This window comes from Balaenoptera musculus, chromosome 6, assembly GCF_009873245.2.
Source record: "Balaenoptera musculus isolate JJ_BM4_2016_0621 chromosome 6, mBalMus1.pri.v3, whole genome shotgun sequence".
Taxonomy (NCBI): Eukaryota; Metazoa; Chordata; class Mammalia; order Artiodactyla; family Balaenopteridae; genus Balaenoptera; species Balaenoptera musculus.
The window spans coordinates 40,448,583-40,520,671 of record NC_045790.1 but is presented as its reverse complement, the minus strand read 5'-3'; positions in this window follow the sequence as shown (position 1 = coordinate 40,520,671).

Sequence of the window (72,089 nt, the reverse complement as noted above, 5' to 3'; positions counted from 1 at the left end):
GGCGGAGATTTGACCTTGATCTTGTGTCTTTGTCCAGTGAGTTGTGATTCTGAGCTGAGTGCTAGAGGAGAGTAGTAAATGCTTAACTGGGAATTGCCTTTTTTTGTAAATCTGCATCTGCATCTTCTTACTCTTGCTCTCACGTCCTAGAACATGAATTTCTGTGTGTTTTATCCACATTCTAGTCAAATCCTACCAAAGAAGACAAGACATTATTTTTAACATGGATGAATTGAAAAGAAAAAATAGATAACCATTGGTTTTTTTTTTTCCTTTTTAAAACAAGCCTGGATAGCTGCAGTCTAGAGGTTTGAAGCTTAGGCACTGTCTTGTCAATGATATAGAATCATCTAGAAGTCTACTTTGACTTTTGCCCCAACCTGAGTACTGCCTAAACACTGACTTATGCCAAACCTCTTCTCCTATGTCAGCAAGATTTTGATTTTGTGTGTGTCCATCAGCTAGGATATGGTGGTAGAATATTTGCGGAGAATCTCAGTTCAGGTGACCTTGATGCTTAGAGCTAATTCTCCAGGGCTGTCCAGTATCTGGGACTTCTGGCATCTGGCAAACATCACTAGCTTGGAGTTGCCTCCGCTGTGTGAACTTGCATTTATTAAACAGAAACCTAATCTTTAAACTTAATAATTTTGTTGAAGGAAGGAAACTTATTTCTTTTTCCTGGCTGGAGCTTTGGGAGGGTATCTGTCTTGTTATTGCTCCTCTCCTTGCTTGCTTTATGCTTTTATTGAGAGTTTGAATAATACTTTCAGTCTCCTCCTCTCCTTCCTTTGGGAAAGGTCGTTTTTTCCCCCTAAGTCTTAAAACTATGAAATAATGGTGATAGGGAGGCATTGGGACTTGAAGAAACTAGAGAAGCTAGAAAGAGAGCAGTTCCATTTTAGGACATCAGGGGCTCAGTGAGGTGATGGAGTTGTCCGGGCAACTGGAAAGAGAAGCTGGGTCTGGACCGAAAGGAGAGGAATCTACTAATCCTAGCAGGAAGTAATCAGTAGTAGGAAGTAATCAGTCCTGAAAAGTCAGGACGTAAAAGACCCAGACTTAGAAAAAACTGCCCTCAGAGTGCTGGTCAGAGTCGTCCAGCCTGTGGCAGGAGCAAGTGGGTGTTATTTTCCTGATGTCGGATCCTGGAGGGAGAGTGTAGGAATGACCCATGAAGTATAATGTTAGAAGGACATTATCTGGCCTCGGTAAGGATAGGAAGGAAACTGAAGGAAATTGATTGAAACTGCCTTCTTGGTTTGGGGCTTGGGTATGAACCTTTGGTTACATTTTTTGAGAAATAGTTTTTTCATCTGTTTTAAGAGTTCACACTCAGACATTCCCCCACTCTGTGCTCATAAATTGCAATGGCAGGGGACAAGAATATTGCCTGATTGGAAAGGGATAGGACAAAATATTTTAAGAGCCATGAAAGGTTTATGCTTTGATACAGGGATTTCTCTCCTGGAAATTGCTCTTAAAGAAAAAATCCGATAAAGGGACAAAGCTTTATGCACCATGATATTCGTTGCAGTATTGTCTGTCTTGGAGAAAATCTGAAAATTGCCTAAAAGTCCAATATTAGGAAAGCATGAAATAAGCTCAACAAATCGATGGACTGTTCTATAACCATTAGGAGTTGTAATTGAAGACTTTGCAACAATAGTGGAAAAAAATGTTTATAACCTAAAATGAAAGAAAACCTACAAATATTGTATGAAAGCTACATCCAACTGGGCAGCATTTATTTTCACGTGTAGGCAGGGATTAGAAAATGAAAATAAAAACTTTGTGATGGTGATGGGAATGTAGGTGATTTTATTTTTTATCTTTTCAATGTTCTTTACTACAATGTCTGTGCAACTAGAGAATGTTTTTTTGACAATGCTAAGGAGGAAGTGGCTTTTAGTGATTCTTACTTCCTGATAAAGGTGACCTAATTGAGATTTTGTTTACTCTGTTCAGTAACTCCTTGCTTTTTTCTTTGCAAGAGGCTGGGGTCAGTTATTGGGGGGAATTCCAGTGAGTTAAAAGCAAAATCTCTTGAAAAGCCAAGAAAATATCTGTGTTGAAATGTAGTTGCAGCAGAAAGACACTGAATGTGGGTCAAGGAGCAATTTTCCAGCGGAAGAAGTTGTTATTGTTCTTGGAGATGCTGATGAAAATATCAGGTCTGCTGGATGTCAGCTTCCTCTGGGGACAGTATCATGGATGAGGTTAGAGTGTTTGACCTTGAATATCCTTGAGAATGCACTGAGACTGAAGGCTATCCCTGGCTTGGTGTAAGTGGGAATTCTTGTAGAGATTTTGCAAATTCTAGTTATCCCATGGTCATGGTCAGATATATCTCTGGGCTAAAAGAATACACCAGCTCTGGAATGGCGAACCCGAGCACCAGGAGATGAGAAATGAGGTGCGTTTTAGAAACCTTTCCCGATCACACGGTGTACCATCCTCTGGGTTTCCCATGCATGTTTTCGCTGTAGGAAGATTCCCCCCGCCCAAAAAAAAAAGAATACACCAGCTCAAGGGCAAGACTAGGCCTTAAGAAACCTAAGAAAGGCTGGTGCCCAGTCTAATCAGGAACTGTTGTAGAAAGTGGAAGCAACTGGAAGCAGAGGAGGTGAGAGAAGCTGCCCTGGAGGTCAGCACTGGTCACCTTCTTCAAACAGGTGTGAGTGGGGTGGACTGAGTTGACCCCTGTTTAGGAAGAGGGTTGTGATAAGAACCTGGGCCCCTCAGCGTGGGGGGAAGGGAAGCATGGCAGGTGGGCATGGTGGTGGGACTGTTGTAGCTATTGTATTTCCTGAGGGTGCAAAATACACTCTCAGGGCCTGATGTCTGCAATCTGCTCCTGCAGAGTCCCTGGATTAGATGTCTTTACCTCTACACAGCCTGCACATATATAAGTGCACAGTATTTAAATGAATTCCTTCCTTTTTATGTGCTTCAGTGTGTGTGCCCACTAGGGGAACAGAGAGGAGGGGTAATTAGATATCATTTAGTTTAATATCTTCACTTTTTAAAAGAAACTGCAGTTCAGTAAGAGAAAACATAAAAGCCCTCCCTCTTCCTGTCCTGGGTCTCAGGCAAGCCGATCCTCAAATCCTCGCCCACTGGCTGCTTGCCTCTGCCAGGCTTTGATGCCAGCCTGACGGCCACCAGCAGGGGTTGGCATCTGTAGTTGTGTTTTCTGATTAAAAATATGGCTTAGGGAAGACTGGCAGAGGTCTAATGTACTGGGATGCGATTCGACCAGGGTTTTGGATGAGAGTGTGAAGATCTGTATTATCCCAGGATGAAGCACAATGGAGGTATGAGATGCAGCCAAGTGATGTGGGGAGAAATTGAGAGCCTCGTGAGTGGAGGGGAGGGTGCGTAGAATCAAAGCACCCACGGGAGCCTAAAACACTGAAATACTGATTGCTCAGGTTCATAGAAAATGCAGATGGTCATGAGAAGCAAGCACCCTTATCTCACGGTGCAGAAAGATTGTGGTCCAGGCAGACTGGTTTATAATCCTGAAAACTCTCCTCTTCATCTGAGCTCCTAGGGCCTGAGGTTCTGCTGGCACCCTTGGTGATGTATACTGGTCTTCAAAGTAGGAAGCACTTCAGAAATAGCATCTGATCTCCTTTGTCTTTTTAAAGGAAAACATTTCTTCTTTTTTCTTTTCTTCTCTTCTCTTTCTTTTTCTTCCCTCTTTTTTATCCTTAGCTTTGCACCCATTTGTTCTTCTGATGGAGACAATCACAGATGGGACCAAGATTAACCATAGGCAGGAGGCCAGAGTAGATGCAGGGGAGGGGAGTGGACCTTTTGTGGAAAGTGGGGAGCCAGGAAACATGGGCCACGTGTGGCTGAGTTTCCATATCCTGAGTTAGGCCACTGAATCCCATCATGGAAAGGTGAGTTGCAGACTTGGTGAGAGCCCCCAAACCCTGGGCTTTTTTAGTTAGGGAAGGACTGAGTTGGCTGTTGGCATAGTCGAGTGGCAGCCTTTGGAAAGTCAGTTTCAACAGCAAGAGAGAGAAAGCAGTGTGCGTTCAGAAAATGAGAGCCACTTCTGGAGCTTTGCACAAAGGGCCTCGTGCGTTTTGAGAAGGCACGTGGACTTTATTTGCATGTCGTCGTGGACCCCTCTGGCATCAGCCTGCTGAGTGGGATGGGCAGTGGATTGGTATGCCTAGGACAGAGGTGGAGGGAAGCTAGAGCTGTGAATGTTGTTAGGAGGCTTAGCGGAAAGCCGAGTGGGAAATACAAAGCCCTGACCTGAGGCAGAGAGAGAGGATAGAGAGGTAGGCCGTGGAGGGGGAGAGAGGCTCAGGGCTTGTTCCAGGGCGAAGGAAGGGAAACCTGGAGATCACTCCCCACCCCCCGGGGATGAAAATTTCCTCCGAAATAATTTATTCATAAGAAACCAAAAGGTGTGGAATGAGTAAATGTTATCCCTCATTCCCAAACTGAAGTTTTAGATGAGTTAGAGAAGAGATGAGGAAAGAAAGTGGAAGAAACCAGGAGGAAGGGCTGTCACTTCTAAACAAAACCTGAATATTTGGTGGCAAAACCCTTCTGGGGATTATGACCACCTCCAGTAGGTTCTCAGGCCAGGGGTGTGGCACAAATGTGCCTTTCCTTAGCAAACCAGGCCAGATCCAAGCGAAGATTTAATGAAACCAGGGAGAAGCAAAAGGGAAGTAAATATATGGTGATATGTAATCAGAGAGTCCAGTTTACAAGATATGGTTGCCTGCCAGGGACACGGAGTCAATCACCTCAACTCCACAACGTCCAGATTTGACAGGAGACCCAGAGTGAAAAAGAGGCCAGTCCTCCTGAAGACAACCAATGACCTCTTTCCAGTAACCCCCTCTTCCCCAGTGACTGATGTGCAGAATGCACAATAGCAATTTTCTGTTGGGGTGACTAGATAGATAGATGATAGATCCATAGGTGATTGATGAATAGATACAAGGGACTTGCAGGAATTCTTATGTTTCTTGGCCCTTTTTATATCTTGCCCCAAATTCAGGGAAGCCCAGAGTCTCAGGGAATGGGTCACTTCAGAACAAGGGAGACATCTAACTGTGATGTTTCCCAATGTCTCAGTGACATCCATCAATTTCAGGAAACAATTTGTAGCATCACTTCTGACCAATTAGCAGAGGACTAGGCCTAAGTAGCTAAAGGTGAGAAATGGGAATTCTGCAGGTACCAGTGGGATAAGCTGTGATGTGACCTCATCTATGAATAGGACACGTGGGGACCATGAGGATATGGAGTAGCAGAAGGTGAAACGTTGAGGGTTGGTCCCACTATGCTCTGCATCATGTCTGAACCCCACTCCTCCTTGTGAATGCAGCTGGGATCCTGGTGTAGACAGAGATCTCCAACGTGCAGAGAAGGAGACCCATTCCTGGCAGGAACTGAGCTCTCCCAAGCCTGTAAATCTAACACACCAGGGGAGCTGTGTTTATTTTCCCTTCTCACCAGCAGGGGAACAGGGAGAACAGCTTTAAATCCAGATGGCTAGGACTCTGCTGGAAAGAAGGGCCAATAGCAAACCATAAAAAGCAATATAGACCTTTTTCTTCCCCCAGTCCAATCTGGCCCGTAGACACTTGTATAGTACTAACAACAATAATAGCTCCCAATAATTGTTCTCTTAATTTGTGCAATGCTCTTTACGTGCAGTACTTCACATAATTTCACAATAACCTGATAAGGAAGGCATTATTATCCCAATTCCACACATGATGAATCAGGACTAGAAAGCGTCTATAAGTTGTTCAAAGTCACACAGGTAATAACTGACAAAGTGGTTATTAGAACCTGGTCAGTCTGACCCCAGAGTCCTTGTTACCTGCCCCAGTGCACAACCCTGGCTCTCTTAGCCATTGATGTCCCTGCTTGTCTTGGCCACAAGGAGAGAAGTAGAGTAGCAATTCAGGGACAGTAGAAGCCCTTCTGTGTGCCGGGATGATCGTGTACCCCACTACAGACCCAGTCACCACACTTCTCAGGGGATCCTGAGACACCAGAGCATGTCCCCAGCATTGCAACTGCGATGAGGAAGAGCCCAGAAGTCGTTCTTAGTTAGGAGCGAGTAAATCAACCAGCCGGTGTTGATGCTGCCTGTGGGAACAGTCAAGAATCGTGGAAGGACTTTCCAAGGAGAATAGGGGTTTGTCTCTGGTCTGTTGTATAGATTTCGTTTCACTGTAGGAACATACTGTCAAAGAGCTGGAGTTGTCCGTGGGGGAGATGGGCTGCCTCTTTTCCAGTGCCCATCAGGCATATTGGAAAGATGATTTCTGTTATAGCTAAGAATCTGGGCAGATAGCCTCTAAGGTCCCTCTAACATTCAAATTCTAGTGTCCAAAGATATTGAAGGAGGATCTGTTTTACGCCCCATCTAGCTGAGTGCTTTGCTAGATTTGTTGCTTGAGTGGATGGGTGAAGCTGGCCCCGGGGTGCTCTGCAGTAGCCTGGAGTGTGCCTGTAGAGCGCCTTCTCCCCACCCTCCCCCCACCATCTGTGATCTCGCTTCCAACAGGCAAAGCTGAGACTCTCTTGCTCAGCGCAGCCCTGCAGGCCTACAGGGCAGAGGTATCCTCGGGCATTCACACAGACTCAGAGAAGTTCAAAGCAAAAGGGCCAGGTGCGTCTTGCAGCTCTGCTGGGATGCAGTTTCCCTGTCAGAGGCAGGTTCCTGCCCTAGGGCAGAGAAGAGGAGCACAGCCTCTGGGTGAGACAGTCAGACTGGCCAGAAGGAGCCGGTGCATGCCAAGCCACATGCATGGCAGGAAGTGATGGAAGCCACAGGTGGGGTCAGGACCTGATTGTCCTTGGGGTGATTTCTGGGGTTCTGGAAAGCTCTTTACAGAAATCTTCCTCTCCCCTGCCTCCCAGGGGCTGAGGTAGGTTATGAAGGGGAGAAATGGGGAAAAGGTGGGAAGATTCTGCACCCTGAAAAAAGGGGTCGTGGGAGAGGGACTAGCTTGCAAGATGACAGCAGCAACTGAGACTCCTGAGGACTCATTTTTCTTGCCTCAGCGCGAGGGAGAAGGTGGCAGTACCCCCAACTTGAAAAAGGTCCCATAAGATTGACTAAAGAAGGTAGAATTTATAAAATGCTTCATGCCTCAGGATTTTCTCTGAAATTTTGGCCTTGTAAACTGTGCCTGGGAGATTTTGGCCAACCCTCAAGTATCCCCTGAGGGATTCTCGAGAGCTCTGTACCCGAAGAGCATCTTCAGCTGTCTCTGGGGACGGCTCTTTCTCTGCTGCTGCTTCTCCTCATCGGGGCCACTCTGAACATCTGCCAGAGGGACCTTCCTCAAGGGACGCCTGCCAAGCACCGTCGGTGGCCTTGTACTGCTCCCCAAAGCAAGTGTAAAAGCTTGGCCCTGCCGGAAATTTTAATTTCCTTGGAAAATGGAAATGTCTCGTAATAAATGTTTTATTCTAACAATTTTATTTTTTGCTTTTTACACATAGTAGAGTCACAATTTTGATTGGTGTGGATCTGAAAACTCTACACATGATAAAAAGTATGATTATGTATTTAAGCAGACATGTTAAGTGGCGGGAATTTTGGTTTCCAAATGCATTCATTCCAGAGTAAGCCTGTTACTTCCGGCTAAGGAACTTCTAAGGTTTCCTGTTCTGTCCAGCGTTAAGCCCTTAGCTGCTCAGATCGGCAGAAGCCTTCCATTTCCATGCTCCTGTAACTCTCCCCTGTCCTTCAAACTGCACTTCTCCATTCTGGTTGGCTTTTTTCTTTATCAAGAATATCATCTCTTCCTCTTTTTGAACTTTATTCTCATCCCTCTCATTCTACCTGAGGTCTTCCTGCATCTGAGAAGCCATCCCTTCCCCTTTCCTCCTTTTTCATCCTAGAACACTTACAGTTTTTACCACCCAATTCAGCTTGACTTTTTTTTCTTTTTTCTTTTTCCTTTCTGAATATCCTAATCACTGTTCTTGTCTCAGTGGAGCAAGGGCACTTCTAACCTGGAGCTTTGGACTTAGTACAGACATGACATTTTCTTCAAGGTGAGGAAGATCAATTAATCTAACTCCTACCCACCCTTCAGCCCCTTTATTCATACAGATGTGGGAGGGGAGTGATTTATCTGGTTGGTATGTTTGGGAAGAATAAACCAGGTGCAAGTAGCCTAGTTCTCTCTACCCCCAAATCCTTCCTCTCCCCCTTGGGAAGCTTCGCTGCAGAGAATATTAATTCTCCACTGTTCTTCCAGGAGAGAGTCTTCTCCACTTCTACTAGGAAGTGTGTGCAAATTGGCCTAATTCTGTGTTTCACTTCCCAGCCTATGTGGCTTTCTCACTAAGTTACATCCTTCAATTTGACCTGCATCAATAATGAGAGTGATATTTTGAGCCTCAGTTGCCATTCTTTGTTTTATTTTTCAAAATATTTAATGCTCAAATGAGGAAAAGATCTGATATTATTTATTAGAGACCCTAAAACCAGGAAGTAATGGCTTTAGCATAGGTGAGTTGAGGCAGGAGGCATCCATCACCCATAGTGTATGGCCGTGCTCCTCTGTGCTGCTAGATCTCACTGCATTTTGGACAGGCTGAATCTCAGGATGAGACCCTCCAGCGTGGACCCTCCGCTCCCAGATTGGGTCATCAACAGAGCTTTTGGGTGTAATTTGTTTGGATGCTTAAATATCCAGGCCAAAAGGAGCATTTTGGTTTTAGCACTGTGAATGTTTAATTCTTCCTTCTGTTAAAAAGTGGTCAAGAGGTTCAGCTGCTTGGAGAGGCTGCTTCTGGAACCTGAAATTGGCCCAGGTCAGTGGGAGATGCTGGCCTTATAGTTTACGATCAGGTTTCACATGACTAAGGGTATAAATTTTAGAGGAAATATATCCCCAATCTACAGCCTTCACTGCCTATTTTTCTTGTTCCCAGTGTACAGAGTTAGGAAGTTCCAAGAGAAGCCCAAGAGCCCTGTATCTGAGTTCAGGTATTGCCATTAGGTCTATAAGAGCTTTAATGGGTTTGGGATTAGAGTCTGATAACAGAGCAACAACAACCCTGTGAAAAGTCTGAGGTTGTTCTTAGGGGATTTAGTTACCAGATGGATCAAAGAGCAGCAATGGCTACAGGGAGAATGACTAAGCTTTATACCCTCCGGTATTTCAGGCAGAGTAGTAGGTTGAATGACTGCAGGCCAGCAGATGTCTGAGAAAACCTAGTACCCAGGTTTTGGGAGACTTTGCAGCAGACAGATGGGTCTGTAATTTAGAGTCTCGTGCATGGTTCCTTTAAGAGGTTGCATGGACAGACTCTACTTAGGTCCCATCCGTGGGATTGTGCCCAAGAAGTGAAGTGTTTGACTCTCAGAGAAAGCTTTTCACTTGGTATCTCCACATATCCCCTGGGCTCCAGTTCTGCATTCCCAGCCCTAGGTACTAGAGTCAGGTGCTAGAGTGACTAACTCATCCTAGTTTGCCTGGAATTTTCTGAGTTTTAGCCTTGAAAGTCGTGCATCCTGGGAAACCTCTCAGTCCTGGGCAAACCAAGGTGTGACATATGAATGAGTGGTCATAAAATGTTTCTTGAGAGAATGAGGACGTATGAGTAAGTGCCAAAACACCAGTGCAAGTATCATACAGAGGGAAAAGCACAAGCTTTAGCCCGAGATAGACCTGGGTTAGAATTCTCACCCCACTTAGTAACTGTGTGACCTTCAGTGTCAGGTAATGTATACAAAAATCTGAGATAGTGCTTTAGTATCAGGTGTTCAATAAATGGTAGCTATTGTATGATTTGAGACATAAAAGTGATAATTGCAAGAAGATTGTAATCAGATGCTCCTCATTCTGAAAGAGATACACAGAGACCTAAAGAGGGCTGTGAGATGAGGGACCTCTTTGAGAGTAGTTTTATGATCTGAGTCTTTCTAGGTTATATAGATTTGGAGGTATCTCTGTTTTGCTCTTCATGTCACTGTGAAGACATTTAGAAGAGGAAGAAGGACGGCAGGTTTCCCTCTGCTCTTCCAAAAGCTTGTCCTTTATGAGTGCCTGTTTCTTGGGGGCTCATGGCAGCCGATGGTAAGCTACCATTTGGTGTGGTGTGGACAGAAGGTTAGCAGCCCATGCTGTGAGGGGGCATAGTTGCATAGGCTTGAAGAATCTTGGAGACTGGAGAGGTCTCAGAGTTTATCTAGTTCAACTCCTCCTTTTTATATGTGAGTTAACTGGGTGGGACCCAGAGAGGTAAAGTGATTTGTCCGATGTCATACATTGAGTTAATGGAGAGCCAGGACCAGAATCGAGGTCTCCTGATAGTTGTTGAGCATCTTCTCCACCATACGTATGTCTTCCTCTTGCACCATGGCCATATCTTCCTTCATTTTCATTCTTGTTCATAGCACACTTTTAGACTGGAATTGAGCTTTGTACTAGATTTTTATTTTTGTGTAACAAGTTGCCACAAACTTAGTGGCTTAAAATGACACACATTTGTTATCTCATGGTTTTTGTGGGTAAACAGTCTCAGCACGGGTTTAGTTAGATCCTCTGCTCAGAGCCTCCCGAGGCTGTAATCAAGATATAGGATAGGCTATACTCCTTTCTGGAACTCAGGGTCCTCTTTCAAGTTCACATGTTTGTCTAAAGCTTAGTTTCTTGCAGTTGTAGGATTAAGTTCTGTTTCCTTGCTGGTTGTCAGCCAGAAGCTGCTTTCTGCAACCAGAGGCCACTCACAGTTCCTTGCTATGTGACCCTCTCACAACATCGTAGCTTACTTCTTCAAGACCAGAAGATTCTTTCCCTTCAGAAAGGGCCCAGTCCCTCTTTTCTAAGGGCTTGCATCTGATTAAGTCAGGCCCACCCAAGAGAATCTTCCTTTTGATTAATTCATGCTCAACTTAATTACATCTGCAATATCCCTTCACCTTTGCCAGATAATATAACCTAATCACAGGAGTGAGATGCCATCATATTCATGACCCATGAGGGTGTCCTGCCCACTCTCAAGGAAAAGGGCTTATACAAGCTGTGTACACCAGGGGGCAGGGATCTTGGAGGCCATCTTAGAATTCTGCCTACCACAGGGGTAGAGATCAGGGAAGACTTCTCATGAGCAGTGATGCCTGAGCTGAGGAATGGAAGATGACAGAGATTTCTAGTTTCCCCATTAATTTGCAAGTTTTTGAGGATACATTGCTCATGCTTCTTTTAAAAAAATCCCTCATGCTTAGCACAATGCCTAGTATATGGTTAAGTACTAAGTTTCCATTGTAGAATTAAATATACATACAAAAAGACCAGCATGAACAACTCTTAGAGATTTGATAAAGCATTTTGAGTTCCAGGAACTAGCACAGGGACAGGTTCAGGAGAAAGCAAGAGAGAGATTATAAAGCCTCTATGGCAATTTGGTCCACACTGTTGTTCATGGGTTAAGAAACTCAGATTTCCAGATCTGCTTACTGTTGCCCATAGTATTGCTTTATAAAGCGACCTCGATACAATGTTTCCTGCAGTGCTTTGGTGGAAGAGCCCAAGGTTTCTACTGCTGGTCCAGTTGACTATTTGCTGCACGGGTCACTGGGTTTTCTTCACTCCCAGATGCCTCTGTATCCGCTGAGGTCCTGAGACGTGTGGATTATTACCCCAAGAATCAGGTGATGCTGTTTTTATCATTTCCTGAATCTTTGAAGGAGAATTGGGATTACAGTTACTATTCTTTAAGCTTAAAATGAGCTTCAGTGAAGAGGAGGAAGGAAAATTGCCTAAGTCAGACCCCACAGCTAAAGGTAAAAAAATGCCTAGAGTCTTTGAAAACTTTAGTTTGACAGCATTTCTAGTGTTCAGCTCAGCTAAAGGGAAGGGTGCTTTGTTACAGAATACAGTGACAGTTCTGGAAAATAGCAGCCTCTTTGGCTTGCTTACACCGGGAACATAGATGTAGGAGGGGAAGTAGTTTTGTGAAAAGCTACGTCATTTGAAAAAAGTCTTGGCTTAAGTAACATAAAAAAGGGCCCTGAGCTTTGTAAGTTTAGAAATAAATAGACACAGATATTCCTCAGCAAACCTACTTAGTGTGTGTATGTGGCCAGGATAAGAGGGCTGTGTTGCACTTTTTTTTTCTATACAGGGTTGAAAATATCTAATTCTGATGGATATTTAATTTAACTGTTTACCCACTTTCCATGTTTTTCTGTGTCCCTTATTCCAAATTATATTTCAATGATTGTTAAGAGAGACTGGTGGGGGCTTCCCTGGTGGCGCAGTGGTTAAGAATCTGCCTGCCAGTGCAGGGGACATAGGTTTGAGCCCTGGTCCGGGAAGATCCCACATGCCGTGGAGCAACTAAGCCCATGCGCCACACTACTGAGCCTGCGCTCTAGAGCCCATGAGCCACAACTACTGAGTCCGTGCGCCACCACTACTGAAGCCCGCGTGCCTTAGAGCCCGAGCGCCTTAACTACTGAGCCCACACGCTGCAACTACTGAAGCCTGTGTACTCCGGGGCCCGCGTGCCACAACTACTGAGCCTGCGTGCTGCAACTACTGAAGCCTGCATGCCTAGAGCCCGTGCTCCACAACAAGAGAAGCCACTGCAATGAGAAGCCTGCGCACCGCAACGAAGAGTAGCCCCCGCTCGCCGCAACTAGAGAAAGCCCGCACGCAGCAACAAAGACCCACCACAGCAAAAAAAAAAAAAAAAGAAGATAGAATGAGTAGATCTCTCTGGACTACAAGAATCCATATTTTTAATAAGCATCCAAAGATTCTGATTCAGGGGGTCCATATTGAGAGAAATATGACTGGAACATAATTTAGGGGGGCAGAGCCACTTTTTAAGGAAAAAATGAAAAGTTCAGGAAGGGTACTTGTAAATAAAAAAATAAATAGGCATTAGGTTCATTGTGAGAATCAATGGTGGAGTCACTCTTGCCCATGCTGTTGTTTTTAGATGTATATATTTTTTCCCATAACTCCAAAAGCAGACACTCTGAAATTATATTCTCACAGGCCTTCCTAACACTCAATAAGCTCTGAAACTTTGCTTCAATAATGCTTGACCTTCATTTCCACCTCTGCTGTGCTTTCCACTTATCTGCCTTTTTTGTAGGTCAAAGAGAGCTGACTCAGGGGTTCTGGAAAGGTCCATTTGCTTAAAGAACAAGGAACGTCCTTCCTTCTAGCATACTTAATTTTCTTTAGGTTAAGGCAGAAACAAGGGCACCAAGTGACGTTTTTAGCTTCTGCTAAAGGGCACTTTTTTTTTTTTTTTTTGGTGGAAGAGCCAAAGCTTGCCCGGGGCTCTAAATTTAAAGATTTCTTCCTTTGTCCTCCTGCAGTTTTGATCAAATCATCTGCATTCCCTGAACAAGCGCTCTAGAAATCCACAACTATTTTCACGTGAAGTGAAATGAAAATCTCCTAAGCCTCTCCATGACATTTGCTGACAACCCTTTTTGAAAAGGAGAAAAGGAATTAATTTTTCAAGGAAACTAACTGCGTTACAGAGCATATTGACTTCCCCTCCCTCCCCTGGAGGGCTTACCCACCCGACTGGCTTCAGTTGACCCACGTGGAAGTTTCCCAAACCCATAGCTCTGGCCCCGACTTTTAACTTCAACCCCACCCTTCCATCTGACTTCTGGCCGTTTCCACTGGCTCCACCTGCCTTAGCTGGGAACCTCAACAATAATAAAACACACTTATTATCTTCCTCTGTGCAAACCAGTCGCCCTTCCTTCTCTACTTCTGTTATCCATACTCAGCTCCCAGGGTAAGAAATATGAAGTCATATTTCATTCCTTATTCTTCCATAATTCTACAGATTGTCACTCACAAAGTGCTGTTTTCCTTCATAACCTCTTCGATATACACCTCTTTTTTTTTTTTTTTCTGTTGCACATCTTAACTCAGGCTCTTAATATCTCACATTAGAAATATTGCAAGAGGCCCTTAGACCCTTAATGTCAATTTCTACTTGTTAATGACTCGTCTGACACAGCTGCACAAACCCACAGAGGATGAATGGGAAGAGACATAGATATTATTTAGTTCTTGGGAAGAGAATTGCTCCTGAGATTTTGATATATTTAAAAAATTCTGGGTTCCCAGTTTTACATATTGGGCTCACCTATTTACTATATATAACACAGTAAGTATTTCCACATTTTGGAAATCTTTCCCTCAGCTGCAGCAACCTCGGCTGTAGTTAGTTTAGCTATCAGAGGAGATTAGTGTACAATTCGCCCTGTTCCACACTTCGCTGCTTTGTGCAAGCCCACCCATTGTCTCTGCCAGTCCCATGGTGGTCCCTGTCCTAGACCAGAGCCATTAGACCTTCATACAGGAGAAAAGAGCAAGGTGGGACAGTCTTTAGAATCTCTGGGAAGGCTTGTGAAGGCAGGTAGTCAAACAGCAATCAACCACTGCACACTGGGGGATGAGAGCACATAAAATCTGACAAAATTGTATAAGCTCAGCCCTGTGTAACTCAGATGTTGGCTGGGGTTCTTGTAACTTTTGTGGTCTGAATTAAATTGCCTTGAATCTCCCAATGCCATAGACTGTGGAAGTCCTAGGCCCGCCTCTGAATTTCTGCTACACCTCAAGTGTGTCTTGTCATCCCCTTACCCAGTTTCATCCCCAAACTCATGCCATTGCCAATGAGTTTACTAGACTTAGGGGGAAAGTTTTGGTTGGTCTTGGTGTATGGTATAGCTTTCTGTCCTCACACTGAGTGAGTTTCCTATCTTCTCCCTGTCCATCTTTTCCTGTCATTGCCTACTCCCTGAATTACCTTCAGAAGCTCCAAGTTCTTCCTTCTGTTTTACAATTTTCCTTCCTCCTATAAACCTTGGTGCCAGCTAACCCTTAGTTGTTAGTTAGAAAGGGGGAGGTGAGGGCTTATTTCCCACCCAAGGACTTAGCAAGATTTTATTTTTTCCAAGTTTCTCCTTTCCTTGACATGAATTGTCGTGTTAGCTGTTAAGATGAAAACGTTTTCTCCGTGTTGATACGTATGATAATGACATATGAATATGTATATATGTATATGTTCAGAATACATATACATGTATGAGGAAAATCCCAAATAGAAAGATAAAAAAAATTCTCTTCTCCCACCAGCCTTCTCCACAAAGGAAATACACCGAGGAGTTAGCAATGGTCATCTCTGAGTGGTGGGATTTGGGTGGTTTTATGTCTGTACTCATCTTTTACTGCATGCAATTTTAATGTTTACATATGTATTTGTAATATAAAAAGCTAGAAAATATATCTAAAATGTAACGGAGAGAGTGCAGTGAGGTACCCAGAAGCAGGCCTGCTGTCACAGACAGTGCTCTGCCCCAAGAGCCGGGGGTGGGGGGAGGCCTAGTCCTGGCCTTACCCATTATGACTTGGGGGTCATTTCTCCTCTCTGAACTGTTGCGAACAGAGACTGACCATCATATCTGATGGGTGGCGGTCCTTGGTGATTTTGAAAGAGCTGTTTGAATGCAGTAGTGGGGACGATTCTGATTTCCACGTGGGTTTATGTATAGTCTGCAAGAAATAATTGATTTATAGTCTTGTAGAGCAATAAGTACCTTCAAAACCTTAAGAAGTAGAACATGTTTTTCTTTATTTTTCTCGACATGAAAATCATATAATGTGGTCCCCTGAGTGAGAGCAGGTAGGGCAAAATGGCCTCATCGCGGGTCTTGGAATTCACTGTAGTTTTTCCTCTGGGAAAGGCACATTATAACTTCCTTCGCTGTAGCTGATATTTAATGCTTTTCTTTTTTTCTGTCACTGATGAAGGTGATGCGATTTATCATCTGGGATTGGGTCCATGGAGTCGTTTCTGAAAAATTAGACAAGGCTTTTGAAACATGCTTCATCCCTCCTCATGTGTCTCCTTTTGCGACTAGGGAACCCATTTTCAAGACAGCCAACCGGGCATAAGGGCATATTTGTGCTGTTGAGAACACAAGGTTTGAATCCAGACAGATGGGGATTTGGATTCCAAGATTAGCAGTTGCTGGCTTGCTACCTTGGATAAGGGCTTAACCTCTGGAATCTCAGTTTCCTCATCTATAAATGGAGGTCATGATGCCTACCTCATTGATTAGCTGGTGGAATGAAATGGGACAGCATATGTACACCAAGGCACCTTGCATCCATAAATGTCAGTTCTTTTCCTCTAGGGAGCAGAGCTTTTCTACACATGCCTTCGGGGTTAGATTTGTGATCTTGGCCCCCTAGGCAGCACCAGCCAACTGGTCCAGTTGATCACTAAGCCATCCATTGTGTCACATGCATTTCCTGTTTGGAGGCGTTTTGTCATGACATTATATTTACCTGCATCAGGTAAAAATCACTTACTGGACCTTTGTTTTCTCACTCTGATACAGAAGCAGAAGCTGTCCATATGCCACAGTGTCGACTATGCACATAGGCCCCCGATCAGCCAACATGACACACATCAAGTTGAACAGGAACACCCACAGGGGCTTGGAGAAGATGCCATTAGGAATCGACAAGAAGCTTTTCATGTATTTCCAATTTAGGCTTTCCCATTTCCCCCTCCATCTCAAAATTTAGTCCCTAAAGATAAAGCATATCATTGGGAAGGGGGCTAAAAAAGAGGAGGTTAAAGGTATTCCAGCTTTTGACCCTCTTGTAGGTGACAGAATCCCAAAGTGAGCAGACTTCATTCTCTAAAGTAAAAGCAGAGACCCAAAGACAACATTGCTGCAAAAATGATGCAGGAAGGACCAGCAGGTGGCGCTGCCGCTCCATGTGTCTCTTCTGAGGCCCACGAAATGGCTTAGAGAAGAAAGTTGCGTTTCAGATGATGGAGTAGTGTTTTAATGATGCCCATGCAAGCATCTGCTAAAAAGAGTAGCCCCTTATCGTGTCAGTCAGAAGTAAGCTCCTCTAGAAGGGGTTTAGCTCATTTGACCTTGGATACCGAAGGCCTAGCTCCACCAAAAAGAATGGAAATCAGAGGGAGATTTGCAAAGAACAGAGCTTTCCATTCCCCTACAGAGAAATAAGGTTAGTGGTCTGGAGACGGCAAGCAGAAAACAGCACAACTAAAGATATTAGCCTTGGAGAGCCCTGGGGTTAATGTGGTTGATAAGAGCCACAAAACCCGACTACATGCTAACTGCTTGGTTAACTTATTACATCCTCGAGAGGCTGTTTTTTTTGGTTTTTTTTTTTTTTTGTTTTTATCTCTGGACTGGATGAAGAATTCCCTTGAACCACAGAGGTTTTTGTACCAGGAGATTAAGTAGCGTAGAAAATTACAGCCCTGCATTTGTGCTGTTGGAGTTAAGGTGGTGTCAGTATTCCTATTTTAAGCTGTTATTTTCAAGGGTGTGAGTGTGCCAAGGACCTACAGATTCAGCCCAGGGAACACCTCAGTGCAGGACACATGTGGCTTGGGGACGGCTCAGGCAGACAAGCAGAATCTCTGCAGGGGAGATGGGTTATTGGCATTGACTCACTCTCACTCTTAAACAAAAAACCACCACAGAAGTAAGTTAAAAATACACTGCAGAAATATGTAATGAGTTAGAAAAAATGTTGCAAGAAGATTTGTAGTGCAAAGATGTAGTACTCATGCATGACAACAGAATTGACAAAACACATTCTTATTAGCTTTTAATGATTACTTGGGTCAATGGTCTGTGAACTGAGATAGATTTCCATGAGACTGTAATGGCCCTAGAGGGTGTCTGGGTAATAAATACATATTTTAAAAATTGGGTAGCACATGGCCATGAGCATTACTCCGGAAGGCCAGCTGGCTGGATTATGTGATAACACAGCCAAAATGTCTGGAAAAAATATATATATATGGCATCTCATATATTTTATATATATATATATATGTATATATATATATATAAATATATATGGCATCTCATATTCTCTGTGTGTGCTCATGGCAATCATGAGAGTGGGGAGGTAATATACACTTGCAGAAGTTTCATTATGGTCCAGACTCTATTCCATATATTAGTTTACTTATTCCCACAATGGCTCCTGCAATAATCCCTGTATAATAGGATTTATTATTCCCATTTTAGGGATGAGAAAACTGAGCCTTCAGTTTCAGGTGAAGCAACTTTCCTTGAGTATTCAGTTGGTGGGTGCTTGGCATTTAAACTCAGGTTTATCTGGTCTGAGGCCCATGATCTTTCCACCGTAATACCTCGTGTATCCGCTCCTTAGAAGATATTTCATTCCAATTCAATTTATATATGTTTTTGACAAGGCAGCTTAGTCTCCGTTTCCTCATCTATAGAATAAGGGTAATATTATCAGCCTCTCAGGGTGGTTGTGAAAATGACTTAGCCCAGTGCCTGACACGCAGAAGCCACTCCACGTATGTGCCCCACCACCGTTGCTGTGACATTTGAGAGAAATGGAAACAAGGCCGTGGTAAATGATGTGCTTTGATTGCAGCTAGACCTTTCAGCTTTTAAGGGAATTGTGCCACAGAAGTGTTAGTTCCCTCAATTTTCTCAGATTCATGAGGTGTAAGAATAGAGTGCATACATCGATTTTCTAGCCAATAAGTAGACAAAGACCAAGAAAGGAAAACAGGCATGGAAAATTGCATGTCAATACTCAGAGAAACAAGTGCTGGCAGTAATTGAGTGGAACCAGATGAAGTCACGTGTGTGATTACCGGCTGCCCTCAGGGTATCAGGACTATTCTGGTCTTCATGGTCTTTGAATGGACAAGGAGGGATCATGTATACATGACACCTTCCTCTCAAATCAGTAGGGTCCATTCTTCAATGGACTTATACACATGCTATGAAGTGGTTCTGGAGAAACAAAAATGCTGCCAAGCATTTTGACGGTAAGTCTATGTATGTAATGGTGGTCCAGCCTTTCACAAGGCCCACCTGCCTCTCGTGGGTGTCATGATGGCAGGAGGTCCCTCAGGCTTTGGATTGTGGAGGTCACCAAGATACTTTGGGGACAGAGAGTCTCCAACTGGGGGAGATTCTTTGTCCCCAAAGCATCTTTGTCTGGAAGGAGGAAACATTTAGTGGGGAAAGGAGAAAAGTAGAAGAGTAGAGATGGGGAGAGAGAAAAGGGCAGGGTAAGAATATAGAAGAAGAGTGAGAGTGAAAAGTGACCCAAAGAAGAACCTGCCCAGGTCTTATGTTTTCGGCAGTCATGGATGAGAATTTCTGCACAGTGGTTTCAGACTCACATGTACTATGTGCACCCACACACGGCCCATCAGTTCTAGAAAGAGAGATCTCTGAGAAAGGAACTATCTGTGCCTGACAATGTGCTTCTGCATTCATGAGCTAAACTAATCCTACTGCAGTGCATCTTTCATTTTTCCATATTAGGTGTGAGGAGACTGACTCTCAGCCTTAGGTCATACGGCGAGTAGCACGCCCCTGAACTTACGCTCTTTCTAACTAGCTCAGTGATAGGGAATTGCTTCATTGTGCCACAAGATGTTGACGGCAGCACCTTTCTCTGAGGCTGGATATGAGAACAAAAATGGACAAGGTCACCTATGTATATATATACATATATATATTTATAAAGCCCCCAGGACATGGACTTGTCTGTAGTAAGTGCTCAAAAAATGTTACTTTATCTTCACTCGCTCATTAAGCAGTCAGAACACACGTAGCCCAATGCCTCCCAGTCAGTCGCCAAGCTGGGCTTGATTCAGACCCTTGTCCTTTTGGGGGAAAAGTTTTTTATAGGAGAAAAACTTTAATTTTATGAAATAGCCTCTAAGAGACCTGGGAGGTTGCTGAGAATCGAGTTCTCAGTTTCATTGTATATAAAAACAATAGAAGCTGCTGGACAGGCAAGGTAATCAATTACAGGTGACTGTCAGGAGTTGTATTTACTGGGAAGCAACCTAGAAGCACAGCAATATTGAAACACAGTGTGAATTGCGTGTTCCTTAATGGCTCTGGCCCTCTGGATACAGGCAGATGTGTGGGATATGGGCTTCTTTAGACTACATGATTCCACCTCCTGAGGGATTTCACTTCATTTCCACGCGCTCACCTGCATACCACGCAGGTCGTCACTGGTAAGAAAGTGTGTCTTCGGAGCAGACCATGGTAAGACTTGGAATAAGGAATCAGCCACTGTTTAACGCAAAGGAAACACTGTAGCTAAGTAGAGGACTGTGCAGATTAACACCACCTGGGTTAATAAGGTCACTGTTGACAGAGTTTAAAATTGCTTCTGCAATTAAAGAGCCTGAGGAAATCTATATGTTTGGGTCTGAACGAGGACACACCAGATAGTGAGGAGGAGTCTCTTTCTCTCTAAAAATAAAAGAAGGAGGGCTTTACTTCCTACATTTAAAGGGAAGGGGCTGACGTGAGATAAGCTGACCCAAGCGAAGCCCCATCCAACCTCAGTGGCAGCGGCCTGTTTGCCGGGCAACCAGGTCACGGCACCGCTTTCCCAGCCCTGGTGCATTTCCCTGGCATGGAAGGAAGGCAGCCTTTTTTTCTTTCTCCAGGGCTCTGTGCCTTGCACTGAATAAATACTTGTTGTTCTATGGTCTCTGTAGCTGCATTTTACAGAAGAGAAAATTGAGGCACGGAAAAATCCAGAGTAATGGCCAGTGAGTGGCAGAGTTTGCATCAGATGTGTTTCGCTGCTCTGTCTCCAGGGAAGATGCACACAGGCCCTAGATTTTGGAATCGGGCTTGGTAGCAGCCTTTGTTCTGTATCGATTAGTGACTCTTGCAGGGTGGCCCAGGATGACCTCTGAGTGTAGCATCGGTGTCACATCACAGACATGGCTGGGGCTGGCCCAGACTCCTCTCTCCTCACTCCTGACAATATATCTTAGCAAAGAATTTATTTGAGTTGAATGATTTAACTTTTGGAAATAAAGTAAGCATCAAATCAGCAACTTCCCAAAGAAGCAGAACTCCCCACGCTATTAAATACCAGCCGGGAATGTCCTTCCTTCCCTGGTGAGGTTGGAAGCCTGGACCTCTCGGAGTCATCGTCCCCTGGCCTCCCCTGAGCACGTCAGCCACGGTGCTTCCCTGTCCTCATTCTTCAGCATCTTCGCCATTTGTGACGACACGTCTTCAGAGGGGGCTTACGTTCCTGGAAGCTTTTTGAAACCAGCTGTTCATGCCTTTCTTTGTGAGGAGAAGTAGAAGAAACCGCCGTTCCTTTCCTCTGTGATGCATCTTGATCCATCTTTTCTGTCTTATTCCTCCCTGCCTCAAGTCAGGAGCTCTTAAGTTGGGGTCCACCCATGGGTTTCAAAGCGTCCACAGACCCTCAGGAATTGCATGCAAATTTGTGTGTGTGCATGTCTACATATTATGCATATGTTTCTGAAAAGAAGTCCTATGGCTTTAATCGGATTCTCAGAGAGGTCTCGTATCCCACCATAAACTTAGCTTGCATGGCTCTGTGACTTTCCCTTGGGTGAGCAGATAGTTTCTGGTGTACTTTGGGTCATGTCTTTTCCTAATATTTTGTCTCCATTTTATATTCCATTATATCTGATTTTTAGATTTCTATAATGCAGTAGAATAAGGATGCCTGTTTGTTGCTGCCTACTTACTAATTTTGGACTCCAAAAATGTGAGGAAGTTTGTAGAGGGTAACCTATATTTTTATTATTTTCCTAAAGTTGAGGTTGCATATTTGTTACCCATGGGTCAACTCTGACCTGGAAACGGTGTTTTTTAGATGATTATAATTTTTCTTAATTGGGGCCAACCGTCAGAAATTGGGGACCTTTTACATTAAAATAAAGATTGTTGGCTTTTCATAAACACTTGGAAGACCTACCAATGCTGGATTCCTACATGAAAACACAGGCCAGGGCTGAGTTTGCTCTCCAGCTAGCTAGTCTCTATCTCTCCCTACTCTCTCCCTGATGCCAGGTTCCCCTGAGTCTTATTTATGATGGCTGTGTATTTTTAATTCTTACAGTGGAGAAATATTTCTCTGTACCTACAGCCATCTCCTTCATTTCCATGCCTTTTCCTGTAGGCATTTAAATTCAGGATCCCTGTTCTAAAGTGTAGTGATGAGAATATGAGAAGAAAGGGAAAAAGAGTGAGTTTCTATGGGAAAAGCTTGGTGTCCAGCCCAGATCTCCCTTTTCAGGCTGGTTCCCCTTCCCCAGCTGCCCTCAGTGGTGGTTTCTAACAGCTCCCAGACCCCCTTCTCCCTCTGCCATCTTGCTGGGAAAGTTACTGCCCTTCCAGACCCACGTCCCCTCCCAACACACACACCCCTCAGCCCTCAGCCAGTGACTGGTTAACCCAGGATACAAAGGTAAGAGGGACTTTGCTGTGCAGCGTTTGCTCCAGAATTCCTGTGGGCTGAGGCTAATACGGGGCTCCTGCTGAGGCCGCCTTTGCTCAGTTGCTCTCCCTCTCTGCCCTGCTTCCTTGCTCCCCATCTCCTAAGGGCACCCTCCATCAGTGACTTGTGGGAGAATTCCCGCTTTAGGCTCCACCAGGAAATCCAACCAGATGAGGTGCTGTTTGTGGAGTCCCTAGAAGCAGCTGTGATCCTGTGATCAACCAGCTTAGGTTTTGTGATGGGAAAAGTGAGAGCCAGAACTGAAACAGAATATCCTTGAATTCCTTCTTTACCAGAATAATTCCTATTGTGGGGATGACAAATACATTTTACCTCTCATCCCATGACTATTAAATGAGCATTCCCTGCTTAGGGTACTTTGTTGGAAATTTGACATGTAGACTCAAGTGGACAGAATGCTGTGAATGAAGATAAGGTCTGTTGGAGCTCAGGGTGTGGAGCGGTGGCACGCACGGTCTTCCTATCCTACTCCTTTCTGCAGGGCTCAGCTTGGGTGGGTGTCTTTCTTTTCGGAAGCCTCCCCGGACCCATGAGTTAAGAGTAGGTGCCCTTTCTCTGAGCTTCTTTAACAACTTGTGATTACTATATTGTCACGTTTCCCACATTGCATTTTAATAGTTTTGAGATACAATGGATGTACATATTTAACTTGTACAATCTAAGTTTTGCTGTCTGCATATCCTGTAAAACCATCTCCATAATTATGTCAATCAACATATCCATCCCTTCCAAAACTTTCGTTAGGCCTCTTTGGAATCCCTCCTGGCAGTCCCTCCCTGCCCCTTACCCAACCCTGGCCTCCGCAAGCAACCACTGATCTGCTTTCTGTCACTGTAGACTAGTTCAAATTTTTGAGAGTTTTATATAAATAGAATCATTTACTATGGATTATTGTTTTCTTTTTAATTTGGCTTCTTTCACTCAGCATAATTATTTTTTTTTTAACTTTTTTTTTCTTAAGAAATTCCTTTATTTTTATTATTTATTTATTTATTTATTTATTTTTGGCTGTGTTGGGTCTTCGTTTCTGTGCGAGGTTTCTCTAGTTGCGGCAAGCGGGGGCCACTCTTCATCACGGTGCGCGGGCCTCTCACTATTGTGGCCTCTCTTTTTGCGGAGCACAGGCTCCAGACGCGCAGGCTCGGTAGTTGTGGCTCACGGGCCCAGTTGCTCCGCGGCATGTGGGATCTTCCCAGACCAGGGCTCGAACCCGTGTCCCCTGCATTGGCAGGCAGATTCTCAACCACTGTGCCACCAGGGAAGCCCCAGCATAATTATTTTGAGATTCATCAATGTTGTGTATATTAATATTTTATTACTTTTTATTGCTGAGTATTCCATTGTATGGATATGCCACAATTTTGTTTATCCATTCACCTGTTAATGGACATTTGTACTGTTTCTATTCTGGTACAAGTAAAGCTGCTGTGAACATTCATGTACATGTTAAAAGAGTGATAAGCCATGGATGAGGAGAAGATAATTGCAAAGCATATATCTGAAAAAGGACTTTTATCCAGAATATATAAAGACCCCTTAAAACTCAGTAGTAGGAAAATAAACCAATAAGGAATGAAAAAAAGATCTGAACAGAGTAAGATAAGGAGATGACAAATAAGCCCATGGAAAAGCACGTGAGAATATGCTCAACATCACTGGTCATTAGAGAAAATTTAAATCAAAGCAAGTTATTACTACACAGTGATTAGAAAGCAGTTTGGACATTTCTTAAAAAGTTAAACAGACCTCTACCGTATGATTCAGCTCTTCCATTCTTAGATATTTACTCAGACCAAATTTTGATTTCTGATTATTTGGCTTTTTCTTTCACTAGGGTGTAAGTGTAAACACCTTAAGATTAGGAACATTTTGTTTTTTTAAATCTTATTGTATCTTTTAATTTTAATGTGTGTATTCCTAGAATCAAGTACCCTGTCTGGAGTCTGTTAGTTGCTCAGTAAATGTAAGCTTGTGAAGCCTGTGTCATCTTCTGATAGAAAGGTGGGCAGTGGAAAGTATTCCAGAATTTGAGTGTCTCTGGAGGAGGATTATCAGTTTCAAAAAAAAAAAAAGTGAATGTAGAACTGCATCCTTCAGGCTCTGCCATGATTTCCTTTGCATTTCCAGCAAGAGATTTTCCAGGATCCCCTCCAGAGTGGCCACTACCCACTGCCTGTCTAGTCACTCCCCAAATCATAGGCTCCTTACCTCCCTGGTGATACTTATCTACCTAGTTTCATAGTTATTAATGAGTATGAGACTAAGTTATTTAAGGGTAGAATTCAGTTCTGATTTAACTTTGTGTCCCCCACAGCTTCTCATTTAGCAATTTGTTCATATATTGGCTCAACTGAATACAGTGACTGGATGAATTAAACACAGCTTGTTATCCCAAGCATGATCTTTTACTCTCAGGAAATATGGGAGCTATATACAAAATAGATAATTATACTGTCCTTATGCAATTTATCTAAGTATTGGTGCTATCTCTGACTGGACTCAGAAAGCTTTAAAGCAAAATTGTTAGTGGAAAAGTAAATGTAGTGCACATCTTTTGGGAGGACAGTCTGGCAATCTACCAAAATTTTTAATTTACTTCATTTTTTTTTTTATCTCGTATTTCTATTTCTAGAAAATTATCCTAGCCTTTCAGGCTTTCTCCCATGAACCTTTTAGTTGTGATGGGACATGATTTTGTATCCACTTTCTGTCATTTAACACAAGATTATTATAAAATAATCATTTCCTTGTGTTGTTTCAAAGTCATTTACATAACATTCTTAATGCTTGCATGACTGTCTGTCATGAGATGGTACCGCAGTTCTCCTCTTGTGAGTCATTTGGTTTCTTTGCTGGGATGGGAGTAGCTTATAAATATTGCATGGCAGATATCTTTAGAATAAAGCTTTTTCTATAGATCAGGTTATTTCCTTATTTATGCATATTGTTTAATTGTTCTTTAGAAGGGTTTCCAAAAGGAATGTGCCGTTAATTGTACCCCCAGAAATGTATGAGTATTTTTAAGGAAATTTAATTGCTTTCAGAAAGTCACTTGATTCTGAGTCAAGTACTTGATTGTAAGAAAGGACAGGCTAGGATAGATGGTTATTTATTCAGTCCCTGACACCAGCTAAAGAGCATCTTTCTGCTATGTGCATTTTATTTTCACTATTTGTTTATTAAATAAACCAGAAGTTTAAATATAGCAGAAGACTAATGATTCTTTGCCACAGTTGATGTTCCATAGAAGTTACAAGCACAGATGAAGGGTCAAAAGAATCTTGCAATACTGTGCTCTAATTTTTGCATCAAAGCTTTCATTTGGCACTCAGACATCCTTTATGATATGAAAGTATGGCAAGCAATATCCTGATTAATTTATTTTCTCTGGTTTATACTGTCTCACTGCTTGCAAATAGCTACCAGAATCTCCTGAAAAGTGGAACTGAAGGGATTTAATGATCATATTGCAGATAAACAAAACCACCAAATTTCTAATCTAAGATTTGCCTTCGTTCAAGTTACATGGCTTTTCAGATTTATGGAGAGAGAGGTACAACTGTAATAGGGGTAGATGAAATGGCAATCATCAGTATGGTATGGGCTTTGAACTGTGAATAGGAGAAAAAAAGGAATAAAAAGAAATGTAATAAGAGAAAGTGAATATCAAGCTTTCATCTTTGCGTTTGAGTATGCTGTTGGTTCTTACCTTTGTGAAGGGATTCATATTCTCTTTGTTTTCACTGGAGATATTTATTTATATCTTTATATTTCTATGTATGCATGTGTGTATGTATCTATCTATTTATAAATAACAGTGCTAGTTGTCAAATGATTGCCTCTTGGCTCCAAATCTGCTGCTCTTTGTGATTTGTGCTTTGGTGTGAACACTGTAAACACTTCACCTTTGAGAGCTGGTTCAGTGTTAGGTTTTGTCAATAGAGGGGGCTAGAGGGACACTGCAGCAGAGCAAAGGATGAGGCTTTTCCTGTGCGCTTTTCTCTTCTTCCTTCAGCTGCCCAGCTGCTAGCGGTGAGTGGGTGGTCCAGTGGCTTTTATTTCCAGTTATATTCTCCTGCACTTGGTAGAAGTCTTCCTGCACACCAACTGCAGTCTATTGGCACTCCCGTGGGCAGCTTCCAATGGACCAGCTTTACCCCATGGCACCCCCATGAACTTCATTCACCAAACTCTACCACTTGACCTCCTGCAGCTCAGCTCTGGCCCACAACACCCAGTGAAGTTCTCTGCTATTCAGCAGGCTGCAGTTGGACCCTCTCCCATGAGGTCTAAATCTCAGCCTCAAGAGTGAGTTGGTACTCCTCCATATTTTGGAGTTTCTTTCTGGGGGTACTGTCTTGCACCTAGGGTTGTAACTGCTCCCAACATTTGCTATGAGTCCTCTTTAGCCCATTTAATAGTTACTTTTCACTAGTTAAGAATATTTTATATACATTTTTTTCCTGTTCATATTCCTGGTGTGGTTTCTTGTTCCTGACTGGCCCCTGATTGATTCAGTAACACATAGTGACTGAGCTCCTATTATGTACCAGATACCATGCTGGCAAGCTTCCTGTCCTCAGCACCCCTGCAGTTTCCATGATGATCATGTCAGGTGTTAGGTTTGGCAGGGAAGCCTGTTTCAGGATGAAAGTCATAGGGTAGGGTCAACATGTTGTATTTAAGGAAGTGACACTTCAACCCAAACTAAAGACCAGTAGAAAGTGGCCAGAGGAAGAGGTGGGGGGAAGAGTGTTCCAGCAAAGGAACTTGGTACTTATTTATCTAAGACCAGTATAAGAATTGAATGGAGGTTTGAATACCTGCCACGTGGAAAGCACACTGCTGAGGGGCTGGGAGAAGGGGGCGAGATAGAAGTGGAGGCCAGATCTCTGAGGGCAACCACAAACCATGTTAGGGATTCTGAACTTTACTCAGTAACCATGAGGGGTGTTGCATCATAATTTAGAGTGGTGGTTCTCAAGCCTGGCTGCACGTTTGAAACATGTAGGGTACTTGAAATCTGGCCTGACCCCAGACCAGTTGAATCAGTCTCTCAAGGAGTGAACACGAGGTATCAGTAACTTTTAAAGTTGTCCAGGTGATTCCAAAGTACAGGCAAGGCTGAGAGCCACTAATCTTGAGGAACAAAAAAATAATAGTCGGCCGTAATGAGGATTAAATTACCGATTGAAGGACAAAGCCCATTTGTTAGTTGGTGAAAGTTTTCCAGCCTAAAGGTGAAAGTAATCTATAATTCTGCTTCATTATGTCAAAGTCATTTAGAATTCCAGAGGCACTGATTTGGCATTGTTGCTAAATAGAAAGTGGTTACAGGTGGCAAATATTTTTGATGTAAAGTTCTTCAAATACTCAAGGCAAGAGTGATATCACTATGGAATTAGGTAAATGTTTAAAATTAAGAAAATTAATGAAACATGGACTTGGTTAATGAATTTTGCTTTAGTTTAAAAAAGAAGGCTTTAGATGGTTAAACAAATATTTGCAAAGTGAGTAAATGAGTGAATGAATGATCTCTGTAATTGGATTTTAATTAAACAAAAAGAAAAGGAGCATATCTACCACCTCTTAACTTGATTAAAATTAATTAAACATTAACTTCTCATTGGAGATTAACCTCAAGATAAACCAGCTCTTAGATCTGTGTTTGACTAACTTAGGAAAATCTATATTTAGCGCGTGGGTGAGGACTACCAGTACCTTTGATTTCATTTTTTTCTGACACTCAAACTAGAGTCACTTTCAAAAGAACCTTAAGCACTTTGTTTGGCAGCACAGCTGCTTCTACAGCTTTCTAACCTGCTGTGCTGACCTCCAAACCACACTGTTTTCCTTACTTGAGAGGCCGAATCAGATGCACCACCTCTGGAGACTACGCAGGTTAAAGAAAATAAAAATCGTTAGGCTTTGCATTATAGAAGCATTACCGGGAATGAGGATTGACATCATAACATAGCCACAGTAGATCAGGTAATCTCATTCAGATGGGCATGGTTCTTGTATCCTGATTATGTGGCCTGACAGTGGAGGCACCTATGGGTGGCTGTCAATAAAGAAGAAATTAATTGATTATCAGGGGTACTCTAGTCAATCTATAACGTGGCTGAAACATGAAAATTGTTACTAAAATTCCCATTCAATATTATATCACCTTCTGTGGTACTTATTATCTCTTCTATGTCTTTTGCCCCTCTATTTTATTTTATTTTATTTTTTTATTTAACATCGTTATTGGAGTATTATTGCTTTACAATGGTGGGTAAGTTTCTGCTGTATCACAAAGTGAATCAGCTATATGTATACATATATCCCTATACCCCTCCCTCTTGCGTCTCCCTCCCACCCTCCCTATCCCTCCCCTCTAGGTGGTCACAAAGCACCGAGCTGATCTCCCTGTGCTATGCAGCTGCTTCTCACTAGCTATCTATTTTACATTTGGTAGTGTATATGTGTCCATGCCACTCTCTCACTTCGTCCCAGCTTACCCTTCCCCCTCTCCATGTCCTCAAGTCCATTCTCTACATATGCGTCTTTATTCCTGTCCTGCCCTAGGTTCTTCAGAACCAATTTTTTTTTTTTAGATTCCAGATATATGTGTTAGCATATAGTATGTGTTTTTCTCTGACTTCCTTCACCCTCTATGATGGACTCTAGGTCCATCCACCTCACTGCAAATAACTCAATTTTGTTTCTTTTTATGCCTGAGTAATATTCCATTGTATATATGTGCCACATCTTCTTTATCCATTCATCTGTCGATAGACACTTAGGTTGCTTCCATGTCCTGGCTATTGTAAATAGTGCTGCAATGAACATTGTGGTACATGACTCTTTTTGAATTATGGTTTTCTCAGGGTATATGCCCAGTAGTGGGATTGCTGGGTCATATGGTAGTTCTAGTTTTAGTTTTTTAAGGAACCTCCATACTGTTCTCCATAGTGGCTGTATCAATTTACATTCCCACCAACAGTGCAAGAGGGTTCCCTTTTCTCCACACCCTCTCCAACATTTATTATTTCTAGATTTTTTGATGATGGCCATTCTGACCGGTGTGAGGTGATATCTCATTGTAGTTTTGATTTGCATTTCTCTAATGATTAATGATGCTGAGCATTCTTTCATGTGTTTGTTGGCAATCTGTATATCTTCTTTGGAGAAATGTCTATTTAGGTCTTCTGCCCATTTTTGGATTGGGTTGTTTGGTTTTTTGATATTGAGCTTCATAAGCTGCTTGTAAATGTTGGAGATTAATCCTTTGTCAGTTGCTTCATTTGCAAATATTTTCTCCCATTCTGAGGGTTGTCTTTTCATCTTGTTTATGTTTTCCTTTGCTGTGCAAAAGCATTTAAGTTTCATTAGGTCCCATTTCTTTATTTTTGTTTTTTATTTCCATTTCTCTAGGAGGTGGATCAAAAAGGATCTTGCTGTGATTTATGTCATAGAGTGTTCTGCCTATGTTTTCCTCTAAGAGTTTGAGAGTGTCTGGCCTTACATTTAGGTCTTTAATCCATTTTGAGTTTATTTTTGTGTATGGTGTTAGGGAGTGTTCTAATGTCATTGTTTTACATGTAGCTGTCCATTTTTCCCAGCACCACTTATTGAAGAGGCTGTCTTTTCTCCATTGTATATTCTTGCCTCCTTTATCAAAGATAAGGTGATCATATGTGTGTGGGTTTATATCTGGGCTTTCTATCTTGTTCCATTGATCTATATTTCTGTTTTTGTGCCAGTACCATACTGTCTTGATTACTGTAGCTTTGTAGTATAGTCTGAAGTCTGGGAGCCTGATTCTTCCAGCTCCATTTTTCTTTCTCAAGATTGCTTTGGCTATTCAGGGTCTTTTGTGTTTCCATACAAATTGTGAAATTCTTTGTTCTAGTCCTGTGAAAAATGCCATTGGTAATTTGATAGGGATTGCATTGAATCTGTAGATAGCTTTGGGTAGTATAGTCATTTTCACAATGTTGATTCTTCCAATCCAAGAACATGGTATATCTCTCCATCTATTTGTATCATCTTTAACTTCTTTCATCAGTGTCTTATAATTTTCTGCATACAGGTCTTTTGTCTCCTTAGGTAGGTTTATTCCTAGGTATTTTGTTCTTTTTGTTGCAGTGGTAAATGGAAGTGTATTCTTAATTTCACTTTCAGATTTTTCATCATTAGTGTATAGGAATGCAAGAGATTTCTGTGCATTAATTTTGTATCCTGCTCCTTTACCAAATTCATTGATTAGCTCTAGTAGTTTTCTGGGAGCATCTTTAGGATTCTCTATGTATAGTATGATGTCATCTGCAAACAGTGACAGCTCTAAGTCTTCTTTTTCAATTTGGATTCCTTTTATTTCTTTTTCTTCTCTGACTGCTGTGGCTAAGACTTCCAAAACTATGTTGAATAATAGTGGTGCGAGTGGGCAACCTTGTCTTGTTCCTGATCTTAGTGGAAATGGTTTCAGTTTTTCACTATTGAGGACGATGTTGGCTGTGGGTTTGTCATATATGGCCTTTATTATGTTGAGGTAAGTTCCCTCTGTGCCCACTTTCTGGAGTGTTTTTATCATAAATGGGTGTTGAATTTTGTCAAAAGCTTTCTCTGCATCTATTGAGATGATCACATGGTTTTTCTCCTTCAGTTTGTTAATATGGTGTATCACATTGATTGATTTGCATATATTGAAGAATTCTTGCATCCCTGGGATAAACCCCACTTGATCATGGTGTATGATCCTTTTAATGTGCTGTTGGATTCTGTGTGCTAGTATTTTGTTGAGGATTTTTGTATCTGTGTTCATCAGTGATATTGGCCTGTAGTTTTCTTTTTTTGTGACATCTTTGTCTGGTTTTGGTATCAGGGTGATGGTGGCCTCATAGAATGAGTTTGGGAGTGTTCGTCCCTCTGCTATATTTTGGAAGAGTTTGAGAAGGATAGGTGTTAGCTCTTCTCTAAATGTTTGATAGAATTTGCCTGTGAAGCCATCTGGTCCTGGGCTTTTGTTTGTGGAAGATTTTTAATCACAGTTTCAATTTCAGTGCTTGTGATTGGTCTGTTCATATTTTCTATTTCTTCCTAGTTCAGTCTCGGAAGGTTGTGCATTTCTAAGAATTTGTCCATTTCTTCCAGGTTGTCCATTTTGTTGGCATATAGTTGCTTGTAGTAATCTCTCATGATCCTTTGTATTTCTGCAGTGTCAGTGGTTACTTCTCCTTTTTCATTTCTAATTCTATTGATTTGAGTCTTCTCCCTTTTTTTCTTGATGAGTCTGGCTAATGGTATATTAATTTTGTTTATCTTCTCAAAGAACCAACTTTTAGTTTTAATGATCTTTGCTATTATTTCCTTCATTTCTTTTTCATTTATTTCTGATCTGATCTTTATAATTTCTTTCCTTCTGCTAACTTTGGGGATTTTTTGTTCTTCTTTCTCTAATTGCTTTAGGTGTAAAGTTAGGTTGTTTATTTGAGATGATTCTTATTTCCTAAGGTAGGATTGTATTGCTATAAAATTCCCTCTTAGAACTGCTTTTGCTGCATCCCATAGGTTTTGGGTCATCGTGTTTTCATTGTCATTTGTTTCTAGGTATTTTTTGATTTCCTCTTTGATTTCTTCAGTGATCTCTTGGTTATTAAGTAGTGTATTGTTTAGCCTCCATGTGTTTGTATTTTTTGCAGTGTTTTTCCTGTAATTGATATCTAGTCTCATAGAGTTGTGGTCAGAAAAGATAGTTGATATGATTTCAATTTTCTTAAATTTACCAGGGCTTGATTTGTGAGCCAAGATATGATATCCTGGAGAATGAGCACTTGAGAAGAAAGTGTGTTCTGTTGTTTTTGGGTGGAATGTCCTATAAATATCAATTAAGTCCATCTTGTTTAATGTGTCATTTAAAGCTTGTGTTTCCTTATTTATTTTCATTTTGGATGATCTGTCCATTGGTGAAAGTGGGATGTTAAATTCCCCTATATGGTGGTGTTACTGTCGATTTCCCCTTTTATGGCTGTTAGCATTTGCCTTATGTATTGAGGTGCTCCTATGTTGGGTGCATACATATTTACAATTGTTATATCTTCTTCTTGGATTGATCCCTTCATCATCATGTAGTGTCCTTCTTTGTCTCTTGTAATAGTCTTTGTTTTAAAGTCTATTTTGTCTGTTATGAGAATTGCTACTCCACCTTTGTTTTGATTTCCATTTGCATGGAATATCTTTTCCATCCCCTCACTTTCAGTCTGTATGTGTCCCTAGGTCTGAAGTGGGTCTCTTGGAGACAGCATATATTTGGGTCTTGTTTTTGTTTGCATTCAGCCAGTCTATGTCTTTTGGTTGGAGCATTTAATCCATTTACATTTAAGGTAATTATCAATATGTATGTTCCTATTACCATTTTCTTAATTGTTCTGGGTTTGTTATTGTAGGTCTTTTCCTTCTCTTGTGTTTCCTGCCTAGAGAAGTTCCTTTAGCATTTGTTGTAAAGCTGGTTTGGTGGTGCTGAATTCTCTTAGCTTTTGTTTGTCTGTAAAGGTTTTAATTTCTCCATCAAAGATGAATGAGATCCTTGCTGGGTAGAGTAATCTTGGTTGTACGTTTTTCCCTTTCATCACTTTAAATATGTCTTGCCACTCCCTTCTGGCTTGCAGAGTTTCTGCTGAAAGATCAGCTGTTAACCTTATGGGGATTCCCTTGTATGTTATTTGTTGTTTTTCCCTTGCTGCTTTTAATATTTTTTCTTTGTATTTAAATTTTGATAGTTTGATTAATATGTGTCTTGGCGTGTTGCTCCTTGGATTTATCCTATATGGGACTCTCTGTGATTCCTGGACTTGATTAACTATTTCCTTTCCCATATTAGGGAAGTTTTCAACTATAATCTCTTCAAATATTTTCTCAGTCCCTTACTTTTTCTCTTCTTCTTCTGGGACCCCTATAATTCGAATGTTGGTGCATTTAATGTTGTCTCAGAGGTCTCTGAGTCTGTCCTCAATTCTTTTCATTCCTTTTTCTTTATTCTTCTCTGCAGTAGTTATTTCCACTATTTTATCCTCCAGGTCACTTTTCCGTTCTTCTGCCTCAGTTATTCTGCTATTGTTCCCTTCTAGAGAATTTTTAATTTAATTTAGTGTGTTGTTTATCACTGTTTGCTCTTTAGTTCTTCTCAGTCCTTGTTAAACGTTTCTTGTATTTTCTACATTCTATTTACAAGATTTTGGATCATCTTTACTATCATTATTCTGAATTCTTTTTCTGGAAGACTGCCTATTTCCTCTTCATTTGTTAGGCCTGGTGGGTTTTTACCTTGCTGCTTCATCTGCTGCATATTTCTCTGTCTTCTCATTTTGTTTAACTTACTGTGTTTGGTGTCTCCTTTTTGTAGGATGCAGGTTCGTAAGTCCCATTGTTTTTTGTATCTGCCCCCAGTAGGTAGGTTGGTTCAGTGGCTTGTGTAGATTTCCTGGTGGAGGGGACTTGTGCCTGTGTTCTGGTGAGTGGGGCTGGATCTTGTCTTTTTGGTGGGCAGGGCCACGTCCGGTGATGTGTTTTGGTGTGTCTGTGAACTTAGTATGATTTTAGTCAGCCTCTCTGCTAATGGGTGGGGTTGTGTTCCTGTCTTGCTAGTTGTTTGGCATGGGGCGTCCAGCACTGGAACTTGCTGGCCGTTGGGTGGAGCTGGGTCTTAGTGTTGAGACAGAGATCTCTGGGAGAAGTCTTGCCGATTGGTATTATGTGGGGTTGGGAGGTCTCTGGTGGTCCAATGTCCTAAACTCGGCTCTCCCACCTCAGAGGCTCAGACCTGACACCAGGCTGGAGCACCAAGACCCTGTCAGTCACACGGCTCAGAAGAAAAGGGAGGAAAAAAGAAAGAAAGAAAATAAATAAATAAAAATATTTAAAAAAATTATTAAAATAAAAAAATAAAAAGTAATAATAATAATAAAAAGAAGAGAGCAACCAAACCAATAAACAAATCCACCGATGCTAACACACACTGAAAACTGTACCAAGATAAACATAAAAATTAGAAACAAGTCAGTCGCAGACAGCAAACCCCAAGTCTACAATTGCTCCCATAGTCCACCGCCTCATTTCTGGGATGATTCGTTGTCTATTCAGGTATTCCACAGATGCAGGGTACATCAAGTTGATTGTGGGGATTTAATCTGCTGCTCCTGAGGCTGCTGGGAGAAATTTCCCTTTCTCTTCTTTGTTTGCTCAGCTCCTGGGGTTCATCTTTGGATTTGGCCCCGCCTCTGCATGTAGGTCGCCCTCAGGCATCTTTTGGGAAGTCTGAGGTCTTCTGCCAGCATTCAGTAGGTGTGCTGTAGGAGTTGTTCCACATGTAGATGTATTTTTGATGTATTTGTGTGGAGGAAGGTGATCTCCACCTCTTACCCCTCTGCTGTCTTGAAGGTACCCCTCTGGCCCTCTATTTTAGAATATGCTACATATTTGTTTAGCACTTGGTTGCGTGCTTGCAAATAAATCTCCATGAGTGTAAAATCCCTTGAGATTACAGTACCAAGCTCATTGTAGGATACTTTTCTTTTACTCACGTGCCTAGTGGGGAACTAGGCTCAGAGTTGGGATGTGCAGTAAGTGCTTTTTGAATTACATTGGATAGTTGCTTGGGTTGATAGGTCATTCCATAAAGAAAACACGTGACCAAATCCCTGGTATTGTAAAATATTACAATATGCTGTATAATAAAAGACCACATCATCCCCTAGGGTTTCACTGTAGCTTGTTTCATACTCCCTTAGCTTCCTCATACATATTTCATAGCTAAATCACTGTGATATAGGAAGCTATGTGTAATGGTATCTGAATTAGAAAAAAGTAGCAAATATGGCCTAAGCATAATGTATGCTATTTGAGTGGTACCTGAAAACTCAAGAACAATTCTAACTAGAACAAAACAGTAATTGGACAATGTTATCTTCTTGACTGAGGAAATAAGGAAATCTCCCAGTTGCTCGAATGAGGCTCAGTAAGGCCCTCATAGGGTTCCACTGAGAATTATGACTATTTATATATTATTGTCTATACTGACCTCCATTTCACTTCTGGGAATACAATGCTAGGTTGTTTTTTTTTTTTTTTTTTCAGGTGTTAGAGTTTATTTATTTAAGTAGCAGTATTTTCACTTCATTTTCCAAAGGCAAATGAAGACGTAGAGTCTCTACATATTCCCCAAATTATATCACGTCCTCTTATAACTTGCATGAAAATAATCACCACCCAAAATCATTAAAAATTTGGATACAAAAACAAAATCTAAGAAAAGCTTGCAGTGGCAGGCAATAAACTATTCTATATGGTTAGTGTGTCAGTGGTTTTGTGCCATGGCAAGTTTTATTGTGCAAAAAAATCCTTGTTTTGAAAACCTTCTTAATATCAGAGGACACAGTTTTTATCTTCAGTGAATTGACCATTTCTGTAACCTTTCAAATATTACTCATAGGGCAACTAGAGGGACCCAAGAGAGGTGAATGACTCAGGAATGAGAATGAAAGAATATAGACTTGAAAAATTACATATGTGTGTGTGTGTGTGTGTGTGTGTGTGTGTGTGTGTGTATGTTTTACCCAGAGAGAATCATAGTTTGATTTTCTGGGTACCTCTATGTAAAAGGATAGTGATCTTTTATTCTACATGAAGAGGAGCCCCCATTTGCATTTAGAGGGCTAGTAATGTTGGAGCTGGCATTTACCAGCTCACAAGCATGCTGAATGTTTGTGGTTTTTCCCATTCTAAATTCAGTGCCTCATGCTGTAGCTTGAAATTGGCCATGGTGAGTGTATTTATACCATGGAAATCAAGAAACAGTGGAAATCAGGGCCGTTTCTTTTTCCCTGGAGACAGTTGTCAAACATTTATGAACACACCACTGGGTCAATGCTAGGTTCTTCATCAGTCATCCCATCACTTACATCTGATATTAATAGTCCTATTGGAGAGGGAGGTAGAGGAAAGAGAAGTGGGAAATGTAGGTTCTAGCTTAGGCTGAGCCACTGAATAACTATGTGACCTTTGGAAATTCCGTGGCCTTTTGGGAGGAGATAGAGATTTGGAGGGGATTCTAGACTTTTTAACCGACACAAAGCTGTCCCTACTGCAAAACCACTTGTGAATTCAGCTTCACTGTAGGTACTTTTCCCTTAAAGAAAGAGAGAGCTCATTATTTAATGATATAGCCTTTTCTTTTGCTGGACAGCTCCAAAGATTTGAAAGATTTTAATTACATTGAGCTAAAATCTATTCATATATAACATCCATCTGTTGGTGCTAGTTCTTTGAAAGAGGGGGTTTGGCACAAAGAAAACACATATAAATGTTGGTCATCATTATCATCATAACTTTGATAAATAATCCCATATGACCTCATCACCCTTGGAAAAAAAATTGTCTTTGAAAAGCTAATATAGCAGTAGAAAGAACCAATGTTTGGAGTTAGAAGACTTTAGTATGAATTCTACCTTCAGTAATTAATCTCTTGCTTCTGAGCCTCAATTTTCTTATTTCCAATGTGAGGAGAATTTCTACCTCATAAGAATATTCTCTGTATAATGCTATGGTTGACATTTCTTTTTCTTTTAGATTTTGGTTTGTTACAATTTTTGTGGTGGCAATCATCTCATTCCTTATTAGCTCCTCCCTCAGTTTAAAGACCTATAAGGTGAACTCTGAAATGGCAGCCCTCTGCAGCCCATGCCCTTCTCTGAGCCATACCTGTGTCCCTTCTACCCTTCTACTAGCATTTATTAAACCATGTTGATGTTTATTTCTACAACTGTCTGTCTGTGAGCTCATTGAGAGAAGACTTTACATCACTGTTTCTTTGCATCAGACTGAATTAGTTTACCTATAAGGAGGATTAATGTGAAGATCACATGTTATATTGCAAGTGAAAATAATTTTGAAAAGATGCTGTGTCATGTGAAATTAAGACTGAATTGTTGCTATTGTTTCCCCATTAAAGAAAAAGAACTCTTTTAGCAGCTAAAAAAACCGTGATGCACTGTGTTTTACACCTGAAACTAACACAATATTGTATGTCAACTATAATTCAATAAAAATTAAAATGGCAAAAAAACCCCAGTGATGAAGTAGAGAAGAACAGAAGCATGTTATTTTCAACTGATCTAAGATGGCTTCATAAACTTTTGTGTTTCTGAACCTAATTGATGATCAACTTTGGACAACACACAAGATTTTACTCGTTCTTCTTTTCCATCTTATAGACCATTTCTAAAGGACCAGAGTGTTTTCTCTACAACTGTGTAATTCTGGAATTTTTTTCTCCTTCAATTTCTTTACAGACAGACTGCAAATCTCCTCTAAGTCTCTATAAAAATGATTGGTTTTTTTGTTGTCAAGGAGAGAACTTTTCTCTAATTTTTTAAAATTCATAATACAAGTTTCTTCAGCCTAACACAACACCATTTCACATTTTTTATTTAGTTTCAATGCCAGTATCCCCTTGGACAGGGTCAGAACATTTTCCTGTAAAGGGCCAGATAGTAAATCTTTTGTAGGCTTTATCGGCCATAAGTTCTCAGTCACAGCTACTCTACTCTTTCCTTCTCAGTGCCAAAGTAACTCTAGACAACATGTAAATGATTGGGCTTGGTTGCATTTCAATCACACTTCATTTACAAAAGCAGGTAACTGGCCAGATTTGGCCTTCAGGCAGCAGTTTGCTAACTCCCGATTCAGTAGTGGCTACGTGAAGTGTGCTCTGTAGATCAAGTGTCTGCATCACTTAGGTGGGAGCTTAGTAGAGATGCAGAATCTCAGGCTCCACGGATACCTAATCTCTGGATCTGCATTTTAGCAAGATTTCCAGGTGATTCCCAGACATGTGCAAGTTTGAGAACCGAGGCTGTAGATGAATAACGCAAAGGAGACATCTGGGAGCATACTGTAGCATGCTTACTGGGGTGGGCTGCCTTCTCAGAATGTAACTTGTGGGCCTTTTTAAGTCTCTCCTTCCTTTGCCAGTTTTCTTCCCCTGGTACATTCTCACCCACTAACCGCATGCTCTGCTTCGGCTGTCAGCTTGCTTCACCACCTCCTCAGCCTAGCAGCTGCTCATTGCCCAGGTTCTCTGTGTCCTCGGGGGAGGGCGTTGGGAACTCATCAGATGGAAGATGTTGTGCTTGCTTGCAGCGCTGCCCACTGTATGAATGTGACTTGCGTGCTTACCCAGCGTCCCTGCCCACCCACCACCTTTTCTGTGCCCACCTCTCCTTTCAAGTGTCGATATAAATGGAAAAGGAAGCTCCAGGAGCTGAGGCAGTTTCCCTTCCATATTGTGGTGCTGAAGAGCCTACACTAATGATGAACACTTCTCAGTAAAATAATAATGGCAACAGCAAGAAAAAATTCTAAGAGTACCGGGGAGCAAAGCAATTGAGCTGTTCCAGCATTTTCTTAAATGGAACCTGGAGGCCTTAATTATGATGTATGTGTCTTCAGGTAAGACTTTCAAGCAATTTGGAATAGGCAATTATGTAATTTTCCTGCTGTTCTCCCCTCCCCCTTCTCTTTTATCCTTCTTTATTAGTATAGACACCTATCAGAATGAAGGGACCCACACGCAATTTTGCATCGATTCAAGTGGGTGCAAGTTGATTATTCAGCCTAGGAATCTGATTAACACTCTCGCTCCCCTAGAATAGCCCACTCGACTTCAAGCTTTTCTGGGGTGGAAGGTGCACACAGCTGGCTTCTGCTCTCACCATGTGGTTGCCCATCCCACAGTTAAATGCATCCAGTGACAGGCAACTTATCTACCTGGAGCCTGGTACCTCTTACGTAGTAGGTCCTTGATATGTGTTTATTGAAGGCATGCCTTTTCTTCGAGGGCAGTGCTTGACACCTGGTAAGGGACACTTTACTAAAAAATCTCTTTTCCTGTAATGTCTACCTATTACTCTTTCTACTGTCTTGTGAAACCCTAGCATGGGTCCTAGAAAAAAACACCCAGTAAAAAAAATAGTTATAATTTATGGTGCCTGTCACTGTACATTCATTTTCTTATTTACTCTTCACCATAAGTAGTTATTATCATCCCTATTTTAAAGCTAAGGAAGCTGAAGCTTTGAGAGGGTAACTCATCTGAAGTTACAGTTAGAAAGTGGAGGAGCCGAGATTCGAATCCAGACAGTATAACTAGAAAGGAAATCCTCTTAACTACTAACAATACCATAGAGCTCATGGTAGAAATTTAGGGCGTATGGGGTTCTCCAATGACTAGCATTTCCAGAAACTTGCAAGTATCAGTTGCAAAGTGAGTCCCGGATACTTGAGGCCTATGCACAGGAAGCTATTACGCATGGGTCATCAGGAAAGGCATTGAAAGCTGACTTTGACATCCTATTAGTCCCACTGAAGTACAGCAATGCAAAAATCCCTCCATTTGTCAGGGGCCCCAGTACAGTCAGAAGCATGGCTCTGGTAAACACATACATAGTGGTGGTTCCTTGCAGAGTTAGCCGGTGGAGTCCTGGTAATCACCTTTCACTTTCTTCTTGATGAGAAGACTCTAGGCTTCTCACCAAAGCCTCTAATGCAACCCCAGGATTGCCAGCTGTGCTCCTTGGTGTAAGCAATGCATTAATGGTGTGAAAAATTGCAGCTCAGAAGCCCTTCCTTGAGCAACTGTGGTGACAAACAGGCCGCTTTTGCTGCCAAGGGGTCAGGTCTCCTGGTAGAGCATACAATTCCTGAGAACTGGAGTCGCCTGGCTCACCTCGAATGCATGGAAATTGGCATCCTGTTCAGATTTCTGTGGTCATCAGCCTGAATACTTGCCTGGAGCCCTGCTGTTTCAGGCAGTTACTGAGGCCAGTAGAGCTGGGAAAAAGAGGAGACTAAACAGCATCTCAGCTACTCTGCAAAATCAAACCTGAAAGAGAGGTGAAAAACAGCACACTATTTTTTTCTGTTCCTCTGATTGATAATGACATCAAACCATTATTTATGGGTGAATCCCACAAAAGTTGCCTTTCTGGATGGTGGAATAAGAAATGTGAACTCATTTTACGAAGTTCAAGTATTATACAAAGGCAAGATGGGTGCTATTGTGGTGAACACTGGATTGGCTTCTGGCGGAATAGGAGGGTCTAGGCAAACAAGGAGAGGAGAGAAAACAGTGTGGTGGAGAGACCAGAATGTACATGTAAGCTGACAGCAGGTTCTGCCTTGAATGTCATGTGTAAGCATAGGAAGTTACTAGGGTGGTTTAAATCCATTTCAAACCAGGCTGCGAGCGATAACTTGCAGCATCCAACTCTCCTGGGGAGACGTACCTGTCACTGAACCAGGGCGTTTGTTTCAGTCTGTTGACTTCCGTCAGATAGCATCTAACTTCCCTCATTCTCCCACACTCCCATTGTTAGCCAACATCCTTCTATTGATACCTTTTAATTCAGATCCGTTTGATTACTCAATAGATATTTATTGAATCCCTACCTTGTGCCAGGCACTGGTCTACACACTGCCCAGATAAATAAGATGTGGCACTTCCCTCGATGTCTGGTAGGATGAGAGACAAACATAGGCAGGAAAAAGGTATTGCTGGTCCTGTGAACTTACCTATATAGTGTATAGTTGGGGAAAGAAGGGAGAAGGGAGTCAGTCCTCTCTGAGAGGGAGTGGGTTGGAGGCAGATCAGGAAATTCTTCAAGCAGGTCCTGTTTTGGCCTAGAGGTGGTTATGGCTCTATCAGGAACTTTGCATATTCCTGACCTGATCTGCTTCATCCAATCCAGAAAGCAATCTTGTTTTCCTTATTTCCAAACCAGTATTGGGTACCTATTTTGTGCCAGGCACTGTGCTAGGAAGTATGGATTTGTGAACTTACAGTCTAGTCTAGATGCACACATACAATTAATTGTCTCTACAGAAGAGAAATGCACTCCAGGAAAAAATTAGTTGGCCTTTACGTGTATTATTGCCTTAGAATATGTCTGGAATTCTTTGCCCCGACCTCCCCTTTCACTTCATGGTTGGGCTAAGTTGTTACTTGCTATGCAAGTCATTACTGAGCCCCTAGGAGGACTGCGCTTCCTAGTTGGGTGGGGGCCACATGATCCGTCTTGGCCAATGAGAAGTGAGCAGAGTGATGCGTGCTATACAGGTGGACTGTTTGAATGCTAGTGCCAGGCCCTCAGTGCTCAATTTGTTCCTGTGTCTTAGCATTTACTGCCATTGGAGGTGATGGCTATCCTATCGCCTGGGTCTCTGGGTCACCATGATTAGCAGAAGCCCCTGGTAAACTGCAGTGGACATCTAGGGTTAGTAAGAAATAAACTTTTGTTGTTTTAATTCTCTGAGATTGTGGGTTGTTAATTACCACAGCATAACCCAGGTTGCTTGGTGATACGTTTGTTTGGGAAGGCCACCAGATTCCACTAAATAGGTTAGGCCTCTCATCTGTATGCCTGCATTGCTCCCTGCACACACTCTTTCATTTAAAAAAAAATCATGCTTTATTACATGTTTAACTGGTTAGGCTATAAAAGGAGAGGAACCATACTTGTCTTGTTTATTACCATATCTCTAGGGCCTAGCACAATGATTAGCACATACAAAATAAATACTTGTTGAAAGAATTAATAAGTGAATGAGTAAACAAATGAACTGGGGATTGTTGCATGGACTCATACGTTTTTGAAGAGACTCAACTCTTCATATAAATACTAAACAGCTTAAAGTCCTGGGAGCCTGTCAATAACTTCACAGCATTTTGCTCCTCCCTCACCCCCCCCCCCCACCAACTGCTGTCCCTTGGTTTTAAACAAGCTGCAGGTCAAATAATTCTAACTCCAATAGGACAAATTATAGTTCCCAAAGGAATCAGTTTTACATGACCTATTTGGTGGGAACACAGTTTTCCCTTCACTGACCCAGAATTTGCTCCATTGCCTTCACCTACATTGGAGGAAATACTGTTCCTGCAGGATGTCGCCTTTGGGCCTCCAGTTAGACCATGAGCCTCTGATATGGACAGTGGCCCACAGACTCCGGACCAATACACATCTCTTGAAAACATCTTTGATGAGGTGACTCCCCTCCCTGCACGAACACAATTAACTAAAGCAGGTAAAATTGTGTCTTGGGAAGATAATGAGGTTTAGTTCCCTGCCTGTATAATTTTGGCTGTGTGTGTCTGGTGTCCCGGCTTGGATCTCATCCAGCTCACCCAGGGGAAACATAGCTGGTATACTCTGTAGTGCTTTAATGAAGTGCCTGCCTGTGTTAAGAAAATATCAAAGTTGCTCCAGCTTTAAAAGAAGTTAAATTTCGGCAGCTGCAATTTGGGGCGGCATTATGGGGAACTAATGACAAGAGCACAAGAACCAGTGCTGTTGTGTGTCACGTGTACCCCTGAGCCCTGATTCTTGGCACATCTATTTTATACGTGATCCCTGCATTTAATCTAGGACATGGGAGGCACAGGAGAGAGGCAAGCCAGAAGGTCCTTCCACACTGGCTCGTGGTCAAGAGGCCTGTGTTCCTTGAGGAGACTAGACAGTCTGGGACGTGATGCAGCAAATGCCAAGTCGCCCCTGCCAGTCACTTCCAGCCCCCTCTCACCTGTTCCTCCGCTGGCCTCCAGTTGACTTGACAGTCTATTTTGCCTTGGGTATAAACTTATTTCCAGCTCTCCCTCTAAAGCCTGCTGAGCATTTATGCGCAGAGGCACTGGCTCTGTGGCTGAAGCAATGGCCCGTGCTCACTGCCACCTCTTTTGTTATGCTTGCTACCAGTACATTCATCTTGTTGCTAGTTTTTGTTTCCCTGTTTGTGATTGCCTGTGTTCTGCCATTGTATGACCACTCATCCTAACTTTCCAGTGACAAGGACAGTTTCCTTTGGACAATTAGGGGCAAATAAATACAAATAGCATGATTTATAGACCAAAGTGCCCAGTGGGGAAAAACAAACTCTATAACCTCTGTAATGTTAATCTAGAGATACAGACACTCACAAAGTCAGGAAATGCAGAAGGTAAGTTGTCCTTTGCAATGCTGTTTGCCTTCGCCTTGGAAGGACAATTCTATGTTATATTGAAGAACTTACAATAAAGCTGTGTCAACACGATAGCTAATCCATTTTGGCACATCTGCAGTGGGTGTGCCCAGCTGGTGAAAGCATGATGCTAAGGAAGGATGTCAGTTCAAGCCCTAGGTAGCCCTGTGTGTTTCCATAGATCCTACGGCCAGAGACAGCGGCTTCATCCTGGATTTTATTGTTCAGAAAGGAGCCAGGGCAGGGGTGGATATATGAGGAAATAAATTAGTATAGGTGTATTAAGACAGTGCAGACAGCGTGCTTAAGAAATCCAAGCCATATGCCTGGTCAGTATCCTTTGGTTATATCTCAAATCCAATTTTTTGGATTCAGTTGATTGGAGGCTTCTGTTCAGAGTTTATTTGTGGTTCTGAAACTGATCCCGTTGAACCACTCAGTCAGCAATTCAATCCTTTTGTAAGCCAATGGAGAGCAAAGGGCTAGTGTGTCTTATTTATCTTTTTTTTTTTTTTTCCCAGTCCTTAGAAGGAAGCTGGGCACGTAGGCACTCTGTGTTTGTTGAAATTACTGAGCTACTGTATGGAGGAGGAGGACAAATACATAGTGAGCACCTACTGGGTACCTGGCATGCTCGGCGCTGATAATACAGTGATGAATAGAACCATCTTTGCCTCAGGAATCCATATTCAAGTCCTTCCTCATGAATAATGGATGTAGACGATGATCTGGAAAATGTAGCACTGACCTCAGGTGCTCTAAGATCAGCTTTGGAATTGCCCAAGTTCATGATTAATGACTTTAAGGAGGTTTGTGGTACCTTTTTGGCCATCTCTTGTTCTGCACATATCCTTAATCTGCTTGGAGAATGGAGAGTGTAAGCCTCTAGCATGGACTTAGATATGGCATGGAAACCTGAAACCTACATCTCATTTTTTCTTCACTTGGTTGATAGATGGCTCAGGTTGGATCAGAGCAAAAACAACTCATTGACCAAGCTGGTCCCTCTTCAAGAAGTGCGGATTCCCTGCATTGGGGTTGATGGCCGGGAGCATCTCACGAACACACCATGGATCGTGCATGTGTTCAATAGTTCATTGTTCAATAGCTCTCATGTCTAACTCTGTAACCTTAGTGAAAACAAGGCTATAATAGAAAGCACCTGGGAAGCTCTGACTGATCCCTCCTCGTGCTCCCCCTAGCGTCTGTACACCCCTTTCCCATAGAAGTTATTACTGTAGAGCAGTCATTTGTTGCTGTCTTCTTCACTTGGCTGTGAGCTCCTTGAGGATCCAGACTGCTGTATGTATAACTGGCCGAGAATTAACCTGCACAGGGAGCTCAGAGCCATGATGCTAACAGCTGAAGCTTTCCTTGGGAGAAGTAAAGCAGTTAAAACCTCTGACTTCCACTTCCTCTTTTTAGGTTGCTCCAAGCTTAAAGGACATCTCTATTTTGGTCACATCTTCTTTGCTGCTAATTTGCTGAGCTAGGCCCAGGAGTCCTCTTTACCCTACCCTTTGAAAAAGTCAAACAGGAGCCAGAGTGGGTCCTGGGAAAATCAGGCAGGAAGAGAGAGAGGTTAATGCAGGGCCACTTGTTGCAGTGGCAGGAGTACCAGTCACATTGAATGTAATGTGAATGGTGCGCCTTGGAGCTGCTTCTGTGAACACTTGCCTCCTCCCTCCTCAGTGGTCACTCCTGTGCAAAGGGGCAGCCAGTTCTCCAGGATAAGAGAGAGTATGGGGATGTCGAACCACAGCCTTGGCAGTGTTTGCACCATCCTGCAGTGTATTGGAGCAATGACTATGCCTCAGGGCTCTGCAGTGAGGACAGTCAGCAGGAAGAACACAATCGTAGCCACGCTTTACCATCACTGATAGTCATTGTCTTAATCTCTTATTTATCGCATTATCAGCAGTTTTAGGCACCCAGCACATGGTAGATATTCAACAGGTGATGGGTGGGACTCACTGGATGACTGCAGCTTGCCCTCCAGAACTCCTCTTACATAATTATGCACAGTAAGAATCATCAGTGAGGTAAGAAGGCTTGAGGATATATGCAGATATTTGCTGCCAACTGATGGGCTGGGTTTGCTGCTTTTGCTCTCACATATCCCATTTTGAGCATTTTATTTTATTTTATTTTATTTTTTATTTTTTATTTATTTTTTTTTTATTCACACACACACACACTGTATTTTATTTTTACAAGACATAAATAGACTGACACCAAGCATTGTACATGGATGACCACAACAAAAGCAACAATGATTGCAATTACCAAACATGAAACACACTCATACTATGTCATAATATTGACATTCAGTCCAGTAATCCTCCACTGTAACAGCTCCTTTACTTTGCAGTGAAAATTGATTTGTATATTCTTTGCCTCTGAGTCCTTGTGGGATTTTTTTTTTTTTTAAATTCAGACAGAAAGTCACAAAAATTATACTCATCCTCATCAGTTCACTCAGTCCCATGTAATTAATTTTTTTTTTCATCTTGATCTTTTGTTCCATTTTGAGCATTTTAAAAAGAGCATAAACTTTAGAGTCATTTTCAGATTCTGGCTTTCCTATTTATTACATGCAGGATCTTGCACAAGTTCTGAGCCACATTTTCCTCATCTGGAAAATGGGGATAATATTACCTAGCCTAGGTGCTCAGTAGTTATTATTATGCTTATTATTATCCTCAAAACATGGATCTTTGCCTCCTATGTGTCCAACACCTAGTTATCCTTTCCCTCCACGTTTGATTTCTTTCCCACAGACTTTTGGTATGACCGTGGTGTGCCACTGAATTTCTAGTTTTCATCCTGACATTCTGGATCTGTGTGGTAGCCACTAACCAGATATAGATATTTACAATTTAAATTAATTAAATCTAATTAAGAATTTATTTTCCCAGTAGCACTGTAGCCACACGTGGTTAGTGGCTACCATATTGGACAGCACAGCTATAAAATATTCCATCACTGCAGAAAGTTCTGTAGTTCTGTGCTGCCCTAGATCTTGTTATCTCTGACATCTGAACTGTCACAGATTGAGTCCCCCAGGAGAGAGACTCTGAGGCAGAGATTTACATTCAGGAAATTGATTTGTAGGGGGAGTAGTCTTGGGAACAAATCTGGAAGGGAGTGAGGGAAGTAAGATTAGGCAAAGGGAGAGGTTGAACTGTGAAGCAGTCACAAAAGAGGCTTCAGTAAGTCCCAGGGGGACCTTTGAATCTGGGACGGCTCTTCAGAAATTTCTGGAATTGAGGCAAGGGGGCCAGACCTCTGTACCCCTCCTCCAACAATCACTGGATATTGGCTGCCCCACCCTCCTCCTGAAGAAGGGGCATATACTTGAGGGAAGCAGCTTTCTTCTAATAAGGGGGAATCGCAGGGAAGGACACAGGACTCGGCTGTGAGCTGTCAGATGCCAACAGTACTAGCAGCTGAGGAATAAATGCCTCCATCCTGAAGGAGCAATGGGGTGGCTCACCAGTGTCCCCGGCATGGGCCCATTGGAGCTTTGATGTGCTGTCACATCTCAGCCTCCTGATACCCGAAGATCTTGTGCTCAGGACTTCTGCCTCATCAACTGTTTTCTGTGGTTTTTCCTGCTCAATGTAACACAACTGATGGGCCATAAATGAGAGAGTTTTTCTGAGACTCAACATTTCTTCTATCTTTCAACTGATGGTACTAATTAAAGCCCAAAGCAAGTGGTGTTGGAGCCATATATATGTTATCTCTGTGGGTCTTATCTTCTCACCTTTAAAATGAAAACAAAAGATGGAGTGAATAGAACTAACTCTGCAGCTAGGCTGGCACTGGCATTTATCCTTTTGCAGTCCAATGTGGAATGCTGAGCACAATACTTGTCTTTGGATGATTTTGATTATAAGTAATAGAAATCAACTCAAGTTGATCTAAGCAAAAGGGACATTTACAAGAAGGATACTAGGGGATCTCATGGGATCCGAGGGCAACCCAGCTGGAATCACATCCATGCTCTTATTCCAACTATCGTCATGTTAGGTAGAACCACTTTTTCCCCCAATCAGCATGTTCCCACGTGGAAAGACTTCTGTTAGTGTAGGACTCCTGGCTACTTTCTACCCCCTCCCTCACTCCTCCTTGGGGAAGGATGACTTATCTAATTGGTGAATTTGGAAGAATAAACTGCGCATATTTGGCTCATCCTCTTCCTTCTTTTGGGGATCTAGCTGCTTGCTGAGAACATACACTCTGCTCTGCTCCTTCATCCCATATGTTTTAAGATGCCTGAAAGGTGCTTGTAGGGAAAACCTGTGGTGGTCCTTTTACTGTGACTGGAAGGGTAGGTCTGCTTAATCTGAGGTTATGAACTGGGAAACCAACTTTGCCATATGCCTAAAGCTGTGATTGCTAAACTGTATCACAAATAAAGGGGGATATTTTGATTTCCACATGTATCCTGAGTCTTCTACTTGGTTCAGAACTCAGGCACGGAAGAGGGATCTTCGTATTGAGCCTTCTCCAACTCCATCACATCTCTCTTCTTTCCATTTTCTTCAGTTCAGCTCTTCCTGATTTTTCATTCACATGGAAATGACTGTATTTGCATCCATCAGTTCTAAAGCCACTTGCAGCAACTGACTGGTGACCTTTCAATCTCAATTCCAAATTCATAAGATGAGTATCTGATTGACTTAACTTTGGTTGGATGTCCATCTTTGGTTGAAAAAACTGGGCACAACTGAGGGAGGATAAGTTTACATATTATAGAAATGACTTTTCTGGGTGGCGAAGTAGTTGTCAGAAAGTGAGGTAGTTGTGACTGCCCAAAGCAGTCTTTTACACAACCATGGCAAGGGTCAGGTATTTTGGACCAATTAAATGTTTTCATTAAACTGATTAAAAAGTGACTTTTAAGTCTGTTCTTGTCATGTTGGTCTTCATGTTTCTGTTGCTATGAATGTATATTCTTTTTAAACTGAACTTTCAGCTCAGAGCTGTTTACATGCCTAACTCTAGAGGGAGCCCTGAGAATCATTTGATTAAATAATCTCTTTAATCTGTTTCCCCCAAAGGTCATACGCTATTGAAACTTTTGCTGGGCCATTGTGTGCAAAGGAAAAGAAAAAGGGGGAAAAGTCAACATTTCATGGGACATAGGTCAAGCCAACAGGTAGTACACTGCCATCCAGAAAGATTTTCCTTTATTTAGAATCAGATATCACCAAACTTCATACAAATGGTAGCTTTCAATGGCATTTCAGACCATCAGATAATCTCTTACTCGGATTGTGATGCTCCATAATAAAATATATTGTCAAACCAGAGCATCCTCTATGCTTTTACTTCAGAGTAACTCTTATTTTCTAGAAACCCAGAGCCAGCTCAAAGTAGTTTTCTTTAACAATCGTTCAGGTCATCTGACCTGTCTCACACCAAAGGCAGGATATTGATGATGAGCTGCCCTGCTGATAAATTAATCTTCAATCAACATGTGTATATGTGTCCTCTAGAAGTCACCATTGATATTGCATGGTTTCTTTTATCGTAGAACTGAGGGGCAAGTGACATGTCAAGATGAAATCAATGTGAAATTGATGGGCTGAGAGGAATTTGGTCTTAAGGGCTTTGCAGTGGTGTAACAATCAAGTTATTCTTTCCCCTGCCTTACTGAACCATTTTATTTTCAGTAGCAAATTCTCCACAGAAAATTCTATGTACGCTTCCAACATAATTCCATTTTTTCAAGTGCTTTTAACTTCATCATTATATTTATTTCTGTTTTTATTATATTGATGTGTGCTCACTTTATAAAGCTGATAAAATAAAAAATAAGAAAGATGAAAAATTATTCATAATCCTACTACTATAACATTTTAGACTGTTTCCTACTAGTTTATTTAGGTTTTCAAAAAAACAAAATTGAATTTATTTTGTATCTGTAGTTTTGTTTCTGCTCTTTGCCTAACTGCTATTATAGCAGGCATTAACTGTATTGTTATAACTACCCTTAACAACCATAATTTTTAATGACTGCTTAACCATTCTCCTTTTGTTGGATATTTTGTTTGGTTTCACTTTTTCATATTTATAAAAGGTTCCATAACTTATAGAACTGTATGGACGATACTACAATTTGTATATTAGTTATAAAAATTGTATATATATATATATATGTATTTTTTTTCGTTCAGATTAATTCCCAGAAGTGGAATTGGAATTACTAGGTCAATGTTTTTCTTTTAAATTAATTTATTTATTTTTGGCTGCATTGGGTCTTCATTACCGTGCACAGGCTTTCTCTAGTTGTGAGCGGGGGCTACTCTTCACTGCAGTGCGCAGGCTTCTCATTGCAGTGGCTTCTCTTGTTACAGAGCGTGGGCTGTAGGCACGTGGGCTTCAGTAGTTGCGGCACACGGGTTTCAGTAGTTGTGGCTCGCGGGCTGTAGAGCTCGGGCTTAGTAGTTGTGGCACACGGGCTTAGTTGCTCCGTGGCATGTGGGATCTTCCTGGACCCGGGCTCGAACCCGTGTCCCCTGCATTGGCAGGCGGATTCTTAACCACTGCACCACCAGGGAAGTCCCATAGGCCAATGTTTTTTCCTTCGGATTAATTCCCAGAAGTGGAATTGCAATTACTAGGTCAATGTTTCTTTTTAATGTTCTATTCTTCTTGACTCAGGCCCAAAAAGATTTGCTGGATGCTTGAGAAAGATACGCTTTCTTGGCCTGAGATTCCTTGGGACAAATCAAAACATGTTCTTTTCATTTCAGCAGTGATGATTATGTCCCTTTTTGCTTTGGACTGTTTTGAGATGCTTTCATTCTCCCCGCCCCCTACCGCCCAACACTCACAAAAACGCACACTATTCAATCATGAAAAATGGAAAGTTTCTGCTTATCTTGTCCTGGCTGAGAAAGAAATCTCCTAGCAATTTTGAACACTATAGTTGAAAGTGCAGGCGTTCTAAGTGATTTTAAGGTGTTTCTTTTTTCTTTTTCCTCAGGCATGCTGTACACATTTGCTGCTGAAATCAGTGACCTCAAATGCCTGTGGAGTTATAAACACATGGTGGGCACTTGTGGGATGGAGGAAATCACACTGGATTTGGAGTGGGAATATCTCGCTCAGGCCCTGGTGCTCTGCCACCTTTGTGTCTGTTTCACACCACGTGAAATACTTTATTTGAAATCCATGGCCTCATTCAGTCCTTATGGTGACCCCCTGAGCTAACTATTATCACTCCCATTATAGGGCTGGGATGGGAGAGCCCAGGGTTAGCAGTGACACATGGCTGCCCAATGATAGACTTTAGGAAGATCAGAATTCTGATCCCAAACATTTGCTGTTCCCATTGTCCCAGGCTGTTCTTGTTATCCATGTTTCATTGAACAAGTACTTAACCCCTCTGAGTCTTACTCTGTTCCTTTTAAGTTGTAGATGATTTTATATATACCCCACAGGGCTTTTGTGATAATCAGGTGAGACAATTTAAACTGAGTGTGCTATTTAAAGTGGAATATGAGTGTTAGGAATTATGAGTATGCTAACGAAAAAGGTGACTAATGTTGTTGTTTCTCCCCCCCAGGGGTATTTACTTTATTTATTTACTTATTAATTTAATTTAATTTGGTTACCGAACCAAACTTGGGTCCACTTTCCCACGTGTAGTAAAGCCAATCTGCTGATACTGAGTTGTGGTGAAGGAAAGTGCAGCGTTTATTGCAGGCGCCAAGCAAGGAGTCCAGGGCAGTTAGTGCTTAAAAGGTCCAAACTCCTCAAAAGCTTTCAGGGAGAGGTTTTTAAAGACGGGGTGGGGGCGGGGGGTGGGTTGTGGGCTGTGTGGTCAGCTTGTGGACATTCTTCTGATTGGTTGGTGGTGAGGTAATTGGGAGCCAGCATCGTCAACCTTCTGGTTCCAACTGCTCTAGGGTCTACGTGCTTGTGGGCAGCAGACAGTTAACTTCTTCCACCTGGTGGGGGGTTCAGTATCTGCAAAACAGCTCAAAGGACATGGCTCAGAATATTATCTATAGCCCTTGAGGAGGAACTAAAGTTCCTTGACTTTGTTTAATGGCTAAACTATTATTATTTTGTCTTGCTTGACTGTTTTCCTTTCTTTCTGCATTTTCTCACTTCTCTGATTCAATTTATTCTTTGGCGAAAGTTCTTCTACAGACAAAAGGCCGGCAGAGGACATGGGGTAGTCCTGTTCCGGGAAGGCCCCATAGGGTCTTGCTCGGTTACAGTTTTATTTTTTTAATTGAAATATAGTTGATTTACAATGTTATATTAGTTTCAGGTGTACAGCAGAGTGATTCAGTTGTACATATATATGTATATACATGTGTGTATTCCTTTGCAGATTCTTTTCACTTATAGGTTATTACAAAATAGTGAGTATAGTTATAATGTTTACTTACATTGACTCAGATAGACTTCTAAAAAGTTTGAGATTTAATTTTTTAGTTCCATTTTACAAGCTTTCATTTTATCTGTTTTCTTTTTTAAACAAAAATTCCTCTAGTAAGTCCCAAGGAAATGAGATGCAAAAGCATTTAATAATTAAATGTTAAGGTACTGGATTTAAGCAAAGCAAGAAGTGAGTTCTTTTAATATGTTTCTCTGTCTCATCACTGTTGACATTTCTGGGTGGGATAATTCTTTGTTGAGGGGGCCTAGCCTGTATATTGTAGGATGTTTATCAGCATTCCTGGCCTCTGCCCACTAGATGCCAGTGGCACCCCCATCCCAATTGTGACAATGACAGATATCTCCAGATATTGCCAAATGTCCCTTGGGGATGGGGTATGCAAGTTTGTTCCCATTTGAGAATTACTGCTTTAACAGAATGTCTGTCTCATGAGATGCAAATTTTATTCACTAGGATCTTGGTTTGAGTGTTTTTATTCCTTAATATGTCAAAAGTATAACGTAGGAGAGTTAATTCTGCGAAGGAAACTATCTTTCGCATTTGTTGCCTTGGTCTGTTCAAATTGTGCAGCTTTGTTACTAGACGAACATCATTGTTGTCCTGACTACTCAAACAGTTTGCACTGACTGCCAATACCAAATCTGAACACGAGATTATAAAAATCAAGAAATAAAGAAAAATAAATATCCACACAATTATAATGAGAAGGCTGTTCTAGGGATAACAGCTCCTGTAAAATTTCCCATTTCGATTACCATTTTGGTCTCAAGAATGGATTTGTGTTGTGCCATTTTCAGCTCTTGTTACCATCATTGTCATAACAGGGAATGAGCCAAATTGCAATGTGGGGATAATCTGTTGCTTGCAATAGTGTGGGGCCCTGCTCTGACCTTCTTTTATTCCAGAGTGACGGAGAGGCACAGTCGCTGACTGGGGAAGATGAAGCACTCTGGAGAGATCAAAGGCCACTGAGGCCTGAGGGGCATACAGTTTAGCACCGGGGGTTCTATTTAGCAGTCTAAATTGCAGCTGGTCCATCTGTCCAGAGAGCATTATGGCACATAGGTATGCGACATCACGCAGCTTAGCAGAAGGAAATCCTCATCAAAGGAAAGAGGAGACTAGGAAGAGGTCTAGTATTTCTTAATACCTACTACGTGCCACTGGGCTAAAAACTTTACATGTGTTGGTCCCCATAATCTTCACACCAAACGTATGACGTAAGTATTGGTATATCCAGTTTTTTACTCCAGGAAGTAAAGTAACATGTCTAAGATCAGGTAGAGCTTGGAAGTTCACATCATGGCTTTAAAGTCTCTAGTTTTGCTAAATCTGAGCACTTCCAGCTAATGACCTAATATTACTGAGTTTTCAGGTCTGCTGTTAGCTCACAGGAGGCTCAGTTGTTCTTATTTTCCTGCTTTAGATTCCAAGAGATTTATAACCTAACACCAAGTTCCTCTTCGGAATCTAGTTAAAATTAGAATGGGTCTCTCATCCTTCTAACCCAGTGGGCTTGGAGCAAAACATCTGGCTACACTGATCTTCCCATTCTCTGAACTTCCCGTTCACTTACTCTGTGCTATTCTTTTTCTAAATCCATCAGGTTCTACTTAGCCCTCTCATTTGGCTAATTCCACAGGTGTGCCCATTTTCTCAACAGATTATAAGCTCTTTAAGGGTAGAAGCAATACCTCATACTTGGGAGGCAGCATAGCATACTGGTTTAGAACGTGGACTCTGAAGGTAGACCTCCTGGGTTCAAATACCAGCTCTTCCACTGTATCAGCCAGGATAGGCTGGAGTATGTGCCATTAACAGACAACCCTCAACTGTGCAGAGGCTTGACATAGCCAGCAAAGGTGTGTTTTTTGCTCATGCTAAATGTCCTACTCAGGTTGGCAGGAGGCCTATAATCATCATAGTCACTCAGAAACCTAGGCTGATGGAGGCTCCATTCCAATACCTACTCAGTGATCATCAAGCCAGGGCAAAGAGAACCTGGTGGATCAAACACTGGCTCTTAGAGATTCTACCCAAGTGCAGTTCTATCATGGGCCTCCGAGGAGAACAGAGATATTTACAACCAGCTCTTAAGTCTTCCATAATTTCTTGCTGGCTGTGTAACCTGAGGCACATTGCTTAACCTCTTTGTGCCTCAGTTTCCTTTTCTTTAAAATGAGATAACAGTAGTACTTACCAATTGTGAGAATTAAATGTGATGATATATGTAAAGGGCTTAACATTGCGCCCAGCTCATTGCTAATGCCATAGGAGTGTTAGCTGGTACTACTTGTAAATACTTAAAGTCTAAGCTACTTGCTTGATTCTTTTTATTCACATCTCTACCTGGAAAGTGAAACTTCTGAAGGTACCAGCATTGGCATGCTTCAGGGATGACATCTTGATAGAATTACTTTCTGATCTTCCTTCATGTCTTATTCATGTAGGGACAGAAATTTCAGCTAGTGGTTGTGCTGTTCTCTTGCCTTATAGCTTAGCTTTCTTCTAAAAACTCGATTGTACTACAAAGGCTAGGCCATCACTTTTCCACAGCAGCACTTACCCCACCTTCTGCAGAAAATGGCATTCTAAACAACTGTTGATAATTCAAAAGAAAGGAATACACATCTGTTAGCTATTCATTGTGTCCATAATCACCTCGAGAAAATAAACCTCACCATGAGGGCCACATTAAATATCTGCCGAGGTTTGGTTTAGAGATTTTTATTCTCATTTTCTGGGTAGACTCCCCTGAATAACTTATCACATCCTTAGCACTATTGGGAAGGAGTTCTCTAGTGGCTCAAATTGCTGTGCTCAGCATTGCTTTGCAGGGAGGTGGGGGCAGGGGGGGAAACATAGGGTTCCAGCTGCAGAGGCCTGACATTACTTTCAGACTTTCTATCAGAAAGTATTCTACTCAAACTGAGCACTAGTTAGAAAAAGAAAAGAAAAAAAAAAAAAAAAACTTTTAAAAAAGCTGCCTAGAATAATAAAAAATGGTCTCTATTCTAATAGAATAGAAATGTGGTTTGGCATCCACAAGGGAGTGGATAAGATGCAGTGTAACCAGAAAAATGCAGCCTCATCGTGTGATCTAAGAAGTTGTCTTTTGAATAGTTAGTTGCTCAGATATTTGCTTTAGCACACCCACCAGGGGGCCTCAGTGAATTTTTTTTTTCCTCTCTCTCCATGAAGGATGGTAAATAGCATTTTGATCCATTGGGTAAGTGTCTATTTACATGGTATGTCCAGCTTTGTTTTTCTAAGCACACAGAGCCTCCATCCATTCTGTCTCGGGCTCTGCCAAGCCCAGGAGAACCAGGGGATGCACCTGGTGATTTGTGCCCCCATGCCCTGCCTTGAGCTAAACCGTAACCCGATTCAGCTGGTGGTTTTTTCTATATTGTGCTTCTAATTTCTCTGGGATGTTGCCTCTCTGTTCACTTTTCTTTCAGTCATCTTTTGTAACCTTTCCTCTCTCACCATTTCTCTTGATCTCTACTGGTCTAGCTTGGATCTCATATTTTGCTTGAGTGTCATTCAGCTCAGCAGGCTGGATATTATTTTGTTCTGTTTCTTGATGAAGGAAAATAAGGTAAGACTAAACCAGAAGAAGGTGTGGGTATCTCAGAGTAGCTTCTGTGGATGGCACTTTCCAAGTCCTATAATGATGAGGTGGATCTGGGCTGCAAGTTAGGACTAACTAGTGGGTTAAGTCACCCACTGACTGAGGTTTGACAGTGTTGCCAGCCTTGGTGCTACCTGTAACATATCAACTCGGCAAAGTATTTACCATTATTATGCCCACTTTACAGACGTGGAAAAGGAAACTTGAAGAAGCTGAAAGATTGCCAAGGTCACACAGATATGACTCCAGGAAGTCTGATTCTGAAGCCTGTGATAAAATGGATGTTTGTGTCCCCTACAAAATTCTTATGTTGAAACCTAATCCCCAATGTGAGGGTATTTGGAAGTGGGGCCTTTGGGAGGTGATTAGGTCATGAAGGCGGAGCCCTCATGAGTGGGATTAGTGCCCTTATAAAAGAGACCTGAGAACGCTCTTTTGCCCCTTTCGTCATGTGAGGGCACAGCGAAAAGATGGCCATATATGAACCAGGAAACAGGCTCTCACCAGACACGGAATGTCCAGACACCTTGATCTTGGACTTCCCAGCCTCCAGAACTTTGAGAAATAACTTTATGTTGTTTATAAGCTACCCAGTTTATGGTATTTTCTTATATCAACTCCAACAGCCTAAGACAGAGCCCAAGCGCTAAACCGCTATGTGAGACTTTAACCTCTTTGGATCTCAGTGTCTTCCTATGTAAAATGAAAGAATTTATTAAAATTGGAATTTTTCAACCTCAGCATTACTGATAGTTTGGGTTGGATAATTCTTTGTTTTGGGGTTTGCCTTGTATATTGTTAGATGTTTAGTAATATTCTTGGCTTGTACCTACCAGATGCCAACAACTCCTCCCCATCCCTTGCCCAGTTATGACAAAGAAAAATGTCTCCAGTCTTTGCCAAATGTCCTAGCCAAGGCAGGGTGTGGGGTGGTGCAAAATTGTCCCTGGCTGAGAACCCCTGGCCTAAATAATTTCCATGGTATTTTCTACAATTAATAGTCTATAGTTCAATGTGTGCTTCTCTGATTCCCTTTTCTTAGTTCTTCTCCTACTTTTTTATTCCTTCACTTTGCTTAGTTTATCCTTCTGTAAATTAGAGACAATGAAAGTGCCCATCTTCACATACAGTTGTTTTGAGGATAAAATGAAGTAATGGTACCAGATCCTAAGGACAGTCTTTGGCACATGTAAGTGCTCAGTAAAAACCATCTGTGTTGTTGTTAAAAGTCTCGTCCCTGTGAGCAGATTAACCATATCCCCATCTTATCTGAGACAAGCTCTGTCCCAGCTCACTGTGAGAGGAGAGAAGAAAGGAACACAGCCACTCTGGAGACCCTAAAGGAAGCCCTTCTCTTTCCTCTTGGCCTGCAGCCCATTTGTAATATTGCAGGCTAGAGGTTCTTGTGGTTTTGGGGAAATTAGAACAGACTTTAACCATAGTCAATTAATTGATGCAAATCACTTTCCTTTCAGTCAGACTTAGGTAATGGCATATCTCAAATGACAAACCCTGCTCTTTGTCATCTTCACTAAGAAAAACCCTCAGCTGCTTTCCAACTGTAAATTCTGAAGAGAGGCTGACAGGTTTCCCTCGTTTAAATATAGCATAGATGCATTTTTAAGAACCCATTCTATCTGAAGGGAATGGAATTGACAGACCTGGACCTTGAATGCTCATTTGATATACTAATGCTCTATGGAGCTTGGCAAGGCTGTTTTTTAACCCACCCTGGAGCATTTTCTGTTTCCTTCCTTGGTTCTATTTTAGACTCTTACTTTATGTACTACCTGCAACCAAGGCCAGTGATTACCTTCCCCAGAGAGAAAACTAAGCATATTTTTCTTCTGCAAAGTTTTAAGATCCTTCTCCCTTCCCAACTGCATATCCAGGCATATGCAATGTCCCCATTTGCCTAGAATACGTTTGTAGCTTTGCATTCTACTCGTCTTCCATACTACAACCGTTGGGTCAGCTGTCTCTTTAGCCAACATCTTTTTGGTGAATGAGGCCTTGTGAGGGGTTGGGCTGGGCCAGAAGTCTCTCCTTTGAGTTCCTTGTTTCACTTGCATGTTTACTTGTTGAGGCACCATCTTGGCCTTCAGGAAACAGCACCGTGCATCTTCTACCTCTCTTGCAATATCTTGCCATCTTCTATCCTTTCCAGTTTCTGTTCTGTCCTTTTCATTAGGCTCTTTATTTCCTTCTCACTCTTCTATGAACTTCATTCACCATCCACAGGAAGAAGAGGCAAAAGAAGTATGTTTCCTATTGCCCTCTTATCCAGAGATAAGTCTTAGACAAAGGCACTTTTCCCAAGGATTTACTCCATAGACGATCATTGGATCTTGTCATGGAATTAAGATTGAATATTGGGGGGTATATGAAGTGTGCTGGGTTAAACATTAGTAACTTTTAAAGATTAGAGCATTTCTCAAACTTTTGAACATGATCATATGAATTGTGAATTTCTACGAAGAAAGATAACATACAAGTTTCTCAAACTTATATGATTGCATATCCCTCATTTTTACAGTGGAGCATCTTACAGTTTTCTGTGCAGCACATTTTGGGAAGCACTGTTCTAGGATATTTTACTTGTATTCTAAATGCTCCTTGGAGTTCTATATTTTTGATATTTTAAAACTAAAATTTTCTTGCTTTGGAATCAAACAATGGACCTTCTGATGGCTAGAAAGAGCATGAATTTACAAAAACACAAAAAAGCATAACCTAGGTAGCATTCTGTCTTGAAAATTATTAAAACACACAATGCTTTGTGTTACTGATGTAATACACGAGGTGAACTCAGTGGGAATACACCCATGGAAAACATTTTACTTCCTTAATCACGACTTTAAAAAAACAAGAGCAGTGCTGACTTGCCCACCTCTATGTCTTGTGTATACCCCATAGCTTTCCAGGCACTTTCAGTTAGAAAATACAGTAGTAATAGTTCCCCCTTACCTGCAGTTTTGCTCTCTGTGGTTTCAGTTACCTGTGGTCAACTGCCATCCAAAAATATTAAGTGGGAAATTCCAGAAATAAACAGCTCATAAGTTTTAAATTGTGTGACATTCTGAGGAGTGTGATGAACTCTCCCTCAATCCTGGTCCATCCTGCCCAGGACGTGAATCATCCCTTTGTCCAGTGCATCCTGCACATTATTCACTTATTCACTTGGTTATCAGGTTGACTGTCGTGGTACCCCAGTTCTTGTGTTCAAGTAACTCTTATTTTACTTAATAATGGCCCCAAAGTGCAAGAGTAGTGATGCTGGCAATTTGGATATTCTCTTACTGTGCCTATAAATTAAACCTTACCATTGGTATGTATGTATAGGAAAAAACATAGTATATGTAGGGTTTGGTGCTATCTGCAGTCTCAAGCATCCATTGAGGGTCTTGGAAGATATCCTCTGTGGAGAAGGAAAGATTGCTGTACTGTCATTTAGGGGAATTAAGATTATGTATATATATATATTTTTGTCTGACTCAGGGTAGTGTAAACCACAAGTTCAATCTCACATCCAGTTCAACCTTCTCCCTTCTCTCTAGCAGGCTTGAGTGGTGGCTTGGGGACTTGTAATGGGGCATGTGGCATGATTATTCTCCCTTACTATCTCCTGTTCTTTTATTTTGCTTGTGTATCCTTCTAAGTCTTGTAGGTGTGGAGGAAGGAGAAAGAAGTCTAGAGATAAAAAGACAAAGATCTTTTGCTTTGTCTTATTGCTGCTTGCATCTTTCTTGTAACTATTTATGTTTTCCATGATGGGCGTCTAAATGCTGGCTTTTTTTTCTGTCTTGGGCATTGATGGATATTTTGGAGGCTGACTGGACCACCATATTGCACCCAGTAAGGGCAATGCGCTTTCTAGCTCATTTCCTGTATCTACTCCTACTGCTGGCTAGAGTACTTACAAGGTGGCCCATTTATTTTCCAAGGCATCCACTTAGTTCTCAAGAAATTGATGCATCCTTACTGGGCAATCTGTCTTTGCTATGCCATCACAGGCTGCTCCAGCCTGACTCCTACCTTTGGAATTCTCCAGATGAGAGGAAGATCCAGTGTTTATGATTGTGTATGTGAAATTTCAGTGGACACATGTCAAACCCTCCTGAAAACTCCTTTTATGCCCTTTCACTTGGGTGAGTGCACTGGTTTAGTTCTACAAGTATCTGCAGCTCAACAAACATCTAGGTGAAGTGAGTAATGTCAGCCTTCTTTCACACAGGACTATCACTCTGGATACATTTTTGGACACTTCTCTATTAATTTTTCAGGGGGAGGCATTATTTATCCTCCCCAAACAGAAGAGGGAAAAACAATCCATAGCACTTTTCACCTCAGAAAAATCTCCTACCAATTCTCTTCTATCACCTTTTGGAATTTCTAGTTTTCCTTATTGAGGCTATTAGGTAGGTGATGGGAATTAATAATCATTGGGCTAGTTCTTTTTCTTATCATGGATGAAACTAGCATTCTTTTTTTTTCCTTTAGGGAGTGATGAGGTATGAATCTTTATTACTTTTATTTTTAGTATAGTTTATTTTGTTGCAAGCTTACATAATTTAAATTTCAAAAGTGGTTATATATAATAATTAGCTCACAAAATTCCTGCAAGTTTAACAATTGGCTCTTGTGAGCCAGTGTAAGCTGGCTTCAGCACACCACTGCCAAAGTGATTTTTTAAATTAATTAATTTTTATTGGAGCATAGTTGATTTACAATGTTATGTTAGTTTCTGCTGTACAGAGAAGTGAGTCAGTTATACCTTCACATACATCCACTCTTTTTTAGATTCTTTTCCCATATAGGTCATTACAGAATACTGAATAGGTTCCCTGTGCTATACAGTAGACTCTTATTAGTTATTTATTTTATATATAGTAGTGTGTGAAACTAGCATTTTTCCTTAGTGTTACTTATCATCTATTGAATTGCAGTAGACAACAGGAAAAGACTGATTTAGTTCCTAAATGCAAATATTCTTCATAATATTTTCTTTTGTTGGTATTAAATAATTTCTAAAACAATGTCCATTGTTATCAGTTCATCTTCCCAGGAGTGGCACAGCTAGGTCAAAGAGCATCAAGGACTTCCCAGCTCTTGCCACTTTATGGCTGAAGCCCAGAGTAAATGACAGCTAAGTGTTTAGAATTATTAAACTTTTGAATAATACCACAATATACATGCACAGGAGTTAGAATAGTAATCACTTAGTGGATTTTATATTTAATTTCAGTAAATGAAATGGTCTAATTAGACAATTCTAGCTAATCATTTTTAATTTTAGCTATCTAGAGCTGTATCCTCTTACTAATTCTGTGACCTGGCTGGGCTGGTTTCCCGTACATTCTCTCTCTCTCTCTCTCTCCCTCTCCCCTCTCTTCTGTTTTCTCCTGCCTGTTGTTTGCTTAGTCTCAAGTCTCCAATAGTGTCATTTCCTGCTGGCTTCTCCAGCTGTGAGTCACTCCCTTCCCTCCCCTCCCCCTACTCCCCAGCTGTCTGTATGGGCAACATCAAACTGCTGATTTTAACACATTTGATTAGCATTTAGCTGGGGCCAGGAACTCTGGGTTAACTTCTAAAATGTGTTTATGATGCAAAGATATATTTTGTTCTTAATTAAGCCTTTCACTAAGGGGAAGAATAAAAGGGCATAGAGGTTTGAGATTTTAAATAGCTGGTATCCCAGAAAAGGGCAAAAAACAGTCAAATAAGTAATACAAGAATTCAAAGGAACCGGAAGCCCACATCTCTGTTTCTCATGAGCTGGCGGCTAACATTGTCTTGCCTTCACTCAGGCTGGGCTGTCTACTGGGAAAGCAGCAGAAATACCTGTTAGGCAGGGACCCCTGAAGTGGACAACACAAGAAACTCCTTTTATGAAGGCACTGATTTTCAAGTGTTCCAGTATCCTGGAGGTATGTTGTCATTTTTGAAGCATTCACTACATGCGAAGGCAAGAAAGAGACCCTTTGTTTGCTCTATTTAAGGAGGAAAATTGAGATGCAGCTGGGAGAGGCAGGAAGCATTCCGTCAGCAAGATAGCAAGGAGAATTTATATTACATGGCAGCTTGCGAATGTGTTTGCTTTAAGACAGACACAGTGCTGCTATCAGCAAGGCAGGATGTAAATGATTTTTTAAAATACAACTGTTAGCTCAGATTTTGACTCGAGATGGTGGCCCATGAACCTTGGTATTCGGTAAAAGTATTCTGAATGAATGGGGAAGGCTCTAGTCCAAAGCTTGATACAGAGTAAGCCTTCAATGCAGTTCGCTGACTTTCTTGCTTGCTATTTTAAAGAACCCATCTGACCATACTTCCTACTCACCTTCCTTGTTATAATCATCTCTCAACCTCCAGGTCCCTGTGCTCATTCACAGAGGATTTGTGCTATCTTCCTCTTCACCCCTACTTCTGATATTGCTTTTGGGAAGTTTCTCATTCATGTGGCTGATTTATCAACCCAGTCCTCTGGCTGATCAGTTGGATGAACTGTTCCCGCTTCTAGCTAAGGCCAACCTCTCCTCTCTCCCCAGCACTGGATCCTTCCTCCATCTACTCATGGAAATGACTCTTACAATTATCTCTTCTTTTCTGCATTCAAACTGTGTCCACTTACCACTGGATTATTCCTGTCGGTTGGTATATTTCTCATCTTAATTACATCAGACATAATATTAAAATAAATATTTTTCATTCTAGAATAAGGCCCCTGTCTTGACTTAACACTTCCCTTAGCTATCACCCCATTTCTCTGCTCCCCTTTATAGCAAAATGCCGCATTTACTTCTTTATGTCCTCACTTCTCTGGGTCTTTGTAGCCATTCCAATCAGGCTTTCATGCCCTCTACTTCATTAATTACTAATACTGATTTTTCCAAGGTTACCGAGAATCTCCATGTTGTCAGACTCACTGATGACTTCTCTCTCCCTGCTGGAACTGGAAGTTCTTGCTGAGCTTCTTAGAAAAATTTGACATAGTTTATGATGCCCTTATCTTTGCAATATTTCCTTCACTTAGAAACAGAATCACCATACTCACTGGTCTTCCTGCTCAGTCACCTTTGCTGGCTCCTCCTTCATTCCCCCTCCCCAGGTTTATTGAGATATAATTGACAAATAACATTGTGCAAACTTAGGGGGTACAATGTAATGATTTGATATATATATATATATTGCAAACTGATTCCCACAACATGGTTAATTAACACATCCACCACCTCACACAGTTACCATTTTCTGTGTGTGGTTTGTATATCTAAGATCTACTCTCTTAGCAAAGGTCAAGTATATAATACAGTATTGTTAACTATAGTCATGGTGCTATATATTAGATTCCCAGAACTTATTCATTTTATAACTGAAAATTTGTATCTTTTGACCAACTTCTCCCCATTTCTTCCACCCTTGAGCTCTGGGCAGTCACCAATCTATCTGTTTCTATGAATTCGACTTTTTTAGATTCCACATATAAGTGAGATCATGCAGTATTTGTCTTTCTCAGTGTCTGACTTATTTCATTTAGCATAATGCCCTCAAGATTCATCCATGTTGTTGCAAATGGCAGGATTTTCTTCTTGTTTATGGCAGAATAATATTCCATTGTATATACAGTTGGCCCTCTGATATCTGTGGGCTTCACATCCAAAGATTCAACCAATCACAGATCTAAATATTTGAAAAAAAATTCCAGAAAGTTCCAAAAAGCAAAACTTGAATTTTCCAGCAACTATTTACATACCATTAACATTGTATTTATGACTATTTACAGAGCATTTACATTGTGTTAGGTATTATAAGTAATCTAGAGATGCTTTAAAGTATACAGGAGGATCTGTGTAGGTTATTTGTAAATACTATACCATTTTATATAAGGAACTTGAGCATTCTCAGATTTGGGTATTTGTGGGAGTTCTGGAACCAAACCCCTACAGATACTGAGTGATGACTGTATCTTCCTTCATTTTTTGAACTTTGAATGTTAGCATGCCTTGCGGTTCAGTTCCTGACCCTCATATTTCTCTGTTTACACTGACTCCTCAGCTGATCTCATCTAAACTCTTCACTGATCACTACACTCCTACATACAGCTGCCTAATGACAACTCCACCAAATGCATCTGAAACAAACCATAGCCAAACAGCATCTTTGGTTTTCTTCTACCTTAACATGTGGGCATATGTACCTACACACAAACACCTCCTGTGTTCTTTCTTCATTTAGAAGATGGCACCGTATTCCCTCAGTTGCCCAGGCCAACAACCATGGGGCGTGTTTAATTCCTCTCTTTCCTTTACAAACCATATCCTTATGCTTTGTCAGTAAATCCCATTAGATCTAGCTTCGAATCATATCCTGAATCTGACCTCCTCTAGCCAGCACCACTGCTAGCATCCTATTAATGGCCACCATCATTTCTCTCCTAGACTATTGCACTAATTTCCTCAATGGTCTTCCCTTTCTTACCTTTTCCTCACTACTGCTTATTCTCCACATCATAGATTTTTTTAGAAATGAAATCACTTTGCGCCCCTGTGGGGATTGCCATAATCACTCCAGGTAAGTATTTCAATTTAGTTGAAAGAGAAATGCATTACACTTAATAAAAACTTACATTGAACTTTCCATCAGTTTTTCCTTTTCATAAGTCTGCACATCTGTGCACATGCTCTCTCTGAAGCCTAGATAGATCTTCCCACTGCCACACCCACCCCAACTTCACTTTCAGATCCCTGGCAAGAAATATCTCCTTTTCCAAGTCCAACATGATTCTCCCAAGCAGAGTTAGTTGCTGGATCATTTGTGTCTCACTGTATGTGGTTTTCCCCTCTTCATGGCATCTGCCTCACTATTTTGTCAATTCTTTTTATCTATCAGTTTTCTTCCATTAGACTATTAGCTCCTTATATCCCCATAGTTTAACATGGTGCTTGGCACATAGTAGGATACAGTATGCGTGTGAAGAATAATTAACCAATTTGGCATACAGAATTTCTACCTCAGTTGTAGGAAGAATATAATCAGTCAGCAGGATACTGAATCTTTTCCTAAAAATAAGAACAAAAACAGTCCATTTAGGACCAGTCACTAAGAGTGCCTAAGGTTGTTGTCTCTTCATTAATGGAATCAGTCAGAAGAATGTGTAAGGAAAAAAGTACCCATGATGTCTAATCAAAAAGACTGTAACTGGATTTACCTAAGGAGAAAATCCTAAGGTTAGTCATATATACCTTGGTTATAAAGAAATAACTATAACTTTTCCAGCCTTTGAAAATAAAGGATATGAATCTGTTTGCTGACTTTTAACAGATACTTTCTTATATTCTGTGGCTCCATTAATAACTTCTATCTTGGTTTGGAGTAAAAGTAGACAAAAAAACAAAAACCGTATGTTTGAAACAACCTTTCATTTCAAAATTATTGCTAAACTATAGACTCATTTTCCATTCATTTTTAAAAAACAATGTCTGCTATGTTTAGTAAATAATATTTTAATCTTTTCTGCAGAAGTGTGAGTGGTGTGCACACTAAGGGGTGATTCTGTAGGAATAGACTTTTAAATTCAATTCAGCACTTTTATTGAGAATGGAGAAGCTTAAAAATTAAGCCAGCAGGCATCCAAAGCCTCAGAGAACACTACTGGATGCATTCTTAATTAAAACCAATAAAGTGTGTTTTTAGGGAAAGCTTTCCCACCGAAAGCTCAATGGCAAAACTCAGAAGAAGCAAACAAATTAAATTCTCTATATTAACTGCTTGGCACACTGCTTCTCATGAGTTGTTTAGCCCAACATGATAGTGGAAAGAATTTCACTCTCAAAACTCCAAATAACCCTAAGATAAACTACCAACTACTTGTATGTTTTCCCCTAATACCCAACAGTCCATACTCATTTCAAATCTTTCTAGGATACTAGAAAAAAAATGCTGGAGTATGATGAGTTGAATGATGGATGAAGCCTCAAGAATCTTGGATTTTGTTTCCATCACTAGTTTTTTTTTCTTAAAAAACCTCAGTAGGCATATTTATGTTATGACTTGGAGTATTTGTTGACGTGCTGTATGACACCCATGCAAGTAAACAGGTACTGTTCAGAGGAGGTGGAGCTTCTGGGAGGTGCTGAGTACTGTATTTCAAATATGATGTAATAAGTAGCATTTTAGACTTTTTTGAAGACATGTTAGTGGCGTACACAATGTGGTAAACTGGTTACAAGACGAATAAATTAATCTGAGCATTTCTTTTCCTCAGCTGTGCAATGGAAGTATTTTCAACTCATAAAACATAAATATACCTAACGATTTAAATGTAAAATCCTATAGGCCATTGTGTGATTATTCAGAATATTTTAGAATATTTTAAGTGTAAAAGGTATTAAGAAATAGATTGAACTGACATTCACTAGAATGTGAGTTGCTGAGGCCATGTGCTTTATCTCATCCATCCACTGTTTCATTCATTTTTTCTTCCAGCAAATGATTTTTTAAAATCTTATTTCTTAATTCCCAACACCTTGTGCAGAGTCTTTCATGTAATAGGTACTCTCCTGTCTTGTTGAACATATGAATGAATGAACAATTACTAGTCACTCATCAAGACTTGTTTTCCTCTTAAAAGACTTCCTAAACTTCCTTTAGGAGGAGGTATATTGAGAAAATTATTTTAATATGCCTCTGCTCCTATCATAGTAATTTCCACTTCAGTGACACTAAATAAATATTTATTGGAGGGAAAACTCAAAACTATAAGAGATGGGGAATATTTAGAGAAGAGAAAGCTCAGGTTCAACAACATGGAGGTCTTCAAATACCTAAAATCCCTCTGCATTTGGGAGGAAGGTTAGACTTACTTTTATATGGTTGGAAGTGTTTTAATGAGGACCAATTGTTACCAAACCAAACGTGGGTCCACTTGCTCATGTGCAGTAAAGCCAGTCTACTGACACTGGGTTGTGGTGAAGGAAAGTGCAGCACTTATTGCAGGAGCCAAACAAGGAGTCCAGGTAGCTAGTGCTTAAAAGGCCTGAACTCCCCAAAGGCTTTCAGGGAAAGGTTTTTAAAGACAGGGTGAGAGAGGGGGGTTGTGAGGTATATGATCAGCTCATGGACATTCTTCTGAATGGTTGGTTGTGAGGTATTCGGGAGTCAACATCATCAACCTTCTGGTTCCAACCAGTCTGGAGTTTATGTGCTTATGGGCAGCATACAGTTAACTTCTTCCACCTGGTGGGGGTATAGTATCTGCAAAACAGCTCAATGGATATGGCCCAGGATATTATCTACAGCCCTTGAGGAGGAACTAAAGGTCCTTGACTTTGTTTAATGGCTAAAATATTATTATTTTGTCTTGCTTGACTCTTTTCCTTTCTTCATTTTCTCACTTCTCTGATTAAATTTACTCTTTCTAACTCAAGGAAGGCCTAGGAGGCTAAACTTTTTCTATAGACAAGCAGGCAGAGGACATGGGCTGGGAGGTCTGTTCCGGGAAGGCCCCATAGGGTCCTGCTTGGTTACACAATGAGTGAAATCTCCAGGGAGATTTTAGTTTATGATCTAAGGATGTCCTAAACTGCTTTGTGATACATCAATTTCTATTTACTTGGAAGAACCTAACAACAGTGGAATAACGTTTCAAGCAAGCTGAGGAGAACATTTCAGCCCCAGATGGGTGTTTGAAGTGGATGACTTGTAAGGTCCCTTCTAACACTGGAATTCTTTGGTTGAATGAATGAAGAACAATGTGATCCCCCAACTAAGACTCCACTTGAGTAAAAGCACCAGATGCTTTAAAACTGTAAGTCTTCCCATAGCCTTTCTGGAAAAGAATTTTCTATCTATCTTCCCAAAGATCAGGTAAATGCAAAACTAGGGAGAAATATTACTTGGAAAAGGCACTAATCTTCCCTGATTTCTTCCAGTAGTTTAAGAAAACACTTTTAAGTCTGTCATGCTTTTCATCAGCTCCATGTAAGCTTTTAGTTCCTACTGCTCCAAAAAATTTTGTTTGCGTGTGGGGGTGAGGGGTAGGGATGGTCTTAGGGGTTCCTAAGAGTGCCCCCTTAGATCTTTAAGGGGGAAATTGGTAAAATTCAGTTTATGTTAGTCTTTCTGGCTCTATAAATGTGTATAAATATGAGACTAAGAGCTGGTGTTTTATTTTCTTGACGAAAGAGTTTTCCAGATATGTCTTTTTAAGCTCATGCGTATTGCATGGGCATTAAATAAAAATAATTAGCTTCTATGTGAATAGAGAACTCAGTGTTCTAAGCATATCAATCTAATTATGTTTTGAAGAATTTCACATGAGTTTGGGGTTAATTATTAACCAGCAGTGTAGGTCAACTCTTAATGTTTAAACTGTTATTAGTTTACAAATGATTATAAGCACAAAAATGTTTTTTCCTCTGAAAGGCAATACTAAAGAGGAAGTAACATTATTATTTATAAAATTCCATTTAAGCTCAATTTCTACATTAAATTGCCACTGAAGAATTTAAATCGACTGCATTTATGTTTATTGCACAGCATAAAACATGTAAACAGAATAATACTATGTGCTTCAAAGTAAGTACCTACTAATATAATAAGTACCTGAAGAAATACCTAATTATTTTTTATGAACTCGTAATGGTACATGTGGTATTTCATTATTTTATTGCTTAAATAATCAATTATTCTTTTACTCTTAAAATGGAAAAAAGGGGCATTGATGCAATTTCAGTGGAGATTGTTCAAAATTCTAACTAAATTATTGATATAATGAAATCAATGAATAAAATATCATAAAATTAGAGAGAGCTAAGGGAGCCAAGAAAAAGCAAATATAAAAGACTCTCCTGGAATTCATCCAAAAGGTAGAAAATTAAGAAAATTCACACTTCTCAATGCAATAGGGAGAAAAAGAACTGCATGAGGTCCTGTGGTTCTGAGTAAATGTTACATTTCATATGGTTTCAATAAATATACTGAAGATGCTTGATCAAATTTTAGTAATCAAAAATACATATGAACAATAGGAAATTTATTGATAGTAATCTCATATTTTTTCATTAGATTACACATCATTTATTACTTGTTTTTTATTTAAAATTAATTAATTTGTTTATTTTAATTTTTTTTTTGGCTGTGTTGGGTCTTCATTGCTGTGTGCAGGCTTTCTCTAGTTGTGGTGAGTGGGGGCTACTTTTCATTGCGGTGCATGGGCTTCTCATTGCGGTGGCTTCTCTTGCTGTGGAGCATGGGCCCTAGGCGCACAGGCTTCAGGAGTTGTGACACAAGGGCTTAGTAGTTGTGGCTCACGGGCTCAGTTGCTCCGCGGCATGTGGGATCTTCCCGGACCAGGGATCGAACCCGTGTCCCCTGCATTGACAGGTGGATTCTTAACCACTGCGCCACCAGGGAAGTCCCATTACTTGTTTTTTAAAAATCATATTTTTGTCTTTATAACAGCAAATTAAAGATATGGTGGAAAAAATCCACGAGAGATTTGTTTCTAGTTATGGTGGAGTAACTTGATGATCATTGCTATCACTGAGGACAGTGAATAATGCTGAATTTTTAAAAATCTGATTAAAGACATGAGAGAGCTGTTAAAGTAAGCAGGTCAACAGGGGCCAAGATTGTTGGAAAAGGGTGACTGCAGACAGGTGAGCTGAACTTCTTTAGTGACGTTAATCCTGGAGGCATTTGCTGATTGTGGGTACAGGGCAAGAGGCTGTAAGAATCCATGGTTTTCCTAGGCAAAGGGGCTGTGTTGAAGGACAAAGTAACCAGCAGAGGTTTGGGAGGTCTTATGGGGCTGGAGAGACATAATTGGAGACTTTGGGGGCCAAGATCCCAGTGAGAAGGGTGGTATGGAGAACAGAGCCTGATTTCCTTTTCAAGATGCTTGTTGAATTCTGAAGCTGCAAGGAACAGGAGGCCACAGAACCAGGCAGAAGGTCTCTGAAGAGCCAGCCAGGGTATTTCATCAGCCCCAAGGTACTGATGTGGATAGATTCAGGACTCACCAGGTGCACCAATCTCAAGTATGAATCCCTGGAGGCTTACACCCAGGAGCAGAGGTGAACTACAGGTAAATGGAAACTTACCAGATTGTTGCCCAGTTCTGATCCAGTTCAGTCTCAGAGGAAAGGGTGAACCTTTTCTGAAGGAAAATAGTATTGAGACTATATATATTTTTTACAGATGATACCTGACATTCAGTAAAACGTTACTAGGCATGCCAAAATACAAGGCTATAACTTAAAATATAAGATTAAAAAAAAAAAAGTTTAACAGGTGATTCAGATATTGGAGTTAGCATAATAAGAGCTTTAAAATAACTGTAACTAATATGCCCCCCAAATAGAGGGAAATATAAGTGAAATACATAAGGACATGAAGGATCTCACGAGAGTATTGGAATATACAAAAAAGAATTAAATAGACATTTTTGAATTGAAAAATACAATAACTTAAATTTAAAAAGTAAGAGATGTTTTAAACAAAAGGCTGGACACAAGAGAAGACAGGAATAGTGAAGGTAGCACAATAGAAACCAAACTGAAGCTCAGGAGGAAAAAAGCAGAAAATACAGGGAAAAAGCATAAGAGACATGTTCTAGTGAAAGAAAATTTACATACATTAAATAGAAATCCCAGAAGGAGAAGATAGAAATAATGGGGCAGGAGAAATGTTTGAAGAGTTAAAGAACATTGGAAGGAAAGAAAATTACAGTCCAATTTCTCTCTCAAAAACTTAAGCTGAAGAGTTATGATTTGTGTTCTTTTCTGTATTCATGTTTCCCTTAAACAAAAAATGTTAAAAGGCCAAATACATGTCTTATTACAGCAAAATTTGAAGTTCTTGCCATACTAGCACTTAACAGAACTGAAGCAGAGTGGCAAAGGTTTTTAGTTTTTTATTTTCTGACTTAAAAATTGTTTAAAATTTTACAATATAAAAACTATATAGTAGAAAATGAAAATCTTTAAGATCCCATTGTATGTATTTGTATGCATTTATATATTTTGCAACAAGAATAGAATCAAATTACACATAATATTGTGTAATTTATATATTTTGAGTTAAAAATGTATATTGGATATCTGGTTATGCAATTACTTCATTTTTACTAATGGATACATAATATTCCATGACTTATTTTTTAACAATTTGGGTTGAAAATATTTTTCAAAAAATATTTCTTCTTATGAAAAAAATTGCTGTTCCCTCAAGGGAGGTGATCAATATTTCCATCTTAGTGGTTCTTTTTACTTCCTCATAAATGTAGTTTGCAAGTAGTTTTTCCTTAGTAGTAATGGCACACTTGGTTTTTCATCCATTCAAGTATATTTATGGTTTCTTTCTATATACCAGGCACTGTGCTAGATAGTGAAAGTAAGAGTAAACAAAACAGACATATTTGCTGCCCTCAGGGAATTTAGTGTCAAATGGGAACACATACATTGGACATGCTCCAGTGATGTACAGCAAAGTCTAGAGGGAGGAGCGGGTGATGTCAGGAAGGTGTTCCCCAAAGAAAACTCAGTGTAAGTTTCCAAGTGAATAGGGAAAGGGGAGAGGTCTGTGTATGTGAGGAGAGATGATTAGGTTCAACAAAGGCTATTTTACATAATCTCAAAGCCTTATACAGTAAAATTTCAAAAGGAAAATTTTTTTCTAGAAGTTTAAGATGCCAGTATACATCTGTTGTGTGTCCATAGAGAGTTTATTGACTATAGAAACTGGTGAACGGTTTATATGTAATATGGATATAAATTTCATTCAGATAAACATATTCATTTTTTTTCAAAGAATTTTGGAACAGTCATTGATCAAAAGTCATAAGAACATGATGACCTAAATCAAAAATTTATTTAAAGGTCTGATTTAAAACAGCCTGTTGTGAGAAGAAAATTTCCAAATATCCCCTTATTTAAAAATACAAAATACTGTAGTCTATGAGGAAAATGAACGTAAGAAATGACACTTATGAATCAAGGGCTGTGCTCTACATCCCATGTTCTTGGGCACAGTTTGGATGATTGTGGCGCCTGACCCTGGGCTGCACAGTGTGAGAGTACTGTCACTGAGGCCACACGGTGCCAGTTCCCTGAGATCTGGCGAAGAGCCACAGTAGAGCTCAACGCAGCAAGAATCCACAGGACCTAGACCTAGGATAAGGGCGTGACAACACAACTCATATACCTGAAGAATCTCAAGCGTTTTCTTGTTTTTTCCCCAGAGGGACAACTTGAATAGTGAAATTCTTGCATCTGAAATGCCTTCGCTTAGAGGTTGGAGAGGCACTAGTACTGTTAACCTTAAGGTCAAACAAGCATGCAGAACGGTGCTCCTGAAAGTGCTGAACGGTTCAATTTAGAAAGTGATCACAGTAATGTAATTGCTCCATCACTTCCTATTTTTTTAATTTCAGGGCAAGGAATGAGAGAGGAAAATATGGGTAGAAAGAGATCAGAAATAAGATAATACTGCTAAGTAACAAGAGAATTTGTGTATGAGACCTGTAACATGCATTCTTCCATCATTTATTTATCCCCTGAAGCCAATGAGGTTTTAAATAGAGAATTCAATGTGTGTTTGACAA